We start from the raw sequence: 69,633 nt of genomic DNA, 5'->3' as shown, positions 1-69,633 counted from the left end.
TACAGAGCTATAAGAGACGTGAGGCTCGCCCCAAGGAGCTGATCACATAAAGCCCCAATCCTACAACCAGACCTAATAGCCCAGGCCCCTGCAACCCTCGATTGCTGGATCAGGACCACAGCCTGAGGTGACCCAAGGATACATGGGGAAGACTATGCTGGAAAGGGCCCACGTCTATTCGCTCCCAAAGACACCAGGGAAGGAGCATTTTCTCTAGTAAACAGGCTTCCAACCCAGCAATGCTTCTCTTCCCAGACGGACGATGATTCAGGTGGGGTCTGCGTGGGTGGGTGCTTGGCCGGCTGGCTAGGCATGGCACAGCTGGTGCTAGGAAAGGAACAAGACACTGTTATTTCCCTAGCAATTTACTCAGGCCCAAACGAGGAATTGCCTCAGGCTGGTTTATCCTGAAGTATAACCGCACAGGTGACACCCATTGGGCAAGGGGAGTCACTGCCAGGGCTACAGCCGGGGTTTCTGGCCACTTCCTGCCTAGGCTAATGTCAAGAGTTTCTTTAGGGTTACCATATTTGAACTTTCAAAAAAGAGGACACTCCACCAGGGGGGTGGGGGGTGGATTTGCTCCTGCCCTCCCATCCCCAGCCCTGCCCCAACTCCACCCCTTCCCCATCCCAACTCCTTCCCCAAAGTCTCCGCCCCAACTCTGCCCCCTCCCTGCCCCATTGGGCCCTTCCCCAAATCCCCGCCCTGGTCCCGCCTCCTCCCCTGAGCGCGTCGAGTTCCCCCTCCTCCCCCTTCCCTCCCAGCCACACAAGACAGCTATTTTGTGGCGCAAGCGCTGGGAGCTAGGGGGAAAAAGGGGGCACTCTCTCGCGTGATCATCATTCAGTCTCTTTCTTGAATGATCAACTCTTCTTTGGGGAAAAATAATAATGGCAAAATCCTGGACGTTTTTAGATATTTAAAAATTCCTCCTGGACACTGATTTAAGAACCAAAAAGCCAGACAGGTCCTGGAAAATACAGACGTATGGTAACCCTAATCAACTTGTATTTTCATAGTTGTGGCAAATTATGTGGGGGTCATACCATGGCGGGGGGGGGGGACGACAGAATTCAGACTTATTGACAATAGACATTGATATTCAAAGAGTTACAACTTTGTAACCATTATACACGAATTGCAGGCAGTGGCGTTGTAGCCATGTTGGTCCCACACTATCAGAGCAGTCAGGAGAACCTGACCAAGAGCTCTGCGTAAGCTCGTCTCTCTCACCAACAGAACGTGGTAAGTAAGAACGGTAAGGGATTACCTCACCCACCTTGTCTCTCTAAAAAACACAAATTGTCAGCAGCACAGGTCAAAATATACAAAGTAAATATCCTGAAATCAAGTCCTAATAAATTCTCAAGCATCAGTTTTCTTACTTTGCCTTTCTGTAAATTTCGATGATCGATGGAAATATTCTCATTGTTTGTGTGCATGGTGAAATCAACGTTTACCAACACAAATCTAATCCTGCCAAGCCAAGGTACAGAGCAGGCTATGGGAACAGTCATGTCTCTGACTGTCTGCATGTATAGGAGGGAGTGCATTTCTCACTGTGTATTTGTGCATCTGTTTGTGGGAGATGGGGTGCTTAGATGTGTGTGCTCTGATGGCTGTGTTTGTGCGAGTTTGCCCCTGAGAGCGTGTGCATCTCTCCTTGTGAATGGGATAAATGCCATCCCATTCCCACTGCACTAAACCTGGGCCAGACCCTGCTTCTCACCACATGGAGGCACTGGTGAGCACATCGTGGAAACCCCACACCTTAGTGCCAATGGGCTTGTCCCCGGAGAGTTTTGTACTTCAGTGTGATTTTAGCACAGATGGAAGGTGCCAGACAGCCAGCCCTAGAGAGCAGAGGCCTCAACTTCCACTGCTGCCCCTGCTCTGTGGGTATGCCCCCCCACCCCGAGGCATGATGGGAGATCAAGCTCTACGGCCCAATCACTCCTTGATCTCTTCCTGGCGCTGCCAGCAAAGGGGCCAGTTAACGCACATGGGGTTGAGGGCTCTGTCCGGTAGCCACTAGACTCCAACAACTTTCGGTCACGACCGGGGGTGGATCTGAACCTGTGGCCTAGCAGCCACAGGCTCCACTTCCATTTCCAGGCCACGCAGAGGGCTTTGCGAAGGGATGCACACATGCCCGGGGCCTAGGGCTTCCTCTAGTTTCTGGTGTGGCGTCCAACCTGGCTTGACATGACCCAAGAGATGGCTCCTCAGCCACTGCTCTCAGGCCATTATCCCTTACACCCTACCTGCCAAAGCCAGACCCCAGGCACCCCTCACCTTTGGGGCATGCGGTGCGCCAGCCGCAGCCCCCTCCCTAAGTCTAAGCCCAGTGCCCACAGCCAGAGGCAGATTCGGGGAAGAGAGGGAGCTCCTGGTGACAGGGAGCGATACTATCAGGCTCAGCAGCTCCATTGGGAAACCCCCTCGTCCCCGCTGTGCCGGTGCCAGGCTCCTCGTGCCAATGCATTTCGTCCAAGCTGCTTGCCAGAGGGAGGGTCTGCTCACCATCACCAGCCACACCACCGGGTCTGCCCCCCTCGCCAGGGCCACAGGGAAAGTGACGCTGGGTCGCCTCTCACTATTTGAGGACTGACCCAGCAGAAGAGACAGAGCAAACTATTGTTCTCCTGGTGAGGAGAGAGAGAGAGACTTTACCTCCCCCTAGGTAAAATCCAAAGACAGGATTCAAGCCTCATGAGCTCTAACAGACCTTGACAAGCATGCAATAAATTAGCATTCATGAACGTCCCACCTGAGATCAGGGCCCCGTTGTGGTCTGCGTTATGGAAACAGTGAGAGAAAGTCGCTGTCCCCTGGAGATCACAGGCTGTAGAAGGGAAACATGCACAGACTGGAGAAGTAACTTGCCTGAGGAGGTCCCAGAGCAGAGCAAGGAATAAACTCCAGGTCTCCTCCTGCCAACGTGTGCTCGATCCACTAGGCCAAACTGCCTCTAAACCATGCTGGATTCAGATCCAGTCTGGCAGAGTAGCCCAGGGGATCTCACTCTCCCCAGCCCGGAACACACCTTGCCACTGTGTGGCTGAAACTGGCAGCTTTAAGTTGTTGGACACTAACAGGTCACAGACTCACCACCGCAGCACCTCCTGCTGGTCATCTGGGAATTAGCTCAATTCCAGCACTTGGAGCGCCACCTGCTGGCCAGTGTCTCTCGTGCCTCAGGCCCCATGTCCCTCCCAGACCCCAGTGCCCTTTACCTCAGGGCTCTGCCCACAGCAGTACCCCCCACACTCTGGGTCTTCCCTCCCCAGGGGAACCCCCAACCTTCTAAGCCCACCTTGCCTCAGTGGCTACTGCCAGTCATCATCTAGCCCCCTTTCTCTGGGGCAGGTGCAGTCTGTAATGGCCACTCATTATCAGCAAGGGGGTTGGAAGTGCCGCCTTTCTTGGCCCAGCTGCCTCCCTGCAGCTCCAGTACCTCCTTTGGCCTTCAGCAAGGCCTCAGCCAGAGCCCCCAGCTCTGCTCTGTTCCAGGTACCCTGTGCTCCCAGACAGCTAGGTCCTTCCCACTCCAGCCCTGGAGTGAGACTCTGTCACCTGGCTCACAGCCCTTTTATCAGGGCCAGCCGTGGCCTGATTGAGCTAGCCACACCTGGGGCCAGCTAGCCAGCCAGCCTCCCTCAGCCACTCTGAATCTCTTTTCTAATTGGGTCCCCATCACAGCCCTCTCCAAGGGCTGCTTTTAACCCCTGCTCTCCTGGAGTGGGGAGCCGCCCCACTACAGACACCAAGTAACTCTATTTTAAAAGTTACTAAAAATATTTAGAGGAACAAGGAATGGTAGGCTGGCTTTAACCGGCTCTCGCTCACTGCCAGCTCAGGGGTGTGGCTTTCCTTGTTCAGTCACAGGAGTTACCCGAGGGCCACCATGACCAAACAAATGTCACATTTATTAACTGGGGCTATTTTCGTACGAAAGAGAGCAGGGGAGCCAATCAAACACAAGTCGACAGAATACAGGCTCTGGAGTGGCGACTTCCGTTACAATCTCAGCTGTCTCTCTGGGGAGAGCTTAATGGTGATTGCCGTGAGCAGGTAACGGCCCCTGGGGGCGCGTCTCTTGTGGTAAGAGAACGCCCAAGTCTGTTGTTGTGAATCCATTCTTTCGTGTGTCATCAGCCAACTAAGAATGTTCACTGACGGGCAAACGAATTTTGTTTTGGGGCCGGTGGACCTGTTGGTGATTAATAACTAACCAGCCCGATTAGAATTGGGAACGTAAGCAGTCTTAACGGCATCCCGTGACATTGAAGCAAATGTTTAAATCAGTTGCTTAGAAGAAGCCATCGAAGGGGCTGTGTTTGAAAACAGGCCAATTATAAATCTTAAATCCACCTGCATTCTACTAGGTCTCTTTCCCAGCGTTTTAGCCCATCTCCTCTCCAGGAATACCTAGTATGATAGCATTTCAATAGTCCAACAAAATCGTTACAAGAGTTTGAAGACCCTTTGCGGCGTCTCAGTTAACTCCCTCTCACCAACCCACGCCAAAGTCTTAGGGAGGTTTCCCTTGAGATGGTTTCTCTGCCTTAGCCACAAGCCCATCATTCCTCCCCTCTGTCCTGCCACAATGAGCTGCTGCTAAAGTCAGCTAGCAAAACTAACCCCCCCCCCCAACCCTCGTAGGGTTGAGATCTCAAGTAGGGCTGGGCAGAGCTAGCTGCACTGAAGGAAGGGATCCATCCCCAATCTAGTTTCCCAGCACAAATAACTTTCTTGGGTCCTGGTCACATGTGGTGTCTGACATTTGGGCCTTGGCAGAGTTTTGTTAGTGTATTATTAGGATAGTGGTTTTACATGGCATGGTTGTTTAACACAGTGCAGCCAGAGGGTCCAGAAATGGGCACACAGGGGCATGCAGAGCAGTGACTCACCAGCCAGCACAACCCCCCCATGGCTGGGCATGGCATTACAGGATGTCCTCTGCTGACATCCCCGCACGACAGCTGCTCCAGCCCTGCACTGATCCGCTGCTTCTCCTAGTCAGCCCTCCGGCCAGCTCACTTATAGCCCCCCCCATTCCAGGGGGAGACAGAGTTCCACCACCCAGCAATCCAATAACCTCATGCCAGATCTTCGGCCCAATTCTGGGCTCAGTTCCTTACACCCCTTGAATGTGGGGGGCAGGGTGTCACACAACCTTTCTCCAGGGCCAGTTCTAGGCCAGGGACCTTGTAGCAAGCCACTGCAGTCCACTCCCTCAGGCTCCTGGCTGCCTCCCTGGACCACTTCCAACCTCAGCCTGTCTCTAGGCCCTTTTCCCCAGCTCCTACCTGGGCAACCTCCTCCACAGACCCTTCACTCCTTGCCAGGCTCTGCAGAGCCCCTTCCTGCTCTTGGACCAGGCGCTGCCTGTCAGGGATTTCTCCCTGGAGGGCCAGCTCCTGTCTGCCTCTCCCCAGACTGTCAGTGTGTCCACATCTGTCCACCTGCCATTCACCATCACTCCCATCAGCAGGGGATCCTCAGACCAACTCTCCTCCTACTTCCCCCCAGTCCCCTGGAATCCTTCCTTTATTAGCCACCAGCTCCCTTCAGCTGGGCCTGGCCCACCCTCCAGGTGCAGGCAGGTGCACTGAGTGCCCTCCCGCTCCAGTTAACTCTTTCTCTGCCAGTGCGGAGTGCACGCCCCATCACCTGGCCCCCAGGGACATTTCCTCCCTCTGCTTCTGTGAGGGCAGAGTCACAGCTGGAGGGGGCAAAAGCAGTGTCTTCACCCCGCCCTGAGATGCCGGCAGGGCAGAGCCAGTGGGCTGAGGTGGGGAAGGGTTCAGGAGAGATGGCAGAGATCAGGGCAGTTCCCAAAGGAGACAAAAACAACGAGGAGTCCAGTGGCACCCTAAAGACTAACAAATGTATTTGGGCATAAGCTTTTGTGGTTAAAAAACCCACGTCCCAAAGGGGACGTTTATCTGCTGCTTGTCACTGGCCTTTGTAACCTGGACACCCCAACGGACCCTGGCTACTCCCAGATGCCCAAAGCAGCAGCAGTCTTAAAAGCCCAGATCCTCAAAGGTATCTAGGTACCTAACTCCCATTGAAATCATGCACCTTTGAGGATCTGGGCCCAAGAATTTGTTTTCCAGCTGCGCTTGGGTAGAAAGCATCACTCCTTGCATTCAGCCATGGACCTCATCTACTCCCCCCAGTCACGATGGTGTTGAACTCAGTATGTTTCTAAAATGCTTTGGGAGGGAAAGAGCAAATTATTTTATCAGTCAGAACACCGGCTGCCTGCCATGTTCCTATTGGCCAGACGCGCCTGGCAGCAGTAAAATGAACACACATTGTTGCAACTGATGTTCTACTTAGTGCCTGCATGTCATTGACTAGCCTGGAGACAAAGCTGTGCAGGGCAGCTGCTAGTGCAAAGTGGGAGCTTCTAACCTGCTTTGACCGGCCTTGAGATTGCACTTGCTGGAGTTTCTATTCTACAAAAATTAAAAGCCAGATCCTCATCTGATGCAAATCAGTGTCGCTCCATTTAAGTCAGTGGGCCAGATCCCCAGCTGCTCTAAACTGGCACAGCTCCGCTGAAGTCAACGGGGAGTTTCACCAGCTGAGGATCTAAGTATTTTGTTAAGGAGAAGACAGGCTGGTGCTTTGCAATTCTTCAGCCTCCAAAGCACTACTGCCAGCCTCGTGAGTCCAGGTCCCCCCAAAACCACAAGATTGGCTTAAAAATTATGACTTTTTTAAAATAAATGTGGCATTCTTTATCTTTGCCTTCTGCTTCCGGAGCTTTTAAGGTGCATTGGGGTCACAGTTCCAAGTTTTCCTCTGCAACCAGGCAGGCTGGAAGCTTACTAGAAACAAAGGAAAGCTGAGATTCTCCTGGCTCCGGGAGCTGGGGCTTTCAGAAAAACACCACGTATCGCAAGACTCTCAAGAGCTGGCAGTACTGTAAAGGGAATTTCTCTCACCCTCTTGGGCCAGGTGACTTAGACTGGAAATCTCATAAACACAGACTATGCCAGAAAATCTCCAGTGCTGGCTGCCTCCAGAGGGCTGTCCATAATCCAACCGGGGGCGGGGGGGCGGCACTGGTTGCTTAGTCCTGTCTTGACACAGAGACCTTGGTACAAGCAAACAACCCCCTCTGCCTTCCCTAGGAGCCACCACATTCAGCAAATCCCCCGCGCACACACACACACACACAATCCCTCTCCCCAAGCGAATACCAGACCCGCGGGGTGAGCCGCCCTCTTTGCCCTGGAAGCAGCAAAGTGCAACTCACGGGGCAGGTGCGGGGAGTGGAAAGCAAACTCGAGCATCAAGCCCCCTCTCCCCCCTCGCTGAGAAGCCACTGCCCCCAGGCCCTGGTCACTCAAGCCCCCATCCCGCATGCTGATCTCAGCAGTCAGCGGAGACAAGTGGCAGTTTTGGGGGCCCAGCAAAGTGGTTCAGTCACAGCTGGGGGCGGGAGGGGGGACTGTTGTTACATTGTCAGGAGCCTGTTTGTAACCCCTCTCAGCATCACAGCCGGCTCGGGGAGGGCAGAGCCTCTGAGCCTGACCCTCCTTGGACTCAGGGGTCAAGGCAGCGCCTGGGGTCAGGGCAAGGAGAAACAGGCCCGCCAGTGCTGTCAGGGAATGCAACAAGTGGGCTCCTCTCCACGGGCGGAGAAGGACAAAGGGCCCCCCACAGCTCCCCGGCTCCAGCAAGCGCTGGTGGGGAGAGCAGCCAGGCGAGAGGGGAGGTGGCTAAAGCCCAGCTAATCCCCCAAGGAGCCCTGACTGGCAGAGAGCTGCCTTTTCTTCCCCTCTGTGTGTGCACGTCCGTCTGTCTCTCCTCCACGCGCTGTGCCGCCTGCCTCCTCTTCCCCTGCGGCTCGCCGGAGACAGTGCTACAGTCGCCTGCAAACTTGGGGAAGGGGGGAGCAGGGGAGGAGGAGGAAGTGAGCGCCGAGGAGGAAAAAATTCAACCGGGGGGGTTTTGGGGGGGAGGTGGGTCTTCTGTCCGCACCTTGGGCAGGCTGCAGAGCTGGCTTGGGAACAGATGAGCTGGGGAGAGAAGAGATGAGCCTCCAGCTGTCCAAGAGGGGGCTGAAGAGGAGCCCCGCATGATGGGGTCCTGCGTGTCCCAAGGTGAGTGCCATCCACCGCGGAGGGAGGGGTGGGGCAGGGGGGCTGAGCCAGCCAGGGCTGGAAGGAGAGGGGGAGGGGAGAGAGCCGCCCGACTCGCACCTGCCATCCAAAGGCAGCTGCTCTCCAGCCCAAGGATTGTTTACTTAGTGTCTGCCTCCCCATGGGGGTCTGCCCATGCCCCGCCTTGCCAGCCAGCCCCTTGGACGTGTGTGTGTTTTTGTGTGGGGGGGTGTTACTGAATGTAACAGAGACTCAGGACAAGGAGGAAGGGAATGGCTTTATTCCCTGCTAGCTGAGGGCTGTTGGCTGGGGGGGCAGACCTGGGGGTGGGGCATTTAGCTTTTGCCTTTACTACAAGGGTCCCCTCGGACACTGGCTAGAGCTTCACTCACGTACTCGGTAAAAATCCCCATGCTCCAGGGCATAAACAGGACACTAACTGAGACGGGTCAGGCAGAAACCTCCCCTAAAGGCAGGTTATTCCATCTGTGTCCACTAGGGGGTTTCTTGCACCTTTGTTTCCAGCCACTGTCTGAATGGAGCCCTGGTCTGACCCGCATCAAACTCCCAATCTCCCCCTCCCAAACCCCAGCCTCCTGGCATCTCGGTCAAGCCCTGCCCTGCACAGCCAGGATGAGACAGAGACTCTGCCACGGCAGCTCCTGGCTTGCTGCATGCAGACAGTCAGGCACCTGTCTTCCAACCCCAGGGCAGTGACAACTTGCCACGTCTCTGGGATAGTCACTCAGGGAGGAGCAGGCAATAAAGGGAGGCATTTGGTGCTAGGTGGGAAGACTGGGGGAAGTGAGCATCATCAAGCTAGAGGTCCCAATTGTTTGCACCAGTGTGAGTCCATTGAGATTGGTGGGATTACTCCTGATTTATGCCAGCATACACAGGATTAGAATTGGGCCCAGACTCTCCGATGCATTCCCCAGGGTGATTTCAGATGGTAAAAGAGCCCTGAAGCAACCTGGGTATGGGGTTACAACAGGGGAGACAGGGTTCTGGGTTCTAGTCCCACAAACCCTGGCCAGTTCTCAGCTTCCATGTGCAACCTGTGTTGAATTCAGCCCAGAGAGTCATATTTTTCTAAGGAAATATTCCCTTATAACAGAGGCTTTCATCCTAAAAGCTGCATTGCAAAGCAATTTGTAATGATTGTTTCATCCCACGCCAAAATGCAGCCACCTCTGGGGTACAGTTCTCTAATGGTCCAGCAGTGCACATCGCCATGGAGGAGGGGACTATATCCAGCTGCACACTGGGACTAGCCTCCCTGTGCCAATAAGAACCAGTGGTGAAGACCTTGGGTCTTTGAGACTGTATAATGCACAAGGAAAGCCGGTGTCGGCATGTTTTCCCCATGTATTACTGGGCTGCTTTTTAAAGTGAGTCGGGTGTTGGGGAAAGGTTGGAGCCTCTTTGGTGATTGGGACTGGTGGGCAGAGCCCATCAAAGCAACGGAAGGCCCTCAGGCAAGGGAGGGTCCCCAGGACCCAGAAATCAGCTGAATACTGGGCACAACAAATGAACAAACCGGGATGGCGAAACAAGTCACAGGGGCAAAGCAAGGGATCCAGAAGGGGACACGGAGCTGAGGACACTTGCACCCACCATGCCAAGAAGGAGGCCAAGCAGAAAGTGGATGCTGCGCATAGGAACCCTGCCTGGATGGACGAGGGGCTGGAGAAAGGCTCCCACTGGCAGAGACCCCCCCATCCAGCTCCCTCCTCCTGGACTGATGGACGATCACGGGGAGGTTGATGGGGAGGTCTTGGGCCCTTGTGGCATTGGGATGGGAAGGGCTTAGAGGAAGAGGTGTGGGGGGAAGAGCAGCCAGTACAGGTGACAGGCCTGTAGCAATAGGGAATTCTGCTTAGCTACAACACCTGTGCAGCTATGCCCTGCACCCTCCTCTGCCAACACGCCCTTGCCAACCCAGAGGCAGCCACTGGTGAGGGTGGGGCCCACTCAGGGACTTGGCTTCTCTCCTGCAGGCTGCCGGTTGTGCAGGTGATATGTATGGTGTGGAAATCAGTCTCGTGGGAACACTCATGCCACGCCAGCCTTGAGATAGCGCCAGCTTTTAAGTCATGACTGAGTTGATCTGAATTCAAACTAGAGGTGAAAGGCCTGTTACAAAGTCCAGGAGACACTGGAGCCAAATCAGACCAGGGCCAGATTCTCCAGAGAGCTCCATCAGCCAGATTCTCCACGCCTGTGGAGTTCTTTTGACAACGTGGCCCCGAACGCACAGCTAGGCCGAGACAGGCCCTTGTCACTGCACACATCATCTTACACTGTGAGGGCTGCACATCGAGATCAGCCTAGCCCTGAGAGTGACATGGAAGCCAGCCATGCCTCCCACGGAGCCATTGTCAGTTTCCCTTGAGTCACGTATGTTGGATGAATCCCTCGGGATCTTCACAGCCAAACGGTGCAGGTACAAACAGTCCGCGTGGCCGGGCTTTTCCATGGCTGTATGTCTCAGCGCGTGTCCTCCTTTGCTTTCAAGGCAGCAAGGGGACAGCTCGCTCTTGGCTGCTGGCATGGTCCTATCACACCAGGATTCTTGATAGGGCCTCAGCTCCAGGTGGCCCTGGGTGACAAGGACAAAAGGGTCCACACTCGCACTGAGCCTCCCAGGAGCATCGTGAGGGGAAAACTGTAAATATCTGTGAGTCACTTAAGTGGTGTAAGTTTAAGGGAGGCAATGTGGCCTAGTGGACAGAGTGCTAGACTGCACTTCAGGATACCAGGGTTTTAGTCGTGGTTCCACTGGGTGACCTGGGGCAAGTCATTGCCCCTTATTGTACCTCAGTTTCCCCACCTGTAAAATGGAGGCAATGCTACTGATCTCCTTTGAGATCTACATCTCTGTCATGCTACCAGGGGTAGGACACCCCTAAGAGTCCCAATCTCAGGTCAGACTCACAGAATTCAATGACAATAACCAGCCTGATAAAAATAGTCCACTTTTCCAGTTACAACGGGATTTCAGAAAATGCAAATCCACCCCGATCAACACTGGCCCAAAGAAGAAGGAAAGCCAACCCAATTTTTCTTTTACATAATCCCAAAACACCAACATTTTGCAATTCCTTTTAGTGGGTGGTTGTTACAGACACTTCTAATTTCACACCCACCCACCCACATCAGAGCAGACGGATTAGATCTGGTGCGGTTCAACTCCAGGGGGAGCTGGATGTTTAAATGCTTCCACTCCATTTGAAAAGCTCCAGTTTCTCTTTTAACCAGATCCAGGCACACTTATATAGTTATAGATGTGTGTGTGTGTGTGTGTGTACACAAAAGCCTTACGTGCTGCCGAAACCTGCAGAGGAGAGACTGCTTATGGAGAAGCAAAGCCTTTGAAATGCCCCTGGTTTGCACCAGACCCCATGGCACTGTGTGTATACACCCCCTATACACTCACTATAAATATCTGTAGAGAAGAGGAATTTTGTTCTCCGAGGGCCGTTAGCGTCAGCCTGTGGCATCCTTCCCTAGATGTGGCCTTGTGAGGCTGGGCAGGAGTGGCACACTGTACTTGTGTCTGGGCAGGAGTGGCACACTGTACTTGTGTCTATGACTCACCACCAGAACCGTCAGTTACACTTAATAATATTACTGTCTGCAGAGCCTGTTAGGTGGACATGTGCCAGGCAGCTAGGGCTCTGCCCGCTGGGAGTCTGGGGGGAGATTAGTTGCTGGGGAGAAGGATGGGGAAAGGGAGAGCTCTAGCAGGCTCGTTATCACGGGCTGCAAGGTGCAGCTTGCAAAGGAGCCATGGAAAGGGACTGATAATACACACAGCATGGTGTTCTCAGCTGTGCCACTAGGAGCCAGGCTATGCAGGGGGCCAGAAGCTGGAAAAGAGATTTGGCATAAAATTTAAGTAAGCTTCATAACACCTACTTCTTAGCTAGCACTTTTCACCAATAGATCTCCAGGCACGGTACACTGGACGGCAGTCTCATTATCCCATTTTACAGATGGGAAAACTGAGGTACAGAGCAGGGGTGGGACTTGCCCAAGGTCACCCAGCAGCAGAATTGGGACTAGACCCCAGATCTCCAAAAGCCCAGTCCTGAGTTTGTGCTCCCAGAATTGAGAAATTCTCCCCTTCCTCTCTGACGTGTTTTCCAGAGTGGGTGACTTTATTGCAAGATACCATCTCCACTGGGGAGATTTCCTGTGTTTGTAGAGCGCCTAGCACAGTGGGGCCCTGGTCCGTAGCTGGAGTTTCCACCTGCTATGAAAATACAAATAATAAATACTAATAAAAAACCCAATTCAGCTAAGCTGCTTAGAGAGCCATCACTTGGACCCCGTTTGAGGTGGTTCAAGGAGTCCTGATCTGTTCAGACTTCACCAATTTCCAGATGACTGAACCACTTGCAGGACCAAGGTGGTTTTGACCATTTGCATATGGGAGCCATTCACAACCACTTTGCTGCAGTGCATGAGGCGTAGGGCGATCAAGACTCCCACCCCGTGTGCATTGCCACTCCCACCTGTTCGCTTCAGGGACACAACCACATTTTGCTCCCATTCGCCCTGCAGGAGCCAGCACAGGGGGAGCTGGATTCAATTCTGCCTCCCACTTCATCCACAGAGCTGGCCACTCTATTCCTATCAGCCCCATCTGTGCAAACCCATTCAAGACAAGGGTGCTGCCTGGGTGTAGAATTTGCCAGCTAACCCTTTGCAACTGGCGATGGTTGGGGAGAAGGATGAGAACCCCCAGCGTGACTCTCAGAGCCCGGCAGGAGTTTGCAGGGCCGGCAGCTAGAAAGACCTCATCTCTTTACTCAGAAAGGGGACACATTTGGTCTGGAGTCACCGAGCCCTAGATCCGCAAAGGTATTGAGGTGCCTGAAATTTTCCAAAGTACCTTTGAGGACAAATAAACATGGAGCCTCACAAAACCCTTTATATCAAGGCATGTCTCTGAGCAGAATCACACTTGAAAGCTAATTTCCTGCATCCATTATATTCCTCCCCACTGTCAGACAGCCGGGAGCATCAGAGGCAAAGCTGTGAAAGGGCTGCACTGTCTGAGGGAGGACAAGGGCTTCCCGCTGAGGAAGCTTCCAGGGTTTCAGAGGGGCAGGCAAGGGCCCAGAGTTGAAAGCAGGTGCCGAGGGGGCAGCTGGGCATGAGAACATGGTTTCCAGGAGGAAGTGCCAGTGGCTTCTCAGGAACTGGGGATAAAATACATAAAATCAGCTGTGAAAGGCAAGGCGGCCGCCCACCAGGTTCTCAAAGCGGATGAGATTTTTAAGGTATGAGGTAAGGTGACCAGATAGCAACTGTGAAAAAATGGGACAGGGGGTGAGGGGTAATAGGCGCCTATATAAAAAAAAAGTCCCAAAAAACGGGACTGTCCCTTTAAAAACGGGACATCTGGTCACCCTATGAGGCAGATGTTGAAATCAGATGGAAAATGCAGTGGGTTGCAGGGCAGGGTTTGCTCTGAACAGTGTCTTACCGACTCTAGGTGGCTTCATGTGTCATTGTAGCTTGGACCACCATGCCCTGGCCAAATCCCTGCACGGAGAGTTGTTCTAAGCCTGCCTAGGTTCCCTATGTAGAAGGGTACACACAGGTTCATATACAGACCGAGGTCCTGTCTAGACTAGGGTCAGGAAGGTGTTAGCTAATGTGTTAACAAGGCAATGTGCCGTCAACGTGTTTTAAACTGGCTGAGTTAAAGCCTACCCCGTGTGAGCTAATGCCTTCCAAACCCAAGTCTAGACAAGCCAAGGCCTTCCCTGTTGCATCCATGAGCGCCTGGCCCTCGTGTGCATCATGCACACGGCCAGAGTTGTCAAACATAGGGCACGTCGACCCCATAATCAGAGGTGCGATTGCAGCGTAGGTCGCCATAGCTTTGATCTGCCTAGCACGGCTGAAAATAGCCATGAAGATGTAGCAGCAGGGGCTCTGGGACAGCCTGGTCGGCACTCTGGATACATACTCACATTTCGGGGCCCTGCTGGCTAGATCACAAAGCTAGGGCAGGTATGTCTACACCTACAGGAGGGCCAACCCCAGAGGTTGAAAAATCACGCGTCAGGCTCACCAGAAATCATGGTTTGAAAATCATGAGATTATATAAAAATAATAGATTTGGAGCTCTTTTTATTTGCCTTCTGCTTTTGAGCCTTTAGGGGTCACATTTTGAAGCTTTTTTCGCAGCCATGAGTGCTAGAAACTTACTTTTTCTTTAAGAATGAAGGCTGAAATCATCACAGATCCACCTGACTCCAGGAGCTGGGGCTTTACGGGAAACAATAATTATCATGAGACTCGTGACAAAATCACTAGAGTTGGCAACGCTGCACCTGCCTGCACTGCTTCGCCTCTCTGCACCCTAAGGGGCTGAGCATGCAGACGCTCACTCCGGCGGTGTCGTGTTTACTTCTGTGAGCTAATCCCAACGGACGCAACGGGGGCTGCTCCCGTCAGGCAGTCATGGGACGGGGGTGTAGGAGTTTGCGAGGCCTCACAGATCTGAAGTTCATCAGAGCAGGGAGCTTGTCTTCTTGCATTGGCCTGCAGAGCACCAGGCACAGCAAAGGTGAGACAGAGATCATAACAGGGGCAGATGTGAAGAAGGTGCCTTCTGAGCTGGCTGGGGTGGAGTGCGGGTCCGGGAGTAGGGGACACCTTCCCTGAGCAGGTGGATGAGGGTGGAAGAGAACAGGGCCATGGGCTCCCTTTTCCAGGCTCAGCACAGTCAGCCGGGTCCATCAGCAGCTCTGCTAGTTTCCCGGGCTGGATAGCTGCAGCCCCACAACGCTCTCTGAACACGCCACACCCGCTGGGGTAGGAACACAGGATCATGCTGTGGAGACTGTACATCCTTAGCCAATCCTCTCCCTAGCAAATCCCTGGGAGCGCACGGCCGGTGGGGACAGAGGCAAAACTGGTTGTGCACTCAGACGTTGATGAACATTGCTGGGGAAGGACAAGGCAGCACAAAGCCCTGCCCCATGCTAATGCTGAATACAGACTGCTCCCAGGGGCCTTGTGAAAAGAGAAGGGGACGTAGTTGTGGCCTTTTTGCTTCCTGAGGATGGTTAAACTCTGTCCCTTTGAAATGTCTGCTCGTCTCTGGTTCTGCTGGAGCGCTCCTTGGAGATCCTGGAGACGGAAGCTGTCAGCGCTCTTCGGTCTTTAATTGCAGCAGAGAAGGTGTCAGAGCTTTAGCAAAGATGCGCTTGTTCCCAAGCGTTTGCCATGCGTTTGACTCAAATGCCTGTTTGCCACAAAGCAAAGCCAACCGGTTTAAAGAGTCTGAACAAAATCACCTCCCTCCCCCTCTGTTAATCAGCTTTTACTCGCATGACACTCCTGAGGCTCGGATCTGACCAGGTCTCCAACCAGACCTAGTGTCGCCCTGGAAACCTAGAGTAGGCAAGACCCGAATTTGGAATGCAAAATAAGCACCAAACAGGAAAAATCCAAAGCTGCCTTCCAGGCCTTGTGTCCATCCCAGCATTAGAGGGCTCAGGGCCCAATTATATCTCCTAACGCAGGTCACCTTGAAGAGCGCAGGCTCTTGCAATGGCCTTTGCCCATCTCTGTTACACTTCACCTCCCTGCCTGTCTTCCTGAGCTTTTCCTGCTGCTTGCCTGGCTGTGCAATTTATTTTGTGGGCCACAAACACTGCTTTACAGCGAGAGCTGGCACCTGGCATTTCCCACAAAGGGCTCTTGACTTTAAAATTTGTTCTCCTCTTGGTCCAAACTATTGCAAATGCATTGATGTGCAGGGAATTGTGGTGGGTGCATGGGCTTTCTTGGCCTTTGGGGATGGAATTAGCGATGGCTGGGAGCTGTCTAAGTGGGCTCGGGTAATTCTCCTCTATTTGATTGCCCTGGCGTGTGGCTACATGGGTCGGAGTTGTACCTGATGTATCTGTTGTATGGACCAGGTGTGTCAATTGCTGTCCTAGCTCCCAGAGCTTTAAGGGCAGCTGTTTTCTCATCATCATCAGCCTGCCCACACGATTAGGTGCATCAGGCAAACAGCCCAATTACTCCCATCCTGGGCTCATTTTCCGATCACTTTTATATTTGGGTGCAATAACACTCCTTCAGCCATTATCGTGCTATGCGGGTGCTCTTGTTATACAGACAAAACTGCACAGGATCGTTCCAGGGGACAAGACAAGAGGTCTCGTTTATTATAATAACACAATTGGATTTAAGACCAATAACTCATATCTAATACCTATGTATACACACACACACACACACACATCAAATGTTCTGCAGCTGCTGGATAGTTACCAGTCCTGAATGTAGCTTGAATTCGTGGCCTGGGTTCGTAGCTTGTGGCGGCTAACTGGCCAGGAAAGCCGAGCACAAGGAAGGGCTGGGTTTCTGTTGGGCATGCACCGATGCCCTTCCATGTTGGCAGCAGAATGTTACCCTCCAAAGTCTTCCATCTCATCCATCCTTTTTGTAGGCTTTAGTTTGAATCCAGAGTTTACAGGTCTTGCTGTGTCACGCGTCCTCTGGGTCCGGTGTGACTGATCACCCGTCAATTGCAGACATGACTTTCAGCCTGGGACCTGGCTTTGATGTTTCTTCAATTGTACTTTTGCTCTTTTCTTTTGAGGGTGGACTCTTCTTGCTTTGTCAGGCCTGCTGTCTGCATCTTCAGCCTTTGGTGTTTACACTTTATTTCATCAGGACAGCTTGGGGCTGGAGGCTGATTCCATCATCCATACATACCTCATTCCCACATCTAAACTACACTAATCAGATTACAGCCGGGTTTTGCAAAAATGAAGTGAGCATTTTAAAATGGAGTTTGGGACAAGTTAAAATGGAGTTTGGATTACACCATGGACAAGGGTAAGGAACGGCAAACAGGGAGCAGAGTTACAATGTTGAAGCAGTGCAAGTTTCAGCTATTTCAGCAGCAATTGGATTGAAAGTGAAACTCAATTAGCCAGTTATTGGGGTACCTGGTTTTATGAATGAATGTAGTTTCATTCATCATACTTTACTTATGAAGTTATATTAATAAAGTGAACAATTAAAAACAATTTCATTGATCAGTTCTACACTCTAGGTTGGCCTCTCTGTCTCCTGCCCTGGGGTTGCCAAAGAAACGCCTGTTTAGGAAGCCATTATTGGGCATTTGTAAAAATGTTCCAAATCCATCCATCCTTTCTTCTGTAGCACGAGTGATGTAGGTAGTTGTGCCTGGTCTAGGCTCGCTTCATTGCTGATTCTATCACCTGCACACAACGCTGTTCAGTTTGCACTAGAGGGACTTCTTATATTTCCAGGACTTTGCTCCCTATAGGACACGTAGGACGTTGGTTCTAAGGATCTTGTGTTTGGCATTTTTGCTAATTGCATTGAACTTCCACCTGTGCTGAGTTTTTCACATCCGGCACTTGCTTGACCTATTCCGGACTTTCCATCAAACATGCAATCATCAGGAATGATGCTGCCCAGTTAAGTAAATGTATTAACGGTTTTCAAGCCTAATTAATACAATAAGCTTGTCAATTCTAATCATTATTGATTAGCTGTACTGAGGCAGTGCCTAGAGGGCCCAGCCCTGTGGTGCGAGGTGCTGTACAAACACAGAACAAGCCAAAATACAAACCGCCTGGTCAGCTCTTGAGGGAAGGGCTGGGATTACTGAAGGGCACTGTGGCAGGAGGGAGGGAGGTGGCCATTCCTGCCAAGGCACACTCCTGGCAGGCTGTGCCTCAGTTTCCCCATCTGTAAAGTGGAGATAACAGTACTGACAAGGGGCTTGTGAGGCCGAACCATTAATGTTTGTGGAGCACCGTGTGGCTGTCAGCTGGCAGGGGCAAGAGAGGAACACAGGGAATAGATAGATACAGTATTAAGTGGCATAGAAGCCACTGCGAGAGATTTGGGATGCCCATATTTTGATCCATAACGTAGGCATGTGTAACAGGCTCTCTTCTCCTCCCTCGGGACCACCCAAAGAGGCTGGTTGCTTCCAAGTTTATAAGCACCTGTGTGTTATTTGTTGGATTTCCCCCACCAGTCCAGCAACATGCCATGGGAAGTAAACAGCCCCCTTTGCCCGCTATCCAGAGATCTCAGGATCCTGTCTCCCACAGCCTCTGCTAGTCACCCCCCTTGCACTTCCTTCCTTGCCTTTACCTGTTGTCAGCTAGCAGGTTGATTGTTCTCTTTAGCTCATCAGCCTCCTACCTAATTAAACCATTGAGCACCCATCCCCCCAGTTAAATCCAGCCCAGGGGGATCTAGCTAGTGCCCCAGCGAGCAGAACCCTGGGTCTGCTCTCAGACCCTAGCACTCTGTCACACCTAGTGGGAAATTTTCCATGTACGCTGTTTTTGATGGAAAATTAGGTCTTCAACTAAACAAAATTTTTCACAAAAAGTGTCTGCTTTCCCTGGAAAATGGTGACATTTTGTCAAAAAGCTGAACGCCTGAAAACCAAAATATTTCTATTTGGAAATGCTGCTCCAGTGCCCTATGGGAGCTGGGTATTTCACATCCCCATTCACCTCTGTGGGCCAAGTTCCCCATCAAACTACATATCCCATGGGGCACCAGAACCATGGGCGTCCATGATGCACTGTGGTGGCACAGCATGCGAGGCCACGGTGCATCATGGGAGATGTAGTCTGGCTGAAGAGCCTGTCCTATAGAGGAGAATGGGGACATGAGGCAGCTGAACTACAACTCCCATGAGGCACCGCAGCACCATTTCCAAATGGAAAGATTTGGGGTTCAATTTTGGGCCAAAAAGTTGAAATTTTCCATCTCCCCCATCCCCAGTTTTCCAAGCATCTCTTTAAAAACTGCCTGTAAATAGACACCAAACCAGGGTTACCAGGCCCAGCACGTCTCTGTCACCCATCTCTTGTCTCCTTCGGTTGCAGAATTCTTCACAAGTGCTCAGAAGGAATATTCTATCGCCAGCTACCTACAGTGTCCTCCTTCCACTCACCGTGACAGTCAGCAAGTGCCCGCAGCTGCCCTGGAGAAGGACAACAGCAAGGTAACCAAAGAGTCAGACCCCCAGGACAATCATCACAAGTGCTACAGGAATATGCAACATATGTGTTGTGACCCCTTCCAGCAGTTTGGCCTCAATGAGAAGAACAGGGTACTACCGCTGCTAGCTAGTGGAGTCACTTTACTAGCTCCAAAGAGCTATACTGTGCTGCTGAAGGACCTGGGTTCAAACCCTGCTGATGATCTGTGAGGGTGGCTGTTATAGCTGACTTCTAGTTGTTGTTTGGCAAACAAACCTTGAGGCTTGTGATGCTTTGGTAGGATGACCAGATGTCCCAATTTTATAGGGACTTGTCCCGATATTTGGGGCTTTTTCTTATATAGACACCTATTACCCCCCACCCCAATCCCAATTTTTCACACTTGCTATCTGGTCACCGAGGGTATGTGTGTGTGTGTGTGTGGAGGGGGGGGGGTTAAACATTTCCCTGCAGCCTGAAAGGTCACTCTGAGGGTTCTGCTGGCACGTAGTGTGGATGACTCAGGGATGGGAAACAGGCAGGGGAGCCGCTCACCCGTTCATGAGGGAATGAAAGCTATTATAGACTATGGGCTGTTCAGTGGCCCGTGTAACAGCAGCTTGGTGACTCAGACAAAGGCCAAGTGGCCAGGGATCCGTATTTCCTGTGCTTATTGGCAGCCTCTCCGTGAGGCCAAGCACCAACCGGGCCATGTTATTATTATTATAACATCCAGGATCCCCAGTCAGGACCCAGGACCCCATTGTGTGAGGTGCTTTACAAACGTGGGACAGAATGACAGGCCCTGTCTTAAGGAGCTGACAAGCTAAGCCATGGAGCCTTCCCCCCATGTCAGCACCCACAGCACTACCTTACCCTGTGTGCGTGGCAGGGGAGGCTGCTGCTACCTGGCCAGCCCAGTTCTGGGTTCAGGGCGCTCCATCCATTCACCAAGTGTGAAAGGGTGTTAGAGAGGTAGTGCTGTCTAGCAGCTAGGGCCCCTGCCTAGGAATCAGGACACCTGGGTTCTATTCCTCACTCTAGCACTAACCTGCTGTGTGACCCTGGGCAAGTCACTTCCCTGCTCTGTGCCTCAGTTTCCCCATCTGTTAATGACCCTGACCTGCATTCACGGTGACAAGCGCCATATCAGAGCTGGGTGTTGTTACTACTGCTCGACACAGTCTCTCTGTGCCAGGGACGAATGTGCTGCAGGGTAAACAGTGTGGAAAGAACACTGGGGGAGAAGTGGTATAAAGCTTTCACTGGCTGCTGTTTAGGGCACTGTGCAGGTTGTTCCAAACAGCCCCCAATCTAACCTCCACACCAAGCAACCTCCACTTCTGTTTATATGTTTTAGGAATAAGCAAAAATTGTGCCTCAGTTTCCCATGAGTAAAACAGAGACAATGACGCTGAGCTGCTTTAGAAAGAGCTGGGGGTCCAGCTGTCCCACTCTGAGGGAAAGAACAAGCTAGTTTCATGCAGAATGCTGTCTATGAAACACACCAGAGTTTTAAGCTGTGATACCCCGGAACTTACACAGACGGCCCCTGCCAGCAGCCCCCACCCACCGTACCCGAAAACCTCCCATTAGTTCTTCCCACAGCCCAAAGCCCACCAACTTTGTGGCTGAAGTTGCAAAGCATTGTGGGATATTTGTTTATTTTTAAGGCCGTGAACCAAAAGCGAGTGAGAACTGTTGCAGTAGAAAGGGGGCATTCCAGGCCCATCTCGCCAGTGGTGTGCAGGGCGCCCAGATCCTGTGGTGATGGGTGCAGTATAAGACCAGATGGATGAGACAGACATTACCCCTGAAATCTGCCGTGGTCCAGGTCTGAATACTGCCCATCCTACACCTCCAACCAGTGTAATTTCCTGAGGGGAAATTCCACTTTTATGGTGGGGGAAGAAATAAAAATCTTGTAATTAAAAACCTATCCCCAAATTCAGATCTTCTCCCTTATATGCCTGTAATAAAAATAATCCCTACTGCTTTCCATCAGCCAATCTCAAATTGGTTTACAAAGGAGGTCAGGATCATTATTCCCATTTTACAGATGGGGAAACTGAGGCACGTGGTGGTGAAGTTACATGCCCAAGTCACCCAGCTGACCAGTGGCAAAACCAGGAACAGAGCCTGGGTCTCAGAGCATGGCCACACTTTGAGCTGGGGCTTGGATGGATGTGTACTTAGGGCAGGTAGCCTCTCCCACCACTCATACGCTATTTTTAGGAGGGTGGCTCGGTCCGAGCTAGCCTGGGTATGTCTCCTCCAGTTGGAATGCACATCTCCTGCTCGAAGTGCAGGCATACCCTCACTCCTGTGCCCTGCTCACTAGGCTGTACTGCTGTTCCCCCCTCCCCGCCCACTCGCTTAGAGAATTGTGTAGCTTTGTGTCTTTCAGACAAGCTGTCTGAATAAAGAATTATCCATTTCTCATCACAGTCCTGGACAGACCGTTGAAATGCGATTCTATCTAGGTGCTTATATGTGGAGTATCTCACAAACAGTCAGGAGTTTACCTTCCCAGCACCCCTGGAAGCGAGGAAAATGATTGCCATTGTTTTATAGTTGGCAGAAAGACTCCAAGAGATTAAGTAATTTGCCCAGGGTTAAGCAGCAGAGCTGGGGAACTGAATCCACAGCATCCCAGTGAGTGTTTTAGCTACAAGCCCATCCTTCCCACACTGAAGACACTGCTGACTGAGGCCTGTCAAGCTCATCCCAGCAGTGACCCGGCACAGCAGCAGCAATCGCTCCCACGACTTTCACTGAATGAACCTGATTTCAGTTTTAAAAGGCAGAGATTTGGCTATTGCCCTCCCCCCACAAGCCCTGACACCCGTTGGGCCGTTTCCCCGGACAGGTTAATTCGGCTGTTCATGGGGTTCAGAAACACTCAAACCCATCCCTGAGCCCCAGGGGAGAGGAGAGTGTGGGGGGAGACCCTGCTGGCTGATCTGGGCGGGTGGCTGCACTCCTGGTCCAGCCTTTAGCCAGAGGATGCACAGGGGAGGGGAAGGGGTCATGAACAGAGAAGAGGGCGAGGACACATAGAACTGACACTGCTTGGGCTCCCCAAGGTCTCGCCCCAGAGCCCCACAGAGAGGGAAGGGCAGTTGTTTAATAATAATTTTATCACAGTAGCACTTGCAAACCCGGGTTAAGGAGGAAAACAAGACAAAAGCAGTGACTTGCTGGAGTGGAGAACAAGGGAATGGGGACAGGAGGGGAATGAATAAAACAAGCCAGGATAAAGAAGGACAGAAGAAGGAGCCACTGTGTTAGGCGCTGTACAGAGAAGACCGTCCCCTCCCCAGAGAGCTGCATTGGGCTACAGGAATCTCGTTTTCCCCTCCAGCCTGTGACAAATCTGCAACAAAAGGGGGGCTGTGGCTGGGGAGCCCTGGGTTTGGCACTGGTTTTAATTCGTTTCCTCCCCTGTATTTTAGGAAAACCAGATGGATTTCTGCTGGGACCCTCTGCAGGTCAGTGTGGGTTGGGTGGCCCTGAGGGTATTTTCTGCTTCTACAGTCTGGGAACCCTCCGCTGAGCTCCTGGGAGAATGCAGGGCAGGGGGTGGCTGAAGTGGTGCCCCCTAGTGGATGCATGTGGTGGCTGCCATGCCAGAAGCTGTGCTTTTTGGGGGAGGTTGTCCAGGTTGGAAGTCCCTGGAAAACTGTGGCAAGTGGAGGGGGTAGGTTCAAGGTGATCACATCACCTGGCCTTTGCTCAGCTCCAGCGGGGATGCGGAGGCTCTGGTGGGCCACAAGGCCGGCACAGGGTCCTTACAGTGAATGGGACCAGTGGGCTTTCATGGGATAGTAAGGTCCTGCAGACCCTTGCCGTCCCAGGACTCCGTGCCAGCGGGTGTAGAACCAGCCCTGTTGACGGGACACAGCTGGGAGGTGCCTGGCGGACACTGAGCATGCCCCCCCCAAAAACCCACCGCCCACATCTCTGAGTTTTGGAGGAGTGGCTCAGCAACAAAGATAAGTCTACTCACTGGCCTGCAGGCTGGGAACTTGCTGCTTTATTTAACTGCAACACACCAGAGCATGGGGAGGAGGAGCAGGGGGGGAACTAAGCCAGACTAAATCAGAAAGTAAGGGAGGTATGGAGCGTGGCTCCATCCCATAGTACTCTGTGTAACCCAGTTCACCCCATGATGACCATGATTAACTACAGAAAGAAAAGGAGGACTTGTGGCTTTTTGCGGATACAGACTAACAAGGCTGCTACTCTGAAACCTGTGATTAACTACAGTTGCCCCTGGAGTTACAAGCACGGGGACTTCTGCAACCACGTTTGCAGCAGCAGAGGGCACTAGACATGGTCCCACAAGCCCCCCTCACGAGTCCACAGCAGAATGCCACCCATCTCGTATCATGAGTCCTGAGTGCCCATGGCCTGCATGGGTCCCCTCTCTTAGAGATGGGGCTGGCTGAGGGTACCCGCTGACCCAGCCCGTCTTGCCAGCCTTTGCGTCTCTCCTCCCTCTGCAGAAATGTTTCAAGACATCCAGTGGGATCCTCTCCAATTCCAAATCCGGCTCCAGCGGCTACAACATCACAGCCCTGGCGACCTCCTCTCTGGTGGGTAGGTAAAGACCATCCCTCCCTCCCACCAGGCTCCGTCACCCCTGAGCCCCAGGTTGGCATGATGGGCCTAGCACAGCCTCCCAGAGGAGCGCTGGTGCAAACATGCAAGACGGGGCAGCCAGGCCAGCCTTCCAGCTGAGATCCAGCAGGGCTTCTCTGCCCCCCGTGTTGTCGGCAGGGGTGAATCCCGGTCTCAGAGGAGCTTTCTGACAGAGCAGTCGTGGTGATTCAGGTTTCCCTGAAGGGGTCTCCTCATTCTTCATTCAAATGGAGCAGCCAGTAGCCAAGCTGGTCTGCTAGAGCTAGGGCCTGATCCCAGAAGGGGCCTGATCCCACCCCCACTGAGGGGATGTCCAGGGCCCAGGCACCCATCATCCTGCCGGATCGGGCCTCGGGCTAGACAAGAGCCATGCCTTGGCTCCGGGGAACAGAAAGGGGATTCTTTAGCAAGGCTGCTGGATACACACAGCCCCTGCGAGCCTCTCTGACTCCCAGACTGGCTAGCACAGACCACCCCGCCTTGTGTTACCGCATGGAGAGCCCCTACGTCCTGACCTCGAAGGCTGACGAGACTAAAGCGTCCTTAGTTCTGTAGGGGTAGGGCCACTGCTCGGTCTGGGTAGAGCCATCCAAATCCTCTGGTCCATGCCATCACGCCTTTCAGATCTCAGATCTGCCCATGGCTCTTGCAAGAAGCTAGCGCTGCCCATAACAACAAGCAGCCTCCTCCCCAGGCCAGAGACCAGCCGGACCCCACAGGCCAGGCTGAGCGGCTCTAATTGCCTCTGCACTGGAGAGGGAAGGGAGTTTATCTGCTTTCAGCAGCAGCCGCGACCGTCCCTCCCCCCGGCGTAATTAATTGTGTGTAGTGGAGATTAATAAGGCGTTTGTTTCCATGGAAACCGCCAGCTGGCTGGCCCTGCTGGCCTGATTCTCTTTTCTCCACAAGGCCAACAGTGCTGGAATCATCCCCCAGGCTGCCTGCCCAGGGCCCAGCTCCCAGAGCCACCGAGGAGAAAGGGCCCCAGTGCCGGGGACAGGACGATTCTGCTCGGAGCACGGCATGGGGTGGGAGAGGGGGCAGACATGGCTCCGCTCCATCCCCTCGGAGCATCACGGGTATCTGTTTGTTTGCCTCCAAAACCCTCCCAGCCCAGTCCAGGCTCCCATCCAGCGCTGCTGGTGCCTCTCAGTCCCAACCCGCCTCCACATCCTACTCAACAGCTACATGGAGCCATTCGGGGAGCTGGTAGGGCAGCCCGGACACAATACCCAGGTCTCTCCGTGCCCAGCCAAGGGCAGCACCTGGATGGCAAGCGGTGGGTAAAGCTGGCCCAAGTGGCTGAGGGGATGTGGTGGAAAGGGGGATCTAGCGTCTTCTCTATTATCCCCCTCTACTGGGGACACCTGGCCTCAGGTGATTGCACAGCTGCCCCTGGATGTTGTCAGACCCCAGATGACCAGGGTGGCAAAATAATGCCCTTCCCCATCTACAGCTGGCCAGGAGATTATGCCCCATCCCACCAGACACAGACTTGGCCACATTGACCCCTACATTCCCGACCTCTAGGCCTGAGCGCTGCAATTCATTGTATCTAGGAATGGAGCCACATGCCCCGACAAAGCCCCAGATGATACAAAATACAGCAGCCCGTCTCCCTCCTGAACACAGAGTCTGGTTCAAGGTCTCCAGAGCCCTCCATGGGACTGGCCCTGGCTCCCTGGCAATTGGCTCTCCTGCCATGGCCTCCCGCCGCGACTATGTTCTACTGTCATCAATTAGCACAACAGACAGAACCTGCTCAGGAGATGACCCAGAGCAGACAGATTTGGGGGAACACTGCTCACAGCTGGGGCGATGCCAGGGGCAGCACTGTGACCAGGGTTCATAGAATCATAGAATCATAGAATATCAGGACCCCTGAAGGTCATCTAGTCCAACTCCCTGCTCGAAGCAGGACCAATTCCCAGTTAAATCATCCCAGCCAGGGCTTTGTCAAGCCTGACCTTAAAAACTTCCAAGGAAAGAGATTCCACCACCTCCCTAGGCAACGCATTCCAGTGTTTCACCACCCTCTTAGTGAAAAAGTTTTTCCTAATATCCAATCTAAACCTCCCCCACTGCAACTTGAGGCCATTACTCCTCGTTCTGTCATCTGCTACCATTGAGAACAGTCTAGAGCCATCCTCTTTGGAACCCCCTTTCAGGTAGTTGAAAGCAGCTATCAAATCCCCCCTCATTCTTCTCTTCTGCAGGCTAAACAATCCCAGCTCCCTCAGCCTCTCCTCATAAGTCATGTGTTCTAGACCCCTAATCAGGGTTCAGGTCTTCAGGACCCAGAGCACCTGGAAATCCCATGAGACCATGGGGAGCTTCCTATTGGCTTAGCAAGGGGGAAAAACCACAGTGAATTTTATGATAAACATGGTAAAATAACAGAAATTGTGATTTTTAGCAAAGTAGCAGGAGCTAATGATCAAGGGGGACTGGCTAGCATGGGAGAGATGCTTAGCCTCTTCTTCTATCCACTTAGGGCTGGGCCAGCTGGTCTCCTAAACAAGCACATCACACTACAGAGAAAGCAGCTGCAGGCTTTTATGATCTACTTCCCCAATTCGGGTGGGGCAAGGGCCATCCAGAGGCGTGGCCAATGCTCTAGCCACTGCCCTTTCCTCGGATTTATAAAAGTGGCTTCTTTCTCAGCCATGACTGCATATGATGGGCAGCTTTTCCTGTTTCCCCTGCTGCAAGAGCTCCTGGCAGAGTCCGAGAAGCCTGGAAAACCAGTTCAACAGCCCCCTAGTCCGAGCCCTGTGAGCCCGAGTCAGCTGGCACAGGCCAGCCCTAAGCGTTTAATTGCGATGTAGATATTCCCTCAGGGGCTTCAGTTGGCTTTGGAATCACCCCTGGGTGAGCTGTCCAAAATTTTATCACCAGTAAACTGGGATCCAGCCCAAGTCATTCAGAGCAGTGACTATCTGAAGACTGGCCCATATGGAATGATGAGTTTGAGGAGTCTCAGTCCAGTTCCTAGTGAACTGGTGACTATCACCAGAGCTGGCACTCAGCAAAAAAGCCATCGAATGAATGAGCCCTGGAGACTGACTATCCCTCTGGCCCCAGAGGCAGATGCTCTGCTTGTGCTGTACCTGAGCTGGGGTCAATGGTAAATAGCCTATCCAGCTCCTTGCACCAGTGCTAACTTCACCCTGGAGAAATTCTTCGTAGTGCAAGGTGGCATCTTCGGGCCCGGAATGAACGGGTATGTCTACGCTGCAGTTAAACACCCGCGGCTGGCCTCCCTCCTCACGAGGGCCCGAGCTCAGGCTCTAGCCCGAGCTGAATCTCTACCCTGCAGTCTGATAGCCCCGCCACGCAAGCCCCACGAGCCTGAGTCAGCTGACTGGAGCCAGCCGCGGGGGTCTAGTGCCTCTTGAATGCCATGATTTGCTGTGCTCTGTTGAGGGTCCCGGTTAGATACCACGTCAGTGCACCCTCAGAGCGCTGCAGTGCTTGCCCTGCGAAGTGCCACGTAACTCCCAGCTCAATGAGACATGCAAAACTGCAGCTGCCTCGGGGAAATAGCTCCAAGCTCCAGCCATGCAAAAACCACTGCGAGAAGGGCTGCCGCAGCCCTGCAGGGGGCGCTTTCGCTGGGAGAAAAACATTACCCCACATTGCCCAAGCAGGGGGCACTTCACCATCCAGAAAGGGAGCCTGAGTCTCAGGTTACAAGGCAGGGGCGATGGTGCACTTCAGTTCCAGCCTGCTATCCCAGTCCATGGCATCCTGCAAGTAGCTCTGCCAGCGCCCCTCAATCCTGACCTGCAGCCCCCCGCTACTCCATCTCGAGTCCCACCCAGACCTCTGCCAGCACCCCTCAATCCTGACCTGCAGCTCCCCGCTGCTCCATCTTGGGTCCCACCCAGACCTCTGCCAGCGCCCCTCAATCCTGACCTGCAGCCCCCCGCTACTCCATCTCGGGTCCCACCCAGACCTCTGCCAGCACCCCTCAATCCTGACCTGCAGCCCCCCGCTACTCCATCTTGGGTCCCACCCAGACCTCTGCCAGCGCCCCTCAATCCTGACCTGCAGCCCCTCGCTACTCCATCTTGGGTCCCACCCACAGCTCTGCCAAGTCCCCTCAATCCCAAACCAAGCAACATCTTATAAATATTCCTCTAGATTCCTTAACAGTTCCTTAGGGAAGCCCCCTGCAGATATCCAAGCCAGCTGCTGTAGTGTCCCCTTAGGAGAGGATTGTGGTGAGTGGGGCTGGCTGGCTGGGGGCTGGCTACCACAGTGCAGATGCCCACCCAGCATGGACATGATCAGTCATGCAGGATGTTCCTTCAGCACCAAGTCTTGACGCGTTGATCCCACTGATCTGAATCCCGCCCACTTCAGTCCAGCTCCTCCCCTGTCTCTGCTTTAGGGTTAGTCCAGACCATAAAGGACCACATCACCAAGCCCACTGCCATGGCTCGTGGCCGGGTGGCCCACCTCATTGAGTGGAAAGGCTGGAGCGCCCCCCAGGTGGGCTGCGAGCCGTGGCCTATGGAGGAAGAGCACTATTCCTACCTCACGGACGAGCTGAGGGAGGCACGCTTTGCAGCAGGTGGGTGGGCAGGGGGGAGCCACTAGGCCAATGACGCTGCAGGGGATAATCTGTGCTGGGGGAGGAGGGGGGCAGTGAATGCACCATCACCGACTCCGCTTGTACAGCGGCGCCCCCTAAAGGGCAGTGACAGAGCACTGCAAATGGCTGGGCACTGGGGCATCCCTTGGGGCGAATGGCCCGTGTCTTTGCCTTGTCCCTCAGCTGTCAGCCGAATGGCAACCCATGCAGAGGACTCCTGGGCCTGACCTGGCTAGAGGTCCCTCAGCCTCACTGCCAGCCAGAGGATCCCAGCACTTTCCATACCGGGATCCCCATATCACGCCTCCCCCTGGGAGCAGGGTGCTGGTCCTGGCTGGAGACAGGGCACTGGACTGGATGGAGCGTGGCTGGATCCCCTCTGGGACCTCCTACATCCCGGCGATAGAATTGCGCTGGTTTGCCAGGGGACAAGCCAGACTCCTCCTGCAAACACTGTTCTTCAACCAGATTCGTTCTGATTTCAGTGATGCCAGATTTACCTTGGTGTAGCTAGGTTCAGGACACGGCCCAGTATCAATCCCCTCCCCTTGTAACCTGTCTTTGGTTTCCCATGGTTCTGCCCAGGGGTCGCTGAACAATTCGCCATCACTGAAGCCACCCTGAGCGCCTGGTCCTCACTAGACGATGAGGAAATGAATTATGGGGGCAGCTCCCAGGAGATCATACAGCTTCAAGGTACCTTCCCCCTTCTCTCTGCCATGAGCAGCCCTGCAGGGCTCCTGGTGCTCCCCAGCCCTCCCTGCATGTAACAGATTCAGGAGGGTCCCTCGGGGCCATCCTTGCTGGTGACCTGCATCAGTCAGGTGTGGATCCCTGGCTCCATGTCTGTCATCTTGCTCCAAGGGGGATGTTTCGGCAGCTGGGGCCATGGAGCACAGGGACAGCCTGGCCACCTCCCCCTCCCCTGCACTAGGCCAATGCTGCATCCCTGGGGGATCCCCTTCCACAAGCCCAGAGTGACACCCAGAGCGGAGGGCAGGACTGGGGCCCTGGATGGACCGAGGACCCAGCAACTCCAGCTGGAGCTGAGGGTGATCAGTGCCTCAAGGAATCAGGTGTCTCAAGCTGGGCACCCAGGATTGGTGGCCACTCCCGAAAGTGTTGACCTTGCCCGTTCTCCAGGCCCTGCCAGCTGACAGTAGCCTGCCCTGCTGAGTCCCCACAAACACTCTTCCCCTCCCCGGCTTTGCTTTCAGACCTGGAGAGCATCTACCTGCAGGAGAAGCTGCTGCTGAGTCCCCAGGTGATAAGTAGCCCCAACCTGGAAGGCAGCCTGCCCGCCTGCTCCTCCTCCACACACACCTCCCCAATACCCTGGGTGCACTCCGGAGTGGACAGGTGGAAGTCTATCCACCCCTTCCCCGGGGCTCTCCCCTGTGGCTCTCCCCAGACCGGGAGCTCCCAGGCAGACAGCTCGGAGAAGGAGCAGGCCTGCTTGGGAAGAAGGCAGGAGGGCATGACCAGCGTCTGCCAGAAGCGGCTCAGCAACTCCCTGCACGATGTGGACAGCAGCTCCCTCTCGGAGGAGGACGAAGTGTTTTATAACTAGATCTCCCACCCCTCCTCGGGACAGGAAGTGGGGATGGGGTTGCCCTGAGGATGGAGCGAGGGGTGCTGCCCAGAGGGCTAGTTCCAGCTCCCTGGATGCTGCTGGGAGCAGTGATTAGAAGCTGCTATTGGTTTGACACACTATGGCAAAGCACCACCAAGAGCATCCCTCCTAACAGTGGCCGCTGGGGCTACCTGGGGGGCTGGGACTGCCGGGCCATAGGCGGCCCTAGCCCTTTAGAGGCGGCATTTGCTGGACTGTCACCGTTTGCACCAAGTTTGGGGATTAGATCGATTTTCCTTCGGCCAAGGCTGCTGATCTGCGTTGAGTAGAATCACTGTAAGACCCAGACATGTTCCGTCCCCCGGTGGGTTCCCCGAGGGCTGGGACAGTGGGGGGAGCCGGGGAAGCATCCGATCCGAGCGTGTTCAGTGTCTGTGCTTCAGGTGGGAGTCCATCCGTGGCGCTCCCAGCTAGCCACGTGAGCGTGTGGTCTGTGTGCAAGCCGGCACACGACACTTTGACTTCTTGTCTTGATGTAGTTGGGACGAGCTCCCGGCTGGTTTAACATGAGCGCGTCTCTGTGCTTCCCCCTGCAATTCCAGCTCGCCGCAGAGATGTGTTCTCAAGCCACTTGCTGCCAGGGGCTTTGGCGTTTGGCTAGTGAGGGGCTGGCTTGTACTAGGAAGTCACCCTGGTCTCTGAGGCTGGGAGTTTCAAAGGCGCCTGAGGGGGTTAGATACCCAAATTCCATCAAGGCAGAGGGATGGGGGATTCCATCTAGTTCCCATAAACTCTTGCAAATCCCAGCCTAAAGGCGGAAATGCTACAAACCCAGTCAGTTTGGTCCTTCCTCCTTACAGGACCATAGTTAATTTCCAGGGCCTAGCTGCCATGTGGATGCTAGTTACGCCCCACACCAACAGCCATGCCCCATCACTGTGCTGCAGCCTTGAGTAGGGCCGGGACACATCACGGTTCGGGGACAATGGGGTTAGGTTCAACCTAGATTACATGACAGGCCCTTCCTCCAAACCCACCCCCCACAATTGCTGTGCACAGCTGGCTTTGATTCTCTGATCTCAAACGTTTGGATGGCTCTGTGGGCAGGCCCTACGGCTGCCCCCACCCTCCCTCGGGCACATACCATCGTTCACCCATTTTGGGAGAGGGAGAGGAGGGAAGGGGGAATGGTACGAATGAGAAAAATCTCAGCTAGCCCACTGGGGGCAGGGGGAATAGGGGACAGGTGAATGTTATATTTTAATTGAAAAGGCTTTTTTGGCATCGCTACTCCTGGCACCTCTGGCAGGGTCCCACCCCACCCCTGCATCCTGCAGGATTTCCTCCCATGCAGGGTGCTTCTTTAAAGGGGGGGACTGTAAAGAAGGCGGCTGGTATGTGCAACGACTGTCACTTCTGGGAGCCGCTGCCTCCTCTTAGGGCTGGCCCTAAGACCACCTCCCTGCCCAGCCAGCCGCTGTCCAGCCCGGCGCTGGGTGCTTTGCAACCTCACTGGTTCCTAATGTTGCGTGGAGGCTGTGTGCACCTTAGCAACGCTTCCTGCGTCAGCGGGGACAAGGGGAGGGGGTCCCCCGGGTGGGGGGGCAGGATGCAACGGCCGTGGCACCTTTTCCCCTCCATGGTCCGTGTCCCCAGAGAAATACAAAGGATCAATAGCTCCGCACCTGCCGGCCCTCGTCTCTGATTTACAGCACGCTGTGAGTGGGAACAATGGATTTCAAAGGAGGCTCCCCCGTCCCCTGCTGTGTAGGCCACAACAACCTGGCTGCCCTGGGGATGGTCTAGGCTGAGCTTCCGCTACAGACAGGCAAGGGGTGGTCTGGCTCCTCAGGGCTTGTGCGAGCCTGTTTCTGACTCAAACTGCACCCTGGCAGTTAGGGAGTGATTAAAGGCAGCACATCACGTTACAGGAGAATCCAGTGCAGGCAGGTCTGTGATGAACCCAGACATACACAACAGGAACTGGGGCCTTTCACTGCCCGAAGCGCAGGCCCCTGCCCCTTGAACTCAAGGATCATCTCTTCTCGGGCTTGCTAAGTAGCAGATTCTTGTCCCACTGGGCCCAGCCCAGAGAGGGCAGCAAGCACTAAATTCAGGATGGTGCATGCACATTTCACATTGCACTATACACTGCAGCCTTGGTTTGCCCTCTGCACTGACAGTCTGTGGCCCAAGTTGTTTGTCCCTGTGTAGCTGTGTGTTATTGTGTCTCCAGGGTGGTGAGGGCTGCCAGCGGCTGGCAGGCTCCCCGGGGCAGAGAGGTCCAGGTTTTGCCTCTGCTCTCACAACTGTGGCTCCTTGCGGCGGGAGCAGGAAGGGCGGAGAAGCTTTCAAATCCATTTCCATTTACAAAAAATAATTGGGGAGATCCACGTAAGAGGCGGGGGCTCCTGCCAGCCCTGCCCCTGTGCTGCTGAGATCTCAGTGCCCCAGCGAGATCCCCTGTCCCACGCTCCGCTGCACAGAAGGGGGAAGGGGCTGCTGTCCCAGGCTCCGAATTGCTCACTTCAGCGTCTTCGGATTTGCCAGGTCTTCAATCGCCTTCTTCATCTGGAAGAGAAAGCGGCAGGTGGGCAAGGCCATGCCCCCGCCTGGCTCCATGCTCCCCCCAGCCCCAGGGAATCAATAGCCACTGAGTCACCTCCTCAATGCCCATTCCTTTCCCAATCCAGGATGGGTCCTTGAGCTCCTGGCCAGCAGCTCTCCGGTCAGCCCTTCTCCCCCAGCCCCCGATTCCTCGCTGGCCCCAGCCCTTACCTCGCGCCGAGAGATGGCCCCGACGAGCTGCCCCAAGTTGGTGACGAAGACACGCTGCATGCTCAGCAGTTCAAACAGGGTGTGAGCCTGGAAGGGAATGAGAAGCGAGTGTGACGTGGGAGGGCAGCGCCGTCCAGATCTCGGCAGAGCCCTCCCCCCCGCGTCGGTTCCCTCTTCACATGGAGATGGCAGGGCCTACACAAGCCTGGAGCTGCCCAGAGCCCTTCCTCCCAGGCCCTCTTCCCACCCAGTTACCTGGTGCAGAGATGTCCAAGGTGACAGCTGGAGGGTTATTGGCTCGATGGTGCAGTCGTCCCCCAGCGTCCCGTTGGAGCGAGGCTGTCGGGGAAGACAACGGGGGGTGGGCATTGATAGACCTGAGGAGGCCATCGCAGTGGTACCACTTTCGAAGAGCACTCTCGGGGCCTGTCCCACCCACGCGCTGCCTCCCATGGGGACAGGACTCGGTGAAGTGCCTTTGCGGTCTGATACCTTACGGATTGCAAGGTGCTGCCCCTTTAAGAGGGTGGAGCCTCAGCAGTGGGTGTGGTCTCAGCAGGGTGTCAGCGGTGATATTGACGTAGGGTTGAACGCCCCCCCAAGCCTCTTGCCTGGGCCTCGGTGTCAGCACATCGCAGCCTGAGGCACTGAACCCCCCATTGCAGACTGGTCTCTCCAAAGGGGTACGGCTCCGGGAGGGCCCCGGGTGTGACATGGAGCCACCCAGCGGTCTTGGAAGGAAACTGGGACTGACCCATGGTGGCCACCTGCCCTGCCCTTGCTAGACTGGAGCAAGCGCCCTAATGGACTGCACTGAACAATCCGTCCCAGGCTGCCGGGACCAAAGAGCCTCTCCCATCACTAAGGTGGGGCTGAGCGGACGGAGGGGACGACCTGCAGCCTCTAGCCCAGGGATCTCACCAGTTCCCTCCCAGGTCTCGTTCCCCTAAACCTCCACCCGCTCTGTGCTAAGAGCTGCTGGCTGGAGGGGCCATGTGGGCAGCAGGGGGATGAGTTCTCTGAACCTACCTTCTCCCCTGGCTCCTGGGGGGACAGCTTGGCTTCATCGTGGGTCTGGAGGTACCTGATCAACTCAGCTCTTTGCACCATGCCCACCAGCATCAAAGACTCTGTAGGAGAAGGAGACAGGAGGTGGGAGGAGGAGCTGGATGGGTGGCTCAGATCCCTGGCACTGGCTGACCACTTCATGGTCATGGGCCCAGGCTGATGGCACATCCCTGCCCACCACGAGGGCTGTGTCCAGGGAGGCAGCTCCATGCCGTGGGCTCCGTTAAGCCATGGATGCTCCTCCACCAAGGTAAGGCTGCTCATGTCACTGGCTTGCTCCCACCCGTCCAGCCCGGGGCCCTCAGTAGCAAGGAGAAATGCCAGCCATGTCAATCAAAGGGAACCGCTCCAGATGCTCCATCCCTGCCAGACTAGGAAGCAGGCTTGTCTCTCGCTGCCCAGGGCAGCAGGGCCCAGCTCCAGGGGAAAGGGAGAGGGGTGGGGGAGGGAAGGAGAGACAGAGATGGCCATGGGGCTGCGGGACAGAGAGAAGAAGCGGAAGGGCCAGCAGGACCCGTGGCCCCAACTCTGGGCACTGTGTGGCATGGTACCTGTGCTCTCCACAATGGGGTACTCCAGGTCGTCGGTAGAGGTCACAACACTGAGGATCTCCTCAAAGCTGGCGCCCTTGGCCAGGACTGCAAAGTGGGTGTTCATGAACTGGTCAGTGGTCACCCTGTAGGAGCTGGGGGTAGAAGGGCCAAAGGTCAGCCAGGAAAAAGGGGAGAGAGCTCTCCCCTGACCCAGCACCGAGGCCTCTGGACAACCATCACCCCAGGGGGGCTGGTGTAAGCCAGAGCCAGGAACCTCAGACTGATGCAGGGATGGCGTGGGAGCTAAGGACCCTGTGGTTGATCTGTTATTAACCCACGGTACACCAGGGCTACTCTCCTGCCTCAGCTCTGTCTCTGTGCCAGGCGCTGCATTCGCTACCCAGCCGGGGTGGTGTGGGCCTCCCTCCCCTCCAGCTCTAGCTGCCTGCCTAACCTGCCCCTCTTGCACCGCCGCCAACCCAGCGCCAGGCCAGCAGAGACGCCCCTCCCAGGGGTAGCCGGTGGCAGCAGCGTCTCCCCAGGGGCTTACCCGATGTGTCGGCTCCTGATCCGGGGCAGATAGGGCAACTTTTTCACGATGATGGTGCCGTCGTAGAAGGAGGGCTGGAACTTCTGGGCTATCGCATTGGCAACCAGCACAGCCAGGATGACGGGCAGGATATGGGCAATCTGCCCAGTCACTTCAAAGGCCAGCAGGGCAGTGGACAGGGTGTGGGTGACTGAGCCCGAAAATGCTGCCGCCCCTGCCAGAAGGACAATACGAAGGGCACTGATCTCTCAGTGCTGTCCAGTGGGGGGATCTGCCAGGGAGCTCGTGTCCAGCTCCCAGATCCTCCTGCATCATTCTCTCAGGCTGTCATACCTTGCCAGCCATGGCGGAGCTGTGTCCAGCCCTCCTGAGCTGGAGTTGGGCTCCTAGCACACCAGGCCTTTGGGAAGGGAAAGGAATGGGGGAAGGCAGAAAGATCCTGGAGACCACCCCAGAAATATGGGGTAATACACTAAATTCTGGAGCCACCCTGCAAAGGCACCTACCACTGCAGTCTCATTGGTCATTCAAAGCCTCTCACCAGGCTCCTGAGTTGAGGTCTCATGCTAGAGACTTACCTGCCAGTGCGTAGCCTCCCGGAGTGATGGTGTTAACTACGCCGTCTGACTGAATACCATGAGGGAAGAGAAAGGCGACCACTTCCCCCACCAAACGCCCGATTGCAGCGCCTGGGAAAACATTCACCACTGGAATCCAGCCACTCGGATCTAAAGGTCAGGGACTCACGTTCCCACCTCCCAGTGGGCCCCTCTGGGACAGAAGCACAAAGGCCCAGGATTTGTTGAGTGTATGTGCCACCGGAGAAGGAACCAAAGTTCCCAGGAGCCAGGGGTGGATCTTGCTGATCTAAGCACTTGCTGCTTTCCCCTCTCTCCACAACCCTTCTGCAGGGCAAGGGCTCTGAGTGTCAAGAGATCCCAGCAGCATCCTCTTAGCTCTGAGTGATAAAGGGCTGGTCCAGTTGGCAGCCCTTATTCCCTGTTATGGTAATAAGGACAATCAAATGGTCCAATCAGAAATGGGTGCAAGGGCAGGGTGAAGCGGTCTCACCGTATACAAAGAGCGGCATGAAGTACCCAGCTGGCATAGGCATGGTGGTGGCCAAGATCAGCATCCAGAACTTGAATGAACGAGAGAGCGGGAGCAAGTGAGACATCCACCCACGTGCACCCACTCCACCCATCCCTAGCCCGCGATGGTGGGGGTGGGGTGTCTAGCCACCAAACCAGTTTGCAGAATCCTCCATCCAGAGGCAGGCCCTGCTCTGCACATACACCCTGCACATTACCACGTCAAGGTGCACAGCCGTACCCTCATCGCCCAGAGGTGACAGATCTGCCAGGGGACCCAAAAGGAAGCCTTCCCCTGGACTGGCTAGGAGGAGCTGTGCTGAGCTGTTCTTAGCTGACCTGGCCAAACATTACATGGGAGATCTGGTTCTTCTGGCCCTCAGGTCCTTGCCAAATGACACAGAGAGGGAGCACAGGAGTTGCTGGCTACACTTCCCCTTCATAGAATACCAGGGTTGGAAGGGACCTCAGGAGGTCATCTAGTCCAACCCCCTGCTTAAAGCAGGACCGATCCCCGACTAAATCATCCCAGCCAGGGCTTTGTCAAGTCTGACCTTAAAACCCTCTGAAGAAGGAGATTCCACCACCTCCCTAGGTAGGAGGGATCCATTATTGCATTGGCTGGGGATCAAACCCAAGTCAACTGCTTAGAAGGCAGCTACACTCACCACTCTACCACCAACACAACTGGTATAAATGGCAAGATTCACACAAGAGTAACAGGGACATTTCCTCAACAGGAACCAGAGACTTCTCCTCCTAGGCCCTTCACGAGGGCACTCTCCCTCCGCCCAGTGCACATGGCACAACCTTGGAGCCCTCTGGTTACTCAACAGGAGCTGCCACCTTGTATCCCCTATCAGACTCCACTGGGTCCTTGACTTTCCTCTCCCACCTCTGCTCCACGAGGCTGCATGTTCTTGGCTCTCCCTAAAGGTTCTAGAGGTCGATCCAGCAAGGGGCTGAGCACTCCCGGCTCCACAGAGCACTGAGGTTCCTGTAGAATCAGACCCATGGTACCCATTCTCACGGAGACCTCAACAGGACCAATACCTTCATCACCAGGAACAGCCCCAGGCTGCCATAGATGGTGATTCTGGGCTCCCACCACTCAATCCACAGGTTTTCAGGGTCGACTTGAGGAGGCCTGGCCAGCGATGCGTTCTGGGACAGAAGGCCCCACGTCTGGTTGTCGAAAAGGGAGGTGAGGTGCTCCTTCATGCTGAGCTGGGAAAGGAGACAGGTCGAAGCACTTCCCCGCACAGGAGGAGGAGATGCTGTGAATCACTATCGTGCTCAGACATAGTCTGATTCTCTTATCACCCGCACTGGTGTAAAGCAGGAGTAGCTCCATAGATAGATGTCAGGAGAGTGAAGGCGTACAACTGGCCCCAGCCTGCTATACCTACTAGCTGTATTAAGCCTGGAAGACCAGACTGATGGAAAATACAGGCTTCAGGGGACTGCTGCCCTGCCAGAGGGATCTTGGGTGGGAGGCAGAGAGGACCTAGGGTGTGGGCTGAAGAGTCTGGAGACAGGAGCCATAGATGAAGCCAACCTGGGGAGAAGGTTGGAGTTGGACTTTAGTGAGAAGATGACAATTTACTTTGTTAGTAAAGCCAGACCCCAAGAAGGGGGGAGTTGGTCTCTCCACAGTGTCGCCTGTCTTTCAGAGCTGGTTGGGAAAGGCTCCTGCTCTCCACCCTGGAGTGAGTGCTTAGATCCCCACTGGTCAGAGAACAGGCGAGGGGATCCCGAGATAGGCCAGTACTTACCCTGGATGCCATGAAGTGCCCCAGGCTAGGAGGGAATGTGATGGAGGCGAGCAGGAGGGCCACCAGGGAGGAATAAATGGGCTTGCTGAAAAAGACAGATCAGTGACATGTAACATCACACGGTGACCCTGGAATGGGGCTCTCTGAACTACAGGGGAAAGGGAGGGTCAGGGAGATGGCAGGTCACACAGGCTGGGTAGCCAAGCTGCAATGGGCCCATGAATTCTCCGCTAGGGTGAAAAGCCAGCAAAGGTTCTGGAGCAGGAGGGAGGTTTCCTTTCCCTCCTGCAGCAGAGGAGGAGGAGACAAACCATCCCCTTGTGGGCAGCGCAGGAGCCGAGCAGGCAGAGAATGCTCCAGCATGGAGCCTTTGCTGCCAGCAGTTGGTTAGGAGGGAACAAATAGGCAGGCACATGCCAGTGCCTCTTGGGGACTGAGCCAAGGGAACAGGATGGATGTGGTGGGAGATGACATCCAGGGCAGCACAGGGGGTGCTGGAGGGACAAGGAGGGAGACAGGGCCTGGGCAGAGAAGATCTTCGGCCACACACATGGCTTGCATGCCTCCCGTCCTGCTGCAATTTGGGAACAGCCCCCACTGCCGAGAACATCCCTCCCTCCAGAACGCATACTCTGTAGCCAGCAGCTTGGCGGTGATCATGTTCCTCCGGACGTATCCCAGGAGCCAGCGCTGACAGAAGAGATATGCACAGCTTAGAACCCCACAGATCCCCCTGCCGAGAGAAGAGAACGAAAAGCAGGAATTACCCCCCACTTCTCCCCCGAGAACAGCCGGTGTCCTCCAAGACAGTCAGAGATCTGCACACGGGTGGATTCAAGGGTGATTTCATTACCAGGCATATTCGTGGAGTAGCATAAAGAAACCATGAATGTAGCTATTCCTAGGTTTGGCTAGTGACTATCTACGGCACCTCCCAGCTCTTCATAGATTTCATCCTCACGCACCCGGTGCGGTAGGGCACTGCTTGTGTGTCCATTGTATAGATGGCAGAGTGTTGTCTCAGTAACTTGCCCACAGCAGCTGCAGGTTTGCCAGGCCCCAGGGCAGCAAGCTATCCACTGGGCTGGTCCCCCCTTCCTTTGAAAGTGACACCTCTGCACCGAACAAAAGAAAATCAGACCAGACTGGGCCTGCTCTTACCCGAGCACCATGAAGAAGAACGTCTCTGGGAGATCAAAGGGGAAATCAATCTTAAAATTGGTCTTGAATAGAGCAGTGATGGTTTCTGAGAAAAAGAGTCAAAAGTCACAACCATGGACACCCCAGGCCAATTCGACACGCACCCTCCAGTTCTATTAGCATTAGTCACAGGAGCGGCAGAAGCACCCTAAAAGTGGAGGGGCCACAGGCGTCCGAACCATGGTCCCGTCCCTGCCTTGCCCCCTGAACCCCTGCGCTCACACTGCCTCTTCCCCTGAGGGTCGAGGCCCGAGGCCCCGCTCCTGTGCCGTCCCTTCCCTCCAAGACCCCGCCACCCTCTTGCTCCTCTCTGCCCTCGTCATTCACTCTTACCGCTGGGAAAAAGGGGGGGCCATGGCCACTGGCCCCCATTCTGGTGCCCTGATTAGCCAATAGGGAGCGGAGTGTATATCACAGACTCCCGTGGTGGCGGCAGCAGCTGGACTGTGCCAGCAGATTGGCCCGAGTGACGCTGGGACGAGGGCAAACCAGAACCCAGCCACCATGATGACATGATATTTGCATCCCCAACTGCGCAACAAAGAATGTTACCTCCTGACCCACAGCCCGGAAGAGCCCACCCCACCAGTGGAAGATGATTCCCAGCCATGTGTCAGGGGGATGCCACCAGCCCTCCTTCTTCCACAGGCCCCACGGACGGGTTCTCAGAGCATGGCTCTGAGGCTAGGGCACCAGCCCAAGCCAGCCAGCAGTGTTGGGGGTTAGCTTGGCTGGCTGCTTTGGATTTCCAGGTGGAGTTGGCATCTCATAGCCTCCTAAGACATGCTAGCAGCATCCGGCACTCTCCCCCGCCGAGTCTCTAAACTGATCCTTTCGGTGTGACTCAGACTCTGTCCTGTTCTTTGACAGTTTAAAGGCCAGGGGAGAAATGAGGTGACTTTTGATGCTCATAAAACTGCGGGAGACAGAAACACATCTGGGTCTCTGCAGCCTGCCCACACACAGCTCTTCCCAGGCACCTCAGCCGTGACCTGCAGCCCCCCCATCTCAGCCCCCTGTTCCAGTCCACAGGCACGGCTCTGCAGGTGCCACTCAACCCTGACCTGTGGTGGCATCAACCGCAGCCAATCGGACCAATGGCCTGTGCTTTTATACTGCGAACAAACAGCCGTTAGAGTCTGGCCTGGCAGAGTCATTTCAGATCCAATGCTGCAAATTGACACAGGTTATGAGCCTCATTCAGGCTGCCTGGGATGCTTTTGGCTAACACTACAGGTGGCTTTATCAATTTTTTTCAAGCAGGGCCATGTCTGAAATTGCACTGCTGGGGTCCAGACCATGCTATAACAGACCATGGTTCTGTCAGCAGCATCCAGGACATAAACGATGCATCATGCACTGTTAACGAGCTGATTTTAGCAGGATACAGGACCAATACTCAGCCCAGAGCCTGCCAGTCTGCTTTCAAAGATCAGTGTCTTTTGCTCGGTTGTTCTGACCTCAGTCAGGGGAAAGATGAATTCTTTTCTAATCCAGGATTTTGTTTAAAAAAAGAAATGTCATTCTGCCTGAATGGAGCACCTTTCATCCTGATGGATAGCAAGCACTCTGCAAACTACAGACTGCTTTACAAAGGAATCTTTCAACCACCATTAAAATGCAGCCACTTCTGGGGTGGACACAGCACGTGACAAAAGCACACCCACAACACTTTTGGGTAGGGAGAGGAGAATACCGAATGCAAGGTGCAGGAGGTATATAATAAGATAGAATGTAACTAGCTGAGTTCCTTCCCCTTGTTCCTTCTGATTTAAAGAGGACTCTCATCCCTTAGGTATTGCAGAGCTGGAACTAATAGGACCCATCCAATCTGACTGCCAGTGTGAATCAGCAGAATAACTCTGCACTGTAGCTGTAGCTCCTGACACAATCTCCCAGCCAAGGTCTCACTTCCAAGTTCTGACCCAGTCTGATGCTGCTTATTTCATAGGCTCCCAACACAAGGCCGGTAGTCTGGAGGAGGGATATTTCAGTAGGGTGACCAGATGTCCCAATTTTATAGGGACAGTCCCAATTTTTGGGTCTTTTTCTTATATAGGCTCCTATTACCCCCCCACCCCGTCCCGATTTTTCACTTTTGCTGTCTGGTCACCCTTATATTTCAGGGATGGGGCAGCCCAGCTGTGCACATGGATACCCATGTGTGGTTTGAACTTCTCTTCACTCGTGGGCCATCCCATCAGTCCTGGTGCCCCGCTCCGATGGCTCAGCCAGCGCCACTCCCTGTACCTTGTTCACTGTTGAAGACGGCGAGCAGGCGGAACATGAAGGCTCCGCAGGTGGCAGAGAAGAAGCCCCTCCAATAGTCCCTGACCGCAAAGTGGGATGACATCACCTCAATGCTGAACAGGACCCCTGGGGAAATAGAGGTCTCAGGTTACTGGGATGGCAAATGAGAGGCAACAACTCACGTTAGGCATCTGAGCAGGCCCTGGGTGAGCTGGATGCAGACAGCAGCCAGAGCAGACCCAGACTGAGCCAGGTGCTTGTGCCTTATCTTCTGGCAAACTCTCAAGTGCTTATTAAATTTTATGCCCTGGGGAAAACATACAGCATCAAAGGTCCAGATCCTCACACCAGGAGTCTGGGCCATTCACAAAGAGGCCAGTTAGACTCTTCCACCTCCAGCACCGCTGACGATGGTGTTACGGGATGGAGAGGAGATGCTAATCTTTGAAGTTCAGAGGAGTCCCCCAACCTGCTGCTGTGAGGCCACTGCCAATTTGGTGTCTCAGTGCCGATGCAACATGTTACAGAGCCAGGCAGTGTGCGCTCTCACCCTTGGAGACTTTATATTCGTTCTTTCTTTGTCCGTTACTTTCTTTAATCTGAAATAAAAGTCCCTTAGGCTGAGCAATACATAGCTGCTGTCAGCGTAGGGGAAAAACACAGCACTGGAGACATAGCAATGCAAGAAGGGACTGATTTAAAGAGTCGTTTCATTGACATCAAAGGCCTTTGGAGCAGGCCCTCGGATAGCTCCAAATCTATTCTGCATCTAGTGACAGAAATTCCAGCAGGGACATTGTTTCCACCTGCTGCTGCTGGAGATCTCAGTTCTGAGCTCTTCTCCTCAAAGGACCCACATTAGGGTTCGTACTGTTGAATTTTAAAAGGGGTTTTACAGAACCTAATACACATAGAAACATTTCCCTGGCTTTCCAGGTAGGGTCATCATGGTTTTGCCACCTGGTTTTCCTTCTTAAGAGACATCTCACCTTCCCGGGGGCTCTCTTCTGGGTAGTCCCATTCGCAGTTCAGGGCAGACACGAACTGCCATTTTGGCCAAGGTGCCATTTTGTTCTGAGTTACTGACTCTCCACAGTAACACGATCAATTGCTATTCATTTAGCAACAGCAGAAAGGGTGTGAAGACAACAGGAGGTGAATTCCTACCTCCCTGCTGGCTCCAAAAGCACCAGCCTTATAGGAAAGGTAAGAGGGAAATTGGCAAGGTGGGGTAGGGTGCAAGGAGCACCAATGGGAACAGAGCGAGGCAGAGCAGAACCAGTTGGGGCCAGGACTGCTGTATTGTTCGCCAGCAGGGTTTGAAGTCAAGATTTTCGGCACCAAAGAACAGATCTTGACCATATGAGATACTCTATTGGCTAGCACCAATAGAAGGCTGTTATCCTCTGTGTCAGGGGTTCCCAACGGTGGTACACATACCCCTGGGGGTACACAAGGCATCTTGGGGGGTACGCAGGAGCTTTAAAACTCTGTGGGAATTTGTTATATAAAACACGGTAATTAACGTATTTCAAGATGTACCAGTGAGAACACAAATACACAGAGACACTGATGTATAGAGCCCTCCCCGCCAATCACCATACCGTGCAGGTTCAGTTGCCCAGCAACAGCCCAGTCTAACTGAGCTCAGAACTGAGGGGGGTGTTCGGTTGTATACGTTGCACTATAACTAGATCTGTACATAACAGTGACATATGGACAGGTGGCTAAAGACAGCTGGTGGTAAGATGACCACACAAAGTATCAGTGATGAGAAGGGTAGGGGTAAGCAGGCAGCCGGTGGTAGCTCTGGCAGGGGGCACCAGGGCAGCTGGTGGTTGCTCCGGCAGGCGGTACGGGGGCAGCTGGTGGTAGCTCTGGCAGGCGGTTCGGGGGCAGCTGGTGGTAGCTCCAGCCGGGGACACCGGGGCAGCCGGTGGTTGCTCCGGCAGGCGGTACGGGGGCAGCCGGTGGTTGCTCTGGCAGGCAGTACGGGGGCAGCCAGTGGTTGCTCCGGCAGATGGTATGGGGGCAGCCGGTGGTTGCTCCGGCAGCCGGTACGGGGGCAGCCGGTGGTATGCGGTATGCGGCTGTACCCCCTGCCGGAGCAACCACCGGCTGCCCCCATACCGCCTGCTGGAGCAACCACCGGCTGCCCTCGTACTGCCTGCCAGAGCAACCACCGACTGCCCCCATACTGCCTGCCAGAGCAACCACTGGCTGCCCCCGTACTGCCTGCCGGAGCAACCACCGGCTGCCCCGGTGTCCCCTGCCCGAGCTACCACCGGCTGCCCCAGTGCCCCCGGCCAGAGCTACCACTGGCTGCCTCCGTAACGGCTGCCGGAGCAACCACCGGCTGCTCCGGCAGGCAGTATGGGGGCAGCCGGTGGTTGCTCCGGCAGGGGGTACAGCGCAATAAGAAAAGTTTGGGAACCTCTGCTGTGTGACCCAGCTGGTGAGGGGAGGCATCACACACTCCACCAGCATGTGACACTGTCCCCACCCCTTCCACCCCCCCGGGTCATGCCAGTTGCACTCTTACCGCTAATGGGAGCCCCGAAGACGGTCGCGACTCCCACAGCAGCGGCTGCCACCAGCATCTCCGTCTGCTTGCTTTTGTTCTGGAACGGAGACACATGCAGAGCAGGGTGGTTTGCCTCAGACTTTAGGACTCGCAGGGAGTCCCACTATGCTGCCAGCGGGGATCAGTCGATAAGGGCAACCCTGGGGAGAGGGGTGTATTACCCCCTCCCTGAGTCCCCTCTCATCTCACCAGCAGGCAGTGGCCCCATTCTCCACCTTACCTCATACTCCCCAACGACAGACATTTGGATCTTTCCTAAATACGCTGCGATCATGCTGGAGAGGTGCACAAAGGGGCCCTGGAGGAGAAGAGGAGTTGGGTGCTCAGTGGTTTGCACGAAGAGCAGAGACTCTCTAAAGGGCAGTGGCTTCCTTCGAGAGTCACTTGGAAAAATGAGCTGTTAAACAGCAAGCTGGTCTCAACCTTAAGTACCACCGCCCTACTCTGACACGGGCTAATTCCCATCCACCCGCCATTGCTGCTCATCCACTGGATGGTTTCCATCTCCGTTTGTTTGCTGCTCAGAGAGGAGGGGCTCTCGAGCATGTTATAGACACACCCCTTCTCAGACCCAGAAAGGCCCTCGGGTTCTTTGCACATGTCTGGAGATTCCCGTCTCTTGCTGGACTTGGAATCTGTTGACACGACCTGACTGAGACACACCCTCAGATATCAGACAGCTAAAAATCGGCTCCGGTGCCCTGAATCAGGGTCAGATTCCCAGCGGGTGTACAGCAGCATCGCCCCACTGACGTCAATGGATTTGCACCAGCTGTGGATCTAGCCCTCCTTGGGACACCCCAGCAACTTTTGACTTCATCTGCCTCCCGAGAGTTGGAAGGGAGTCTCCTTTCTGTACTTTTTATATTATCCCCAATGGCCTACACCGGCCTGGTCCCTCAAGAGGAACCATTAGAGGGCAGCATGGAAGAGTCACCAGCAACCGAAACGTCTCCTCAACCTTATTCAGCTGCGAGACCGAGCGGGGAACACTTAACGACTTTGCCGAGGAATATGGTGCTCCCACATGCGAGGGTGCAGGTCAGCCCCACCACTTTGGCTCCAAAGTTTTTAATGGCCAGGTACTCCTCCAGCATGACTCCGGTGAGAATGGTCTTGAGCTCCGGGATGCCAGAGCCTGGAAAAACACAAAAACGTAGGACACGCCAGAATGCCAGCAAACAACTCGGAAAGCCAAGAGTTAACAGAGGTGAAGGCATTTGGTAAGAATGTCTGGATCTCCAGTTCTGGGATTCCAGTGGTTCTCCAACCAGGAATCCAGCATCAACAAGACCAAGGGGGTGTATTCTGAGTTGGGTACTTGCAATTAAAACCAGATGACACTACATCATCCAAAAGCAGAGAGATGCTCTGCTTCTATCCAAGGTGTTTTCCATATTTGTTGGGTTCCAGGGATAAAAAAAAAAAAGCCATCTGTTGCTTGCTATAGGGCAAAGACCTTTGTGCATACCTGACACTGAGAGCCAGTGAAAGGTTCCCTGGGGTCAGCCCTGGCGACTGAAGTCCTCTGTTTATCCACCAAGCCAATACAATATGGGAAGCAGCAGCACAAACTTCCCACACGCAGCCCGGCCAACTCACTTCAACGCATCAGACCTGGGGCGCGAGAGGGGAGTTCACTCTCAAGGCCCTTCCAGTCCTTGACCTGTCTACTGTGATGGCCAACAAGGGACCCACTTAGTGCTAACCATCGTAGGATTTTTGTGATGTGCACATCTGTCTCCAGCTTTCTCCACTCTGTAGGCCACCCGCTAGGAGATAGACCATCTGATGGACCATCTCCCCAACCCCCCATTGCTTAGTTCTCAAAAGTGGAAGAACCACTTCATTTACTGCCCACTGGGCTGCACTGTCCCCATCAGGCTACACTGTCCCCATCATGATGTTGGTCAGCATGAGCCCATGGTGCAACAGAAGAGTCACCCCTGAAGCACTTGATATCAGGTTGGGTAGCCAATAGCCTGGAACTTGATTCCAGAAGAGACACCAGGCTGGTAAGGAGCTATGGGGCAAAGGGATGATTCTTATTAATCAGACAGCTCCTCTGTGACCTGTGAGCCTCAAGTCTGAGCACATTGGACTCACCTCCCGAGTGTGGAGTGATGCTTTGAGAGAAGCCAGTGGAGAAGGCGGACAGGGCAACCGGGTACATCGTCCAGGACAGGTATTTCAGCAGTAAGTGATCCCCGAGCTCCTGGTAAAGCCACTTGTGTGCTAGAAAATGAGTAAAACAGAGATGAAGGAAGTGATGTAGCAAAATGGACCAGTGGCCTAACGAGTGCAATATCTTGCCTCCCTTCACAACACAACAGACCAGTTCTGCATCTGTTCTGATAGCCCACATACGACACACCAGAACAGAGCGACGGTCCAACTGTTCCAATGTCCCACCATTCCAGATTATATCAATGGCCCAATCCCAATTCTGGGATCCCACCTCCTGCCACACCATAACAGATCATTGGTCCAGCTATTCCAGTTCACTCCTTCCAACAGTTCTCAGTGGCCAAGGGAAGATGGTAATCCCATTGAAACATCTAATTGTACAATAATATCCCTTGGAGAAAGACGGGGAGATTCTTCCTGACCCCCATCTGACAATCTTCCTAAGCCCTGAAGCATGAGGATTGGCAGTGCTTGGGTTTTTACCCCACCTAGTGTAACCCTCAGATTCCATTCTAATTTAAGTGTGTGCAGTGCAATAGTGCATCTTACTAAGTTGTTTGCCCCACTAATATCCTATGGCAGTGAGTTCCACAGGTTTATTATACAGGTTTATTATACAGCATCTAACTCTTTGATTTTATGAATGCCCTTCCTGCCTTTCATTCACCACAGCTTCCAACTCTGTGTTCCCTGGAACATTACCCTACATAAAAACATGACATCAAAACAAACTGGGGTGGGTTGTGATAGGACGGTCGGGAGAGGGGAAGAAGGACCGGCAAAGGGTGGCGTAGGAACAGTCTCTATGATGAGTTCAGCCGCAGGGTTTCCTGTGGCCAACATACTCTAAGCTTTTCATGTTAAAAATCAATGTCAGTGGCCCTAGCGGGTCTGTGGAAATAGGTCGTATACATGGGGCATCCTTCATCTGAACCCTCTTTCTATTGCCCTTTCTTGGGGCCACATTCCATGCTCCTATCTGAAACCCAAATCCCTCTTTCCTCAGCGCTGGGTAGGGGCCCGCTCTGCCCAGCTGCTGCCTTTCAGAAAACAGACTGGGGCTGCACAGGACAGGCAGCTGAGGTTAGCAAGTTGCCACGCCCCATAGAGTTTGTTCGTGCCATCATTTGCACAGGCAGGGTAGCTGGAATCCACTCCAGACGGGCTCAGAAATTCAGTCTGGAATCTCTCTCCCACTCGCTGTCTCCTCCTTCACGTGGAAGAAAGAAAACAACGTGGATTTCTGTCTCCACCTGGAATGGATTCCTTGGGGAGGATAAAAGCCTCTTTCAGATTTCTGTGCACACCCGGGGTGGATCATTCTGACATGATAGTAATTAACCGAGATACACAAAGGAGCTCCCAGGGTACTGTTTGATCTCATGTGAACTCCACTAGGTGTCAATGTAACCTAAGTTTTCCCTCTGGGCATGGACTCTGGCTTTGTGTATTTTACCTGTCAGTGTGGGCTCCTAGGGTTCAGGAGCTCCTAGGGTTCAGGAGCTCCCAGGGTACTGTTTGATCTCATGTGAACTCCACTAGGTGTCAATGTAACCTAAGTTTTCCCTCTGGGCATGGACTCTGGCTTTGTGTATTTTACCCGTCAGTGTGGGCTCCTAGGGTTCAGCCGCAAATCCCCTCAGAATGGAGCGTCAGATGGAACAGGGAAATTCTGGACTGCTTTCCAGCCACAGGTCCCAGCGGTGAGGGTGGGGAGGTGTTGCTGTGCTGTGGAGGGGATGGAGGGGGTAACTTGCCCAGGGTCATGCAGTGAGTCGGTGGCAGGAATAGAACCCGATGCTCCGGATTCCTAGTTCAGTGCCCTACCCACCCAGCTCCTTTCCCTAAGCTTATACTGTTTGCTCAGCCAGTGATACCCTGCATTGAATTCTGCTGTCATCCCCATGTGCCAGCATCCCCCACGGAGAACCCAAAACACAGATTTCCATGGCACAGTCGGTGAACCCTACAGAGACCAGCCAGGCCAGGAGCTTCCTCTCAAGTGTTGCTGCAGTAGAGTCTTGCAGAACACCCCGTGCGCTCCTAGGACAGGCCATTGCCTTGGGGCTCCTACGTTCTGAGTAGGCAGAGGCTAGGAGCAGCGCAGAGGGAATTCTCTCCATGTCCAGAAAACCCCCACTGAGCAACTTTGGCCAGAAGGACTATGGAGCATTCAGGAGACGCATCCAGTGGAACAATGCAAGCCAAGGCCTGGCCAGGAGCACCTGAGTACTAATCCCATCTCTGATACTACCTCCTCCTGTGGCACTGTGGCCCCTCTCCCTGCCTCAGTTTCTCCAGGCGGATAATCATTCTGCTGTACTCGCTGCAGAGGCCAGGGTGCTTTGTAGTATTCAGCTGAGAGAAAGAGATCACAACCAGTCAATAGTTACCATTCGATACCCTGGAGACGGTGAAATCCATGGCAAAACTGATCAGCGCCATTATCAACCCCAGGAAAAAGAGGAAGTACCAGTCATCACCGACACGGAACAGCTGGCGCTTCACACACTCCAGGCAGCCTACAGGGGGCACCAGTGGGACAGGGTGAGTCAGACACACTCTGCTGGGGCTAGGTAAATCGCATGTTACAAGGAGGGTCAGCTAAACCCCACAGGGCATGAGTTTGATCATTGCACGGCAACTCCCCTTTCCTTTTGCCAAGGGACTGTAGCTAACCCAGTAAAAACCCTGGCCCCAGATCAGGGCCCAGGCACCAGGAGAATTTCCTCCTGCCTGTGCTCCTAGGGAAGGGTTTTTGGGGTTGCTCTTTTCAGCCCCCTTGTAAACAGAGGTTGCACATCCCTCACAGGAGGAAAGTGAGCGGAGGTGGTCAGTAGTGCAGGGTCTGGCACTGAAGCAGAAACTGATCGTTTGTTCTGCACTCGGAGGAACAGGTTCTCGGAAGATGGGAGAAGCACATTGATACTTTTCAACCAGCTCGGTTATTAACCAGGAAACAAAGTTCCCCTGTGGTGGCAGCTTTGTTAAGGCTGAAATATTCCATGAGTTCATTCCGAGATTCATTTTCAGTCCAGCTACTGCCAGCGAGACCCACCCAGCAGCTGGGTTTTGTCCTTCTTCAGCTCTCTATGCAGGCAAATGTCAAGGGAAAGGCAGTACAGACCGAAGGGGCACCTTAGAAATCCCAGCCGGATGTTATTAAATACAGCTGACCAGCAGCCCTGGATCAAACCCAGTGCAGTGATTTGGGGGCAGCCATTTGAAATCTAAGCCCAGTTGGAGCAGCCACAGAACAACACAGGCAGACAGAGCAGGGAGACGCGCACAAGCCCCTAGACAAGTACGGAGTGCGGAGCAGGGGTTATTCGATCAAGCGTAGCAGAGAAAGGACCATCAGCCTGCTGGGGCCTGGCTTTATTAACACAGAAGTTAACAACGACACACCATAGAGTGGGGGCTTTAGGAACTGCAAGGCTCCAGCTGGGAAGGTGCCTGGGGCCCCACCCCAAAGGGGTACAGGTGTCATACTTGAGGGCCTGCTGGCAGAGGAGAATGCTGCTTATGCCCCATCTGGACTAGATGGCCCAGGAGGCCTTCGCCAACTCTGCCACCCGTGCTGGAGTAGGAGCATTTCCTCCCATCTTGGCTCTTACCTCGGATTGTCCTGCGTGTTCTGGGCCAGGGCCTCCAGCTTTCTTCTAGCACGAGAATCCTCTCTGCCGCCTGAGCAGCCTGGTGCTCCCTCCACACGCTCCAGGACCCTGCTGTTGCCATGGGCCAGCGATGCCTCCAGGCCAGGAGTAGCAGGTCCCTGTGCAAACCGGGTAAGAGGCGGTTCCGGGCTGCGTCGCCGTAGGGGGTTCTGGGCTACGGAGAGGCCCATGTTACAAAGGATGGCACGGAGCTAACCAGGAACCATTTCGCTATCAGCGACCATACAGCTTTGGCAAACGACAGGCTCGGCTGCCCTGGTCTGCATGTGTGGTGGAGCGGCCTACCTCCCCCAGCTGCTGCTTCCCCAACAACCCAGCCATGGGGTACTGCATTGCTGGGTCAGAAACAGCCTCCTTATGGACCCTGGGCTGGAATTTGATGTTACACGGCTGCAAATCCATTCACTTCAATGGATTAATTCTACACTTACACTGGTGACACTGAGCCCTGGGTCGCTCCCCTCCCCGCTCTCCAAGCTTGTCTAGTCCCATCCCGTCCCCATCCCCCCTCCCATCACCTCTGTTGTGGTGAAAACCTTCTCCTCTGCCCTTCCCAGAATCCAGAACAGACTCCCTGCCAACTCACTGACTCACCCTCTCATTTCATATCACGCCTGACGACAGCTTTGGCCCTGCCCGGATCTCTTGAGACAAAGTCAGTGAGACTTGGACCCTCCTTGGGGTGGCCTAATGCCTAGGGGCGAGCTTCTAAGACAGAATCTCGCTGGAGAGCGAGGGGTTATTTAGCTCTGCTGCACACCAGGAAGCAGTTTATAGGAAAGATCCTGCACCAGGTAAAGCCGCATTGTGCTAATAATAGCTGATGTTTGGCATCTAGCTGGAGTGAGCGGGTGATTAATGTGTTGACGGAGTGGGTGACCTTGAGTTGCTAATGGAGTGAGACCCAACAAACGTGCAGACTCGACTGGAATAAATGCTCCCACCATGCACCAGGCCCGTGAGGCCTCAGGGCATTCACGTGTTGTTCACAGGAGGCCAAGAAGGTCAAGTGTAGGACAGGAGCTTATCGGACAGCTCAGAGCTAGGTTTTGTCACCTGGACACAACCGCTGCAGGATCCCAGCAGAGGCCCCATGGCAAAGGGACACAATTCCCTCCAGGCATCCCGCCCCTGGCTCAGCTGCACTGACCACCTGGGGATGGAGCCAAACCTCTACCCCTTTGCTGCCCACTGTTCCAGGAAGCGGGTAAGCAGGGGCATCAAAACACTGAGCGTTGCTGATGTGTCAGGATGGGGGCTCTTCCCTCTGAGCCAGCTGGGTAGCCCAGGTGATATAGCTTACCCCAGCAGGTTCGGGTAGCCTGCCCAAGGCGTGGGGGTCTATGGGGATGTAGTCGAAGTCTCAACACATAGAATCATAGAAGATTAGGGTCGGAAGAGACCTCAGGAGGTCATCTAGTCCAACCCCCTGCTCAGAGCAGGACCAACACCAACTAAATCATCCCAGCCAGGGCTTTGTCAAACCGGGCCTTAAAAATGTCTTAAGATCTAAGATCAAATGAAACCAAAAGGCATTTAGGGCTGGATCCTGCCCATCCCCTGACCCCCACTCACGCAGAGCCCCCCTGAAATCAACATGATGTAAGGTAATGCTAAATGTGAGCAGGGCTGGCAGAATCCAGCACTTAATGAACCTTTATGACAAGGACATAAGTACCTGGATAGAAACCATCCTGTTTCGGGTTGCTTCAGGGAGGGCCTGGCTCTTATATCAGCCAGACTGGGTTCACCTAATTCAGACCGCTCGTGCCATCCCTGAGGACTCAGCCCCTGTAGTTTCACAGCACAGAATCTGCCCCTGCAAGGACTTGTACCAACAAGGGTGCAGTAACAGTGAAGCCTCGGCACGGGGGGCAAATGTACAGCGTGTGCCATGCTGTGACCCAGCAGCCAGGCCCTTCACCACTGCAGCGCCCCAATCTTGAAAGCAGGGGCAGCGGCTGCAGAAGTGGGCTGGGAGAGCCAGTACTGAGGAGGAAAGGGGGGTTCGTGGCTCGCAGGGCGGTGGTTGGTTTGGGGCTCTGACGGGCGTGGGAATGGGGATCAGAGGGGGAATGGGAGGGAGTAGAGAGGATTCTAGCTAGAGCTGATAGAAAAAACCTTTCGATGGAACGTGTTCAGTGTCAATTGCCTGGGACCCAATGGGAATTTTTCAGCAAAAGCTTCTGTGTTCATCAAAAACTTTCACCAAAAAACTGAAATCTGATTTTTTGTTTGTTTGTTTCCTGCAACCAAAAAACTAAAATTTCAGGGGTTTGGGTTGCTGAAAACTGAACATTTTTTTCAGGTTCTACTTTCTACGAGGAAATTTGTTGTGACAGAAAAAAGTGAAACATTTTGCAGTTTTGTCAAAATTTTTCATGGGGAAGAAACATCATTTCCCAACCAGCTGTGATCACAAGCCTTGAGACAAGGGAGCTCACTGGGCCAGGCCACAAGGAGTCTAAGAGACTCCAACGTGGGGAAGTTAATATCTCCCTTTCACCATGTAAGTTACACCAGCACAGACTCCTCTCTGAGCCTCTCTCCCCAAACTTTTCCATGCTGGTCTGGACCTCTGCACTTTTCATGATTCGCGCATTGCTCATTCGTACCCTAAAGATGAGTCTTTGTTGGGTGGGCAGGGGCAATGAACTAGCAGACAGCACCGAAGACAGATTATACCTGTCCGTGAAAGGAGCGGGGAGCCCTACAGGTGCAGGTGCCTGCTTTCAGCGCTGCAGTCTTCTCCACATCAGTCCTGCGTGGGAGTTAGGGGGGGACCAGCTGGTGGCCCTTGGAGATGCAGGAATGGGATTCTGTCCCAGGAACTCAAAACAGCTTCCCTGCATCCTGCCTTGAGCATTTCAGTGCACTCACGTGTAACAGCACCTTCTGATTCAGCAGATGTTCAGAGGCCTAGATTTGGCACTGGTAGGGGCTGTGCTCCTTTCTGGGCAGGACAGGGGCAAAAATGTCTGTCTGCCAGCTTTGTTGGCCCAGATTCTGGGCCCTGCCATGACCCAGTTTGTTGTAAGTTTTTGCTGCTTTATTACTGGGCACCTATATTAACACCCCCTGAAATTCATGGGGCAATTTGCCCCTCTAAGGGCTGTTGCTTCAGGCTCTCTGCAAACTCAGACATCACTGCATTGATAATACTCACTTCACCTTTCAAGGGTTTCTTCACAACCAGGACAGCTGGAGACTTACTGTTTTTTGTTTTAATGAAAGCTGAGATCCTCACATAGAAGATGGCACCTTCAAAAGCAGAGCTGGGTTGCTGACTAGGCACAACCCGGCCCCATTCAAGCTGGGGGAGAATTCCCAGGTAGCCAGTTATGCCATTTTTCCAGCTGCTTTGTGCCACCCAGTGGAGTGGAGCCCCCAGGCCGGGGCCAGAATCCAGCCCAAAGCCTCTTTGACTTGCATCGATCACTAACGTGCTGAGGAACCTCAGTTTTGCTCCACAGAGAGGAAGGGAGTCAACAGAGAAGAAAGAACCACAGAAAATCTGATTTCCTCCCAGCTTCCTGGAACTCATAACTAACTGGACCTATGGCTACAGCAGGAAAGGAGCCCCCAGCTGCCAGCATCTCCACCCAGCAAGGGTGGCCCAGAGGAAAGGCTGGGGTACAGGGGAAAGGGGCTGAGATTCTCAGCGGGTGTAAACTGGTGCCACTCCATTGAAGTCACCGGGGCTATGTCAGTTGGCACCAGCTACGGAGCTGGCCCCTAGGCTAGTGGTTTCGCCTGTGGGACTGACACCCTAGACTCGGAGCGAGTCTGCACTGGAGCTGGCAGGGGGTTCCCAGATTGAGGCGACACCCCTGCGCTGATTGAGCCAATGTAAATGCGGTGGTCCAAGCAGCAGGAGGGGCTAGCCACCCCGAATACAGGCCTATGGGTTCAGATGTGCTCAGAGTCAGGGTGGTGAGCCCATCCCACCTCTCCTGCCACTATAGCTACATTTTAGCATGCTAGCTCGATCAGACCTAGCATGGGCCTGTGTCCAGCAGCTGGGCATCTCACCCCAGCTCTGGGGAAGACACAAGGGCACCAATTTGGGGGAGGCCAGAAGCCTCCCAGGTGGAGCTCTTAACTACAGCCCAGCATTAGTGGAGAGGAGAGGTGCCCCTGGGGCAGGGAGCCAGTATTTTGTTTCCAAACAGAGGCAGGTGATTAAGATAAGAAAGGGCTGGTGATTAAATGACGGGTATGGAAGTGTAGCCTTTAAAAGAGGAATCCCTCTGTGGAGGGGAGAGAGGGAGAAGAATTGTTTTAGAGAGAACACAGGTGGGGGCGGGCTCAGAAAAAATACAGCAAAGCACTGAGCCCAGGTTACGTTCAGAAAAGGGGGAGATTTGGGGGCGCAGGTGGAAAGAAGGGGTCGGACCCAGGGCAGGGCTAGCAGTGTATAGAGAGGTTTCAGAGTAACAGCCGTGTTAGTCTGTATTCGCAAAAAGAAAAGGAGTCCTTGTGGCACCTTAGAGACTAACCAATTTATTTGAGCATGAGCTTTCGTGAGCTGCAGCTCACTTCATCGGATGCATACCGTGGAAACTGCAGCAGACTTTATATATACACAGAGAATATGAAACAATACCTCCTCCCACCCCACTGTCCTGCTGGTAATAGCTTATCTAGATAAATAAATTGGTTAGTCTCTAAGGTGCCACAAGTCCTCCTTTTCTTTTTAGTGTATAGAGAGGTTCCCACTCTACTTGTGATACTTATGTGGCCTCTTCACCACAGTATCTGAGGTGGCACCTCACAATTTCTAACCTATTTCTCCTCCCAGCCCCTTGGTGAGGCAGAGCAGTGCTGTTATCCCCATTGTACAGATGGGGCATTGAGGCACACACAGACTAAGGGCCAGATTTTCAAAGGTATTTAGGCACCTAGTGAGATTTTCAAATGCACTTAGAAGGTTTGGTGCTTTGTAAACCCCACTAGAGATCTAGCTGCATCTTTCGGTGCCTAAAAACCTTTGAAATTGTGTCCTTAAAGCACTGGTCTGGGGTCAGACAGGAAGTCCATGGTCGGGGGTAGAACCCAAGTCTCTCAGGGCTAGCTCCCTACCCAGCAGACCAGCCTCTGTCTCTGCTGCATGCTGCAAAAAAAAAGAGGATTCTGGTAGATGGGAGCAAAACCAAGGTGGCCAGTTCTCTGAGACTCCAGCAAACAGTCCCAGGACAGAGGTCATGGCTGACAGCATGAAAAGCAGCACAAAGGTTAGAAAGGCTGGAGAATGAGAGTCAGGTGAGAGGAGATCACTTAACTTCCCAGGAGTGGCAGGTTCTGCCCCAGGCTGGGTCACAGAGCAATGGCTACTGGGCAATTTTAACTGAACCATTTTGTTCAGTCATTTTTTGTTCTAAGTTTGAGAAAAGGAAGGAACGAGGAAGTGCCATGTAAGTATGTGATGTGTTTGTGCCTCAAATTCTTAGGGATTCAGCTGTATCCAGGCCAATGCCAGAACAAAGAACAGAAACTGCATCCAGAGAGTCCATAAAGTCGACAATTATTGTCACGATTTGTATTATTCACTGGGCATCATGTGTGTTCAGCACTGTTCAGAAAATCCAGTCCCTGAGCCTGTGCATCTAAGCTGTGTAACTCTGGATAAGATGGCTCAGATATTGAAGTATGAAGCGTATAGTTATTGACCCCACACGTTATCACATGGTCACCGTGATGTTTACAGCGGTGAGTGGAGGCACTGATGGCAATTGACGTTTTACTTGAGTAAGGGCTAGAAGATTTGACCCTCCCACTTTCTTTCTAAAGGAAGCACTGCCCAAAGCTCCTGTGCCTGTGTATTTTCCTTTCCTGCCTGCAGAGGCCCTGAGATACCTCAGAAGTCTCAGGGTTTTTTCTTAACTTTAAAATGTAGAATTTTCTTGGTGTTTGGTTTTAAATATCCTCCTGTGAGAACCGCAACTCAGTCGCTGGAGTGTTGTGTGTAAGAGCCTTCTGAAAAGTAACTAGCCTTTAAACAGAAGTAAAAGCACTGTTGGCAACTCTGATTTCGTCATGAGTCTCATGATAATTGTTTTCTCTAAAGCCCCAGCTCCTGGAGTCAAGTGGATATGTGATCATTTCAGCCTTCATTCTTAAAGAAAAATGAAGTTTCTAGTCCTCATGGAGGAGACTGCGGAGAGAGCTTCAAAATGTGACCCCCCCAGGGCACCCTAAAGGCTCAAAAAAGCAGAAGGCAAATAAAAAGAACCCCAAATCTGTTATTTTTACATCATTTCATGATTTTAAAGCCAATGTCATGATTTTGGGTGAGCCTGATTCATGATTCTTTAAACATTTGGGATTGGCACTCATGTGAAAGTGATTGAAAGTGTCAGTTTCACTCCTGTTTGAGGTTAGTTTCTAGTCTATTATCTGTAGTGAGGTAACACCTCTAGACCCCAGGCAAGTGCAGTATAAACTCACGGGGCCTTGCCCTAGTAGGCAGGGCCGGCTCTAGGCACCAGCAAAACAAGCAGGTGCTTGAGGTGGCACATTTCAGGGGGTGGCATTCCGGCGCCGGCCACGCCGCCCCTAGAAATGTGCCCCCGCCGCCCCAGCTCACCTCCGCTCTGCCTCCGCCTGCTCCCCTGAGTGCACCGCCGCCGCTCCACTTCTCCCCCCTCCCTCCCAGGCTTGCCGCACGCCAAACAGCTGTTTCACGCTCAAGCCTGGGAGGGAGGGAGCCGCAGGAAGCAATGGGGGGGAATGCGGCATGCCCGGGGGAGGAGGCGGTGCCAGGGATTTGGGGAAGGGGTTGGGAAGGGGTGGAGTTGGGGCGGAGCCGGGGGTGAAGGGGGCACGAAAAGAAAGCTGGGGCAGCCAACAAATTTTTTGGCTTGGGGCGGCAAAAATCCTAGAGCCGGCCCTGCTAGTAGGATGTTTCCAAAGTTAAATGATCTATTCCCAGCTTGGTGAACTGCAAAAAAAGTGATAGAAAGTAATCTAGATTTTTCTAGAATTGTTTCGATTGTTGTATTCGAGAGTTAGTAACAAAGAATATACATTAACATTTTAAACCTAACCAGTGTTACTTAAGTAACTTGACACAAGATGTGAGAACATGTTAGTATTAGAGCTGAGTGGATCTAATATTTATTAAATCCTCTTTTTTTAATATAGGAATTAGATAGTGCTCCTATCCGCTAATTTCTATGTTATCTGCAAAAAAAACCCCAACACCTAGAGTTTTCAGGTGCCTCCTCCCGCTTCCTCTCCACTTTTTAGGGACAGACTCGTACCCAGTGTCAGAGATGTGAAAAATGGCCATTAGCTGTGTCACTTGTTACTACCCTGATGAGCACTGACTGCTAACACACCCCTCGTAGTCCTTGCCCTTACTATCACCTTGCACCATTCACCTCTGAGGTGCCACAAGTACTCCTTTTCTTTTTTCATTGGCCAGGCTGGATTTTGGCCAGGGCACTAGGTCAGCAGCACCGTGAGCCTTGGGAAAAGTCCCAGAGCATCTTTCGTGAAAGTGAGGAGTCGTAGCCTTGGCCGTGAGGCTTCTGGGGAACAGCAGCACTTTCACCACCCCATAATCATGCCAGATTTTGCTTCGTTATTGGCTCCAAGAAGGAAAGAGCCTCTCCTAACAAACCACCAGCAAGTTCAATTTCATTTGTTGCCTGTTCTGGGCGCTCAACACTGTGACTGGATTTACCCCGCAGCCCCCCAAGGAAGGGAGCCGTATTATCCTCCCTTTACAGATGGGGAAACGGAGCCTGGACAGACAAAGTGACTCAGCCCAAGTTGCCCAGGGTGTGAGATCTCCTGAGTCCCAAATCCAGAGCCTTCCCCGTGCCCACCCTTCCTCACTTTGGAGCTTTCTTATGTACCGACGTAGCCCAATCCTGCTTTGGCTGGGAACTCAAAGAAGATTGCAGGACAGTGCGATGTGGCCGTATCAGTGTTTAAGAGAGTGCTCTGCAGCGTCGCCCTGAGCCTGTCCTAGCCCAGCCCAGCCCTGGCCATGCTGAGCTGTAATGGCCCCCTTTCCAGGGATTTAGTACGCTCAGAGCACTACAGGACTCACCTGGGTGCTTCTCAGGACAGCTGCCGCCTCCGAAGTTCTGCAGGAAACTGCCTCCCAGCCTCTGCACTTGCACTGGCCAGGTACCACTGCACCAGTCGCTGTCCCTCCTCCCCGCCCCACCCAGGCAGTTAGAACACAGGAAAGATTTACAGTCGCTATTCAAAACGTCCTTGATAAGTCAACCAGAACCACCTGGGCTGGAGTCAGCAGGAGCAGCAAGGGAGGGTTCATTCCACTTGTGAATTTTTTGACGATACGGTTTTCCATCTCTAAACACCGCTTCATTGAAACGGAAATGTTCTTGGGAAAGGCTGATGTCGGCAAATTTCCCATTTCGAACACTTTGGGGTGGGGGTTGTTTCCATTTTGCAAATTTCAAAACTTCAGTTTTTCAGGTGAAAGTGACCTGATTTGTCTCCCCCTCCCCCCCCCCCCGATTTTTGGTTTGAGAAAATTTTCAAGATTAATTTTTTTGTCCCACTTCGGGATTGGAAATTTTTTTGGCATCTCAAAAGTTCTTATGGGATGGAAAAATCATTCCCCACCACCTCTAGCTAGGAAGATCCCAGGGAAAACTCTTGTAATGTGGCCCATTGCCTCCCATCCAGATCCCCCACTGAAGCAAGGTCACCTACCAGTCCTGACCCTTGCTCCATGGGTTTTTTTCCAATATAACTAGGATGACTGACAATTGGGAATCTGCCAGGAATCAAGAATCCGAATGTATTCAGCAACGCTAATGTGACAGATATCCACACAATAGCAGTTCTGTCACACAGAGACAGCTCAGCTCCCCCTGAGTTCAGGTTCAGTTCTCAGGGAGGTTTTTGCTTTGTTCTTGTCTCTTTAGGAGCAGAGTTCAAGGTGTATTAAAGAACCAACTTGGATCAATGAAAAAGCAGGGGAGTCACTGCTCTAGTCAGTGTCTGCTCGCCACAGGGGCTCAGCACCTGTGAACATCAGGCCTTCAGTGTCTCAAGTCGGGGTCCCAAAAACCAAGCCAGAAATCAATGACTCTTTTCGAACATATTGGCTCTAACCACTCCGTGCCACAGTTTCCCCACAATACTAACCTACCTAGTGAGTTGTGAGGCTTCACTCATGCATTGCAAAATGATTTGAGCTTGCTCTGGAGTTCACGTTATAACTTGTTATTATTATACCTTAACCTGTCTACCCCAGGGAAAGGAAATCCACCAATGCTGTTATCCTAAAACACACCCAGAATCCAGCTCAGGGCTCTTTCCCGTCCATGTCCCAGTCACCATGTCTTTCCTCAGCATAGTGCTTAACTCATGGGTTCCCGACCCCCCCCCTTCTTTCTAGCTAGAGGGGAGTGGGTTCCTGGGGGGGGTTAGTAACTTGGGGTCGTGGAGTGGAAGAGTTGCGAGTCACTCATGAACCTCTTCCCACCTCCTCCCAGCATTCTGGGCTCATGACTCTCAGCGCAGAGATTCCAGGGCTGGCACCGGGCCGGTGGATCGGGTTCCCCATTGAGCAGGGAGGCGTGGCAAGCAGCCCAACGGGAGGAACTGCAGCCCGTAATGAGAGGGTGCTGACTGACTCCAGGGGGGTCACATCCCTTCCCGGGTGAGAGTGCCGCCCCACACAAGCAGAGGTCAGCGATGGCTCAGGCACCATCTGATCACAGCCGGGAGCAGCTGCCTCCACAGACCGGCAGGGCCTAGCGCACCCCAGGGAGTGATGTGGGATCCGGACACCAGCCAAGCCCTGAATGGAACCAGATGGGCCCAAGATATGGTGTCAACACCGAGCACCAGCCGACCCTGAAATGCAATGGCAGCCCTGGACCCCAACAGGGCCTGCAGTGTGGGGAGGCTCTAGACCAGCAGTTCTCAAACTTCATTGCACCGCGACCCCCTTTGGTCAACAAAAATTACTACAGGACCCCAGGAGTGGGGATTGAAATCTGAGCCCGCCAAGCCCCGCCACCCTGGGGGAGGGAAAGGCAGGTAAAGGGGGGATCCAAAGCCCCACCTCCCCAGGCCGGGGAGCCAAAGCTGAAGCCCAAAGGCTTCAGCCCAAGGCAGGGGGTCTGTAACCTGAGCCCTGCTGCCCAGGGCTGAAGCCCTCAGGCTTGACCTTTGGCCCCAGGTCCCAGCAAGTCTAAGCCAGCCCTGGCGACCCCATTAAAATGGGGTCATGACCCACTTTGGGGTCCTGACCCACAGTTTGAGAACCGCTGCTGTAGACCCACTAAAGCTGATGCAGACTCTGGACTCCAGCAATTTGTGCCTGGAGATTATGGTGATGGACCCTCTCCAAATACCCCAGAAAGATGTTCTCATGGTTCCCCTCTGAGCGCCTGACCGGAGCCTTCAGTCCCTAGCCCTGGCCCGGCGCTCCAGCCAGTACCCGTCACACCATCCTGTACCCCAGCGCTCCAGCCAGTACCCAGCCCTGGCCTGGCACTCCAGCTGGTACCTGTCACACCATCCTGTACCCCAGTGCTCCAGCCAATACCCCCGTCCCCAGCCCTTGGGGGAGAGGGGCAGTTAGTCCTGATTAATGCCAGAGACAGTAAGATCAGAATGAGGCCTCCTGACAAAGTCTCTTGGATTTTGTTCTGGGTTTGTACAGCATCTAGCACTCTGGGGATGTGGGCCATGGCTGGGGCTCCTGGGCAGGAGCCTCTCTCTCACACACACACACGCCATTCTCCCTTCCTTCCTCGAGAGCCTGGCTACAATTTTTAGCCCCTTAGGAAATAAATTTCCTCAGCGCCTGGCAGGATGGATCTGAAACCCTGCAGCACCCGGGCGCATCCCTCCCACCATTCCCGCCCACTCCTGCAGCGTTTTACGAGGGGCTGCCAAGCAGTGTGGGATGGCTGAAGTTCCTTATCCCAGCCTTTCAGATGCATCCTGCTCCTCCGGGGGCTGGTGCCGGTTTCTTTCAGTGGTGACCTGGGTGGGTTCAGTTCTCAGATGGCGGGAGGGATAGCTTAGTGGTCTGAGCATTGGCTGGCTAAACCCAGGGTTGTGAGTTCAATCCTTGAGGGGGCCATTTAGGGATCTGGGGCAAAGATTGGGGGTTGGACCAGATGACATCCTGAGGTGCTATCCAACCCTGATATTCTGTGATCACCAGTTTTGTTTTGGGAGGTCAAATGAAGCCTGCATCACTTGATCACAGAGCAAAACCATCAGTCAGCCCCAGATGTTCTCCAGCCTCGGTCTGGATTCACTCCAAACACCCACAAACCATGCAATAAGTCTGGCCTCACCTTCAGCTCCATAAAGAAACCCAAGATGTGGAGGAGCTGGGCCTGGTTTCAGCTCCAGTGAAGGGACAGGCCTGAATCGGAACCCCAGATTCAAACCCACCGGGGGATCTGAATTTCACAGCCGGCCTTTAACTGCGTAACAGACTGAACAAAAACCCCCACTCAAACCTCGCCCTTTCCCCATGACATCGGTGCCTGGAAATATCAGCGTTTTCCAACATATGTCCACACTGCACACGCGCGACAGCAGGGCTTGAGCTCGCACGCTACAGACAGCAGGGCAGACACGCAGCTCAGCCCCTCGAACCCAGACGACTGCCCGGGCTCCAGCCTGAGCTCACATATCCAGTGCTCTGGTTAGCACGCTAGCTGACGCCCTGCTCCTCTGAGTCTGTGGACCCAGGCTAGGAGGCTCGCTCCGCGCTGCAGGGTAGACACCCCCCAAGTGACTTAGGAGCCCAGGTCCCATTTTCAAAAATGATTGAGGGCCAATTTTTAAAGGCATTTGGGTGCCTACAGAGCTGCCGTAGGCACCTAGTGGGATTTTCGAAAGTGCCTAAGTAGTTCAGGTGCCTGACGCCCATAGGCCCCTAAATACTGTTGCAGACTTGGCCTTTGGGTCCTTTGGAGCCTAAATCCTGTGAGATTTAGGCTCCTAAGTCTCTAATGACTTTTGAAATGGGACTTAGGTTCCCAAGTCACTTCATCCTTTCTGAAAATCTTGCCCCGGGACTACTCCAGAAGCAGGGCCAGCTCTAGGTTTTTGCTGCCGCCCCAAGAACGTGCTTGCTTTGCTGGTGCCTAGAGCCAGTCCTGTGCAGAAGTGAGCTCATCAGTGGGGAGTGTCACCATTATAAATCCACAGACACCATCTGTCATAAATATAAAGGGAAGGGTAAACCCCTTTGAAATCCCTCCTGGCCAGGGGAAAGCTCCTCTCACCTGTAAAGGGTTAAGAAGCTAAAGGTAACCTCGCTGGCACCTGACCAAAATGACCAATGAGGAGACAAGATACTTTCAAAAGCTGGAAGGAGGGAGAGAAACAAAGGGTCTGTGTCTGTCTTATGCTGGTCTTGGCCGGGGATAGACCAGGAATCGAGTCTTAGAACTTTTAGTAAGTAATCTAGCTAGGTATGTGTTAGATTATGATTTCTTTAAATGGCTGAGAAAAGAATTGTGCTGAATAGAATAACTATTTCTGTCTGTGTATCTTTTTTGTAACTTAACGTTTTGCCTAGAGGGGTTCTCTATGTTTTTGAATCTAATTACCCTGTAAGATATCTACCATCCTGATTTTACAGGGGGGATTTCTTTATTTCTATTTACTTCTATTTTTTATTAAAAGTCTTCTTGTAAAAAACTGAATGCTTTTTCATTGTTCTCAGATCCAAGGGTTTGGGTCTGTGGTCACCTATGCAAATTGGTGAGGCTTTTTATCCAACATTTCCCAGGAAAGGGGGGGGGGGATGCAAGTGTTGGGAGGACTGTTCATTGTTCTTAAGATCCAAGGGTCTGGGTCTGTAGTCACCTAGGCAAATTGGTGAGGCTTTTTACCAAACCTTGTCCAGGAAGTGGGGTGCAGGGTTTTGGGAAGTATTTTGGGGGGAAAGACGCGTCCAAACAGCTCTTCCCCAGTAACCAGTATTAGTTTGGTGGTGGTAGCGGCCAGTCCAAGGACAACGGGTGGAATATTTTGTACCTTGGGGAAGTTTTGACCTAAGCTCGTAAAGATAAGCTTAGGAGGTTTTTCATGCAGGTCCCCACATCTGTACCCTAGAGTTCAGAGTGGGGGAGGAACCTTGACACCATCTCACAGGCTTTCTGCTCCACAGGGTGTAAAGAACAGCCCGCAGGGCCTGATGACGGGTGATGGGCTGGGCCGGGGGCTGTCAGCAGCACCGAGGCCTGGGTGAGATGGAGGAGAGGCAGAGCAGAGGGGAAGGGGAAGGTGTGTGTGAGGGGAACGCTGGCCTCAGATTATTCATCAGGGGCTGACACAAGGCAAAATGCCCCCGCCAACCTGTGACTCTAGCCCCGGCTGTAATTACTCAGCATCTGGATCTCCTTACATCCCCCCTTCCCCAGACACATGCACGGCTATCCGGAGCTCGGCCCGCAGCCCTGCATTCCCCCAGCTCGGCTGGGACATGCCTTCAGGCCTGGCTCATCGCTCCGGGTAACACACAGTCCCAGCACGGGGCAGACGCACATTCCAGCCGGCTCACAGGCCCGCACATTTAGCAGCACGGACATCAGCCACATTCCTGGAGCGGATGCAGGGTGGGTCAGCAAACCCTTTTATCAGGCTGAGAAATAAAACCTTAAATGGTTGAAGGATCGGCTAAGTGAAGGGCTGGTCTGACCCAAAGGGAGGCTGTCAGACTGCAGTGGGGGCAGGGGCTGCACAAGCTTCCCCTTTCCGTACAACCCTCCCCAGGCACCCCAGTCCTGACCTGCCGCTCCCCCAGCTCTGCCACTGCTCTTCAGACTTGACCTGCAGTAACTCCTGCTCATAATCCAGCCACAGGCCCCCACGCCATGCTCTGCTTATGACAGCCACCCAGGATCTGTGGATACCCTGCCCCCCAAATGGGGGTGTTAGCCGTAGTCTCTTTGGAGCAGAAAGAGACACTTTGTGAGGCCATTTTGTGCTTCAGACAATCTTCTCCCAGGGCTAAACTGGATCCTGTCAGCGTGGCCAGGGGAGTGCACAGCACCATGTCCTGCAGTGAGCAGCAGGGGCCCCTCATCCCTGTGGCCAGCACAACCGTCAGAGAGACCCCCCCAAACCAGACAACCGGCGCCCCCAGCTCCTAGGAACAACCCCAGGCCATGCCAGGAGAGGGAGAGTCTCCCAAGCCCTCCATCCCACGGAGATGGCTCGTGACGCCGGCAGAGGATGCTGACACGGAGAAACATGGATGGAAAAGGCATCTTCACTCATGCCAGGAAGAAACGCTTCTGGAGGGTCAGGGCGGCCGAGAGCCGTGCACGCTCTGTCCCGGGGGCACCACTGACCTTTCCGGGCTAGAAATCATCAGCCCAGAGAGCGTCGCAAACCCAGCGGGGTGGAGTCCAAGGGCCAGAGCCTCAGCCATAACCAGCGCAGCAGGGCCAGTCTCCGCTGGCCACAAAGAGCAGGATGCCGACACTTTGATGAGGCGGCAGGCTCAGCTGTTTGGCCAGGCTTAATTAACCCTGTACGGGCAAGGACAGCAAAGCTCCCCCACTCGCAGTGGGCTGCTTTGCAGCATTAAGACCAAATTAGTCTCTGGAGCCACCCTCACCACGGAGGGGTTTGGCCCTAGGAGTTGAGTAGATCTGGGCCCCACCACTGCCAATGGGAGTTTTCACCCTGATGTCATGGGGCTCAGATTTGGCCATGACTGGGGAGCTGCACAGCTGGAAATGCTCTAAAAGCCCCAGCTAGTACAGACATCTTGGGCCAAATGCTGCCCAGGGCTGTACCCCCCAGCACACGCCTGATTCTCCACTGCCTTGTGTTCAGCACATGGGTAAGTGACAACACACCGGCATGGCTGTGGAGTGCAAGTCAGGGCAGAATCCAGCCCCTCGTCCCCGAGCAGGCTTTGCTCCCACTGAGCCACAGTCCAGCTTCCCTGCCTGACCATACTGGGAGGAACACAGCAGTTGGCTCACCGGATCATCCCATGGTCCATCTAGTCCCTTGACCTGTCTCTGTCAGTAGCCAGCACAAGCTGCTTCAGAGGAAGGCTCAAGGAACACAGGATGAGTCTAGATTAACTTGCCTGTAGAGGAAGGTCCTTCCTCCCCCCGGCAGCTAAGTTTGGCTGACGCCTTGAAGCAGGACCGTTTTAAAGAAAAATCCTCTCTTTTGTAGCCCATTATCTCTAGAAATGTCTGACGCCCACACTATACCCTTAGCATCTGCAATGTCTTGTGGCAATGAGTTCCACAGATTAATTATATGTGGTGGAGGCAAGTGTTTTATCAGTTTTAATTGTATCACCTTTCAAGTTCAGTGAATGTCCCCTTGTTCTTGAGTTATGAGTAGAGGTAAATAGAAGCAGCCAGTTTCTCTCCTCTAGACTCTTCCATGTTTTCTATATCTCCATCACTTCCCCTCTTGCTGGGTTTCCTCTCTTAACCAAACAGTCCCACTCTCTCTTCTTGGCTGTTTTTCCCTGCCTCTAATCATTTTCATTACCCACCTCTAAGCCCCCTGTAATCCTGCTCTGTCCTTTCGGAGATGGGGCAACCAGCTCTGAACACAGCGTTGCAGATGGTAACACCCCACTGATTAATACTGTAGAATGGCACTGTAGCATTGGGGGGTGGGGAGAGATCACAGTCTGGCTCATCTTAGCATTGTGCTTGTAGTAAGAGGGACACAACCAAATAAAAATCTGGATTTCTAGATTGCTCTAAATCCTCCAGTATGCCAAAGTCCTTGACCAACGACATGCAGCCACCTCTGGGGTGAAGGTCAGCTTCCACCAGCATACTGCACAATGCGGGAAGAAGACATTTTGCATAAAGAAAGTAGGGCAATCCCACCCTAGGAGCAATTAGCAGACAGCACTCGGGTCTAAGAGTCGCAGAATAAAATTGCTTGGAATTTAGCAGATGTCCCTGTGAAGGGCTAAGATGGCCTTACAGAGTTGTGAACCTGTGGTTATAAAGAACAGAGGGATTTACACCCTAAGGCTCTGTTCCCTCAGCCATAGCATTCGAGAATGCCAAGCCAGGGAGTTAGATAGTACAGGCAAATGCAGCAACCATGCTGTACTCCTCTGAGATGACTCTGACACCACTGATCAGAGGTGGATTTAACGAGAGGGGATGTTGGCCAGGATCATGCCGTGGAGGGACCATGAAGAGATCTTTAACTTCCATTGGCAGGTGTCATACAGAGCAGGGATGAGCAGCAGCATATGGGTGGAAGCCGTGCACTGGACACCTGGTCTGTGTACACCAGGCTGGTCTGTCAAACACAGGAAGTTCAGGGGAATCTCACCAATGGAAAGATAGCTCCTTAGCTGTACAGGGCAGAGCAAATCAGGATGTGGGGTGAAGACAACTCAACCCACTGACATCAGCTGATGTGATTCCCCCCTTTGCCGCCCTGGATTCTTCAGTGGGGACATTTGGTCAACATCTAGCCAGAACAAAGTTTCATTGAGTGTCTTGAGGATGCTGGTAACAGGAATGTTGAGGAATAGGGTAATATCCCTTTAAATAACTTGTGAGCCTTCTAGTGGTGCTCACCAAGTCCAGTGTCTGAGAAGGCACCAGAAACCAGAGCAGCAGCATGTATGGAGCTAGGCATGGTATGACTGCATATAACATACATGCACGTGGCCCATGGTAGCACATCTCCCAGCAGCCTTTCTATCACCCCCTGTGCATGAGACCTGCCCTCCAGCTGAGGTGTCTTTAAGATCCAGTCCCTGGCAGGCATTACTGTGACACTGCATCCCATAGTCTTCACAGTGATATTATTATGGTATAATTATGACATAGTTATGATGTATTTCATGCAAGATCAGTCATGGGAGGTGTCATTGGAAAGGTTATGATTTGCTGGATGTGATTATCCTATTTGTATGCATGTATCATTTTCGTATCTGAAGTTATGAATATTGACTATGTATCTCTTTCACATGTAGCTATTCCTGGGCAATGCCCACTAGGCAAAAGGCTTTCAATCTAGATGGCTGGCCAGGAAGGGCCCATTCACCTTAATGAGCTGTTAGAGAGAACAATAGGCCTTAGGAGAAGCTTCCTGAAGACGCCACAGACAGCCTCCGAGTAATGGCTGCTGTGACATTACAAGGACATGTGACCAAGTCACCTAGTGCTGGACTCCATCTTGGAAGGTCAGTATTTTCCCACTGGGAAGCAGGCTTTGAAACAAAGGGTTCCCTCCCTATGCAAAAGCTATATAAGGCAGGGGAGTGATATCTTGGTTCTTCATGGACTCCCCCGCCTAAGAAGACTCCTGGAAACACCTGAGGAACAAAGACTGAACTGGAAGAAGTGCTGGACCCAGGCTAAAGGGATTTTTAGCCTGTGAATGGAACAACTGGGGATTCCAAGCTGTAAGCAAGCGTAGCTTGCCCCTTAAGAATCTGCAGCCTGCTTGTATAATCACTTAGGGTGAGAATGCAGTATTCATATCTGATCTATGTAGTATATTAAGTTTAGTTTGTGTTTTTTGTTTATTTGCTAGGTAATCTGCTTTCATTTATTTGCAATCCTTTATAATCACTTAAAATCCACCTTTTGTAGTTAATAAGCTTGTTTTTGCTTTATCTAAACCTAGTATGTGGGAGTCATAACTTGGGGCAGAAAGCTATTGCATATTCCTTTTCACACTGAGAGAGGGGGCAAATTTCATGAGCTTACGCTGTACAGTTCCCTGTGCAGTGCAAGACGGTATAATTTTGGGTCTATACTCCAGAGGGGGTGCATGCCAAAGGAGGTGGGAAGTACCCTAGCTGAAGCCTTCCTATGCAGGAGCTGGTCAGAGCATCTGCGTGTAACTGCAGATGGGTGTGTCCCTACCTGTATGTATGCTGGTGAAAGTGCAGGCTAAAGCCTGGAGAGGGCTTGGCAGGTTGTCACAGCAGTACAGTGCAGAAGGGAGCCCAGGCTGGTGGATCAGGGGGGCTCAGTGGTACCCCAGTTCCAGGTGGCACCCTGGGGGGAACCCATCACTATTACCAAGTCTTTTGGCACTCCCGAGTCATTCAGCACAACCATTGTAACGATTGTTCTTTCACCACCGGGTGTCTGGAATCTTTAGTCCACCTCCTCACACCACCAGATGCCTGTGCCCTGAGACTGCGTGAGGGGAGTCCCAGCCCCTGTTTCAAGGCTCTGGTGCCCAGGCTCTCTTCCCCCTCAAACTCTCCCTCAGGGTTTGTTGCCTAGTGCACTCTCAGCCCCTTTGCAGACCTAGCTGTCTTTCGACTCAGTCTCAGACCTTCTTTCAGGGTCTCTCACTATTTCTTTAACCCAGCTCTTTTTCCAGGGCCCGTGGACCCAGATCTTCCCCACCCTAGCCCCTTCCCTGCCTTGCAGCCCCATTTCAGAGATCCTTTACGCTCTCTCTACCCTGTTTAAATTCTCTCTTCCGGCCACACCGCCCCAGGAGCAGAAGCCTTCCAGCTGCTCCGTAGCTACCCATTATTAACCCATTCTCCTTTCTTTGCCTGGCTCATGCCAATTCCCTCCCCCGCCCCATCCTGGGAGAAGAAGCCTCGGCTCAGAAGGGGGCCGAGTCACTCTGACAATCATCAGATTAATTTATGACCTAACTGTGCCTGTTCTTTTTGTCGGATAAGGAGCAAAAGGCACCAGTAACCTGCCCTTCTTCTTTATCCACTTCCTCAGGAAGGGGGCACTGCAGAGCCCTGACCTCATCTCCCCAATACTAACCTCTCCTTGCATCCGACACTGTGACATTTCCCAAGTGCTTAGGGACTAGCAAAGGCTGGCAGATGGGAAAGTAGGGTCATCAAGGAAAACGGTGCCAAAGCCTGGCTCCTGGCTTCTAATCCTGGCTCTGCTCTTGGCTTGCTGGGTGACCTTGGGCCAGTCCCGTCTCCTTGCCATGCCTCAGTTTCCCTGTCTAACACAGCTAGCACACACCTACCTCCCATGCGGGGTGAGATGCTTGCAGACCCTCAGATGGGAGAAGGGCGTTATTAATGCAGCCGTGTGTCCCATCGCCCCCCAGTCATCCCAGAATGGACATTATGCTATGACATCAGTACACATCCCTTTCCCCTCAGAGCTTGCACATATCGCTCCCCCCACACACTTCCTTTTTTTGGGCCATCAGCCCACAGCAGCCTGGTGCTGCCAGGAGCCAGCGAGAGCTGCATTATCCAGGCAGGCTGGAATGCCAGCAATGAGATCAGATTCCTCCACGCTGTTTGTTTGGAGCTCTGGCGGAGGGGAAAGTTTCCACGGCCGTCCAAGTGATGCAGAAGCACCTAAATTTAGCCTGATTTCAAGAGGGCTGGAAGGCAGCCTAGAAACTAAAGGGGCTTTATAAGCCCATCAGCTGCCTCTGAACTGTGCTGGCTCCATCCTCCCAGCCTGCTGTAAAGGGGACAGTGGCAGGGACACCCAGAACAAGCTTGATTCCCATTTTCATCCAGGAGGAGAGAAGAGGATTTCCCCCCCCCCCCCCGCCACCTGTGGTTGGCTGACTGGTGGGTTGTTTCTCCAGCCGTCCTCCACAAGGCTCTGGAGGTGAATGAGCTTGAAATCTTCCCCTGCCTTCCGCTCGGAGCGCAGTTTCCACCAGAGCTCCTCACCCACCCCGGCCCGGGATCAGCACATGGAGAAAGCCCGCGGGCTGTTCGGCGACGACTTCGGGAACTTCATGAGGCCACGCAACGAGCCCCTGGTGTTCCCAGGCAAGTTGGCACCTGCCAGCGGGTGCGGCCTGAGATCTGGCGGCAGTGTTTGCGGGCGGGCTGGGAAGTGGGGCAAAGCGAACAGTGGTTGTGGCTGGAAATCAAGGGTGTTCGTTGGCAGAGCGATTGGGTGGTTGCTTCTGTCTATGGCGATAAAACTTGCTTCTACTGAAGAACAGTCTAGTCTCCCAGCTCGTCCTTTGTGTCCGTCCCTTAGCATTAAAGGGTTTTTTCTCACCGCTGTCCTTACTCC

At 53.5% G+C, this 69,633-nt stretch overlaps 3 protein-coding genes across 9 annotated transcripts in view; 2 read left to right on the top strand and 1 right to left on the bottom strand.

The window, feature by feature from the left end:
* The first annotated feature begins 16,996 nt into the window (after nucleotides 1-16,996).
* On the top strand, nucleotides 16,997-29,964 carry FAM131C (family with sequence similarity 131 member C). Its single transcript, XM_077837568.1, has 7 exons — nucleotides 16,997-17,006; nucleotides 19,055-19,173; nucleotides 22,606-22,641; nucleotides 23,659-23,752; nucleotides 28,191-28,373; nucleotides 28,980-29,090; nucleotides 29,612-29,964. The coding sequence occupies exons 1-7, from the start codon at nucleotides 16,997-16,999 to the stop codon at nucleotides 29,962-29,964; spliced, it is 906 nt and encodes a 301-aa protein (XP_077693694.1).
* Nucleotides 29,965-32,490: 2,526 nt separating this feature from the next.
* Nucleotides 32,491-49,721, bottom strand: LOC144276925 (chloride channel protein ClC-Kb-like). Its single transcript, XM_077837379.1, has 19 exons — nucleotides 49,601-49,721; nucleotides 48,377-48,505; nucleotides 45,903-46,031; nucleotides 44,795-44,934; nucleotides 44,017-44,094; nucleotides 43,755-43,833; nucleotides 41,213-41,338; nucleotides 38,924-39,008; nucleotides 38,394-38,495; nucleotides 37,763-37,847; nucleotides 37,041-37,214; nucleotides 35,968-36,037; nucleotides 35,475-35,585; nucleotides 34,897-35,110; nucleotides 34,365-34,498; nucleotides 33,775-33,875; nucleotides 33,001-33,084; nucleotides 32,746-32,832; nucleotides 32,491-32,538 (listed from the first exon to the last, which is right to left on the bottom strand). Exons 1-19 carry the CDS (start codon nucleotides 49,719-49,721, stop codon nucleotides 32,491-32,493), a joined length of 2,097 nt encoding a protein of 698 aa, XP_077693505.1.
* Nucleotides 49,722-69,217: 19,496 nt separating this feature from the next.
* HSPB7 (heat shock protein family B (small) member 7) overlaps nucleotides 69,218-69,633 on the top strand; it is a 10,818-nt gene continuing 10,402 nt past the window's right edge. For 5 of the 7 annotated variants that reach the window (XM_077837410.1, XM_077837411.1, XM_077837412.1 and 2 more), the window contains exon 1: nucleotides 69,218-69,380. In XM_077837410.1, the coding sequence (XP_077693536.1) occupies nucleotides 69,218-69,380 (163 nt within the window). Of the gene's footprint in view, nucleotides 69,385-69,633 lie in introns of all 7 variants that reach the window. The other 2 variants (XM_077837409.1, XM_077837405.1) reach the window with 1 other exon arrangement.

This window comes from Eretmochelys imbricata, chromosome 18 (genome assembly GCF_965152235.1).
Source record: "Eretmochelys imbricata isolate rEreImb1 chromosome 18, rEreImb1.hap1, whole genome shotgun sequence".
Classification (NCBI taxonomy): domain Eukaryota; kingdom Metazoa; phylum Chordata; order Testudines; family Cheloniidae; genus Eretmochelys; species Eretmochelys imbricata.
Note: the sequence above shows the minus strand (reverse complement) of the source record. Positions and strands in the feature narration are given on the sequence as shown.

Excerpts from the sequence above, each read along its gene's own strand:
- LOC144276925 (XM_077837379.1), bottom strand. The coding sequence starts at position 49,721 with ATGGCAACAGCAGGGTCCTGGAGCGTGTGGAGGGAGCACCAGGCTGCT. Across the intron at positions 44,095-44,794 it reads CCATATTCCTCGGCAAAGTC|GGCCCCTTTGTGCACCTCTC; the intron begins GTTAAGTGTTCC and ends CTTCTCCTCCAG. Across the intron at positions 33,876-34,364 it reads CCCCATTGTGGAGAGCACAG|AGTCTTTGATGCTGGTGGGC; the intron begins GTACCATGCCAC and ends CTTCTCCTACAG.
- FAM131C (XM_077837568.1), top strand. Across the intron at positions 19,174-22,605 it reads TGGAGAAGGACAACAGCAAG|GAAAACCAGATGGATTTCTG; the intron begins GTAACCAAAGAG and ends CCTGTATTTTAG. Across the intron at positions 28,374-28,979 it reads GGAGGCACGCTTTGCAGCAG|GGGTCGCTGAACAATTCGCC; the intron begins GTGGGTGGGCAG and ends GGTTCTGCCCAG.